Source organism: Lygodium microphyllum, chromosome 18 (assembly GCF_053477565.2).
Source record: "Lygodium microphyllum isolate KBCC chromosome 18, Lygodium_microphyllum_v1.1.10, whole genome shotgun sequence".
Classification (NCBI taxonomy): Eukaryota; Viridiplantae; Streptophyta; class Polypodiopsida; order Schizaeales; family Lygodiaceae; genus Lygodium; species Lygodium microphyllum.
Genome location: NC_141152.1, coordinates 23,354,592 through 23,426,680, shown reverse-complemented (window position 1 = coordinate 23,426,680; position 72,089 = coordinate 23,354,592). Strand labels below are relative to the sequence as shown.

At 40.8% G+C, this 72,089-nt stretch overlaps 2 pseudogenes; both read right to left on the bottom strand.

The window, feature by feature from the left end:
• Positions 1-43,309: 43,309 nt before the first annotated feature.
• LOC148020677 (V-type proton ATPase subunit F pseudogene) lies at positions 43,310-43,732 on the bottom strand (annotated as a pseudogene).
• An 8,377-nt stretch (positions 43,733-52,109) lies between these two features.
• LOC148020676 (V-type proton ATPase subunit F pseudogene) lies at positions 52,110-52,532 on the bottom strand (annotated as a pseudogene).
• Between the last annotated feature and the right edge of the window lie 19,557 nt (positions 52,533-72,089).

Genomic DNA, 72,089 nt, shown 5'->3' with positions numbered 1-72,089 from the left:
AGGGGATGAAGAATCTTTGCCCCATGGTTTGGCTAAAGGAAGATATCACTAAAGAGCAAGCTTGAAGGATTTCTTGGTAGCCACCATTGAAGCTTTAGCCAAAATCTTGGAAGAGAGAGAAAGATAAGCTCCACTTGAAAAGTAACCACAATTTATTTCCCTTCTAAGCCCAATTAACTCCCATTTGACCAAGTTACCTCAAAATTGCATGAAAATTTGATTATGACCTGCTATTTTAGCCTTCCACCGCCATATTTGTCCTTGAATATCTCCAGATATAGTCTTCATCTAGCTGTGGAAGTCCTTCAAACCTCTACTAGTCACTATCTATGTCAAGTACATGTCGTACTTGTCTAAATTTGTTTTTTATGGAGAAAAATTTGAACTGAAATAGAGAAAAATGGATCAAAGACCAATGCTCTAATACCACTTGTTAAGAAGTGAAATGAAGAGAGAAAAAGAGGAGAAAGAAGCCTGTAAGAGGGAGAGAGAGATGAAGAAGTGCAAAAGTGAGAAAAAGAGAGTCATGAGGAGAGAGAAAGACTAGAATATGAGAGAAAGAAGTCATTGAAGGTAAGAGGAAGGTAATAAAGAGAAGGATAGTAATATATTAATGTGTCAAAAGATGAGAAAAATTGCATGTCCCCTCCTTTTATACCTATGTTAGTGTGACATGGCATCACTATTATTTACACACTAAATCCATATTCTTCCTAACTTCTTACAGAATCACTTTTTTATTAAGCACCTTGTTCCCTTCTAGTGTAGTGTCATTGCTCTACTTCTGGACCAAAGAAGAAATGATTACAAAAAGTTGGACTTATTCCTCTTATTTAGGAATCATAACATCATTTGTTGCAAGTCTTATTGCATTTTAAATGTTTCACATTTATTTTCTCATGTTCCAGAGAGATTTTGTTTGGAGGGAGAGCGGACTTTAAAGACAAATTTTGAAGCAAAAAAGAGCTTGGGAGGCCTTAAAAGACCAAATTTTTATGCAAAATGAAATAGTTGTGGATCAACAAGCTAGACTTTTCCTAGATGGAATTTGATGCCAAGAAGCCAACACAAGTCTCGATTCCTCCATCAATATCCATTTGACCCCCATTTAATCCCTGCAAGGTTTTGCATTATGAAAAAACTACATGATCTGTAAGCAAAAAGTATGTGATAGTGGCTAGGTTTATAGATTTCGACATCATGAATTCAGCTGTTTGGAACGGATCTCAATTATGAGTGTGTTTGCCCCCTCAAAATTAAAAAAAACCACTTTGATTGGAGTGTGAACACCAAGCTTGAACTCATTTTGTTTAAAACTTTTAAGATTATTAAAGCTTATGGGAATGAAAATGCACAAATTGCAAAACATGGGGGGGATGCTCTTTTTTTCGACGCCCCTTCCATGATTAAAATAATCAATTTTTATATAGCAACCATTAGAGGATTACTCTTGGTTGTGATCTCCACCATTTTCTGGCTTCTCATCACTTTAGGAATGAATGAATTTGATACTCTATTAAGCAAGATCTTATTTTAGTATTTCTCTCTCCTCTCTCCTCTCTCCTTTCTCCTCTTGTGGATAGTTCTTATTGATCAATGTAAAAGAGAGGGGGATGCGTTGAGATGGATGTTTTTGGTCAAACGATGATGTAGGAGTGGAGAGACACATGAATGAGAGTTGAATAGATGGTCAATGGCTGTGGAAGAGCGTCAAAGGGCCTCCAATGTCAAAAAATGCATGTCATAATGAGTGATTTTACTAGAAAAATGTAAATTTTACTGTTTTATGATGAATTCTTATTTGAAATGGTTAGTAATTCTTGCATTTGATTGCCAATCCTCTATTTGATTAGTCATGTTGAAAGAATCTTGAAAAAATCATTCATATCATAATTGTATGAAAAACACACAAAACTCGAGAGACTAGGTGGTTTAAAGGAAAGAATGCAGTTTTTGGGTTTTGGTGTGCATTTTCCATTCCCATGGAATGAAATATGCTACGAAAACCATTTACTATGAGAGTAATTAGTATACACCTAGAAATCAGTAATTTTTTATACTTTTCTATAAATAAATAGAGAAAATTAAAGAGAAATAAAAAATAGGTTTTTCGCATCATAAAAATAATGAAAAATAAGATTAATATGTGTGGACATATGATGGAGTTGGAGCATGAGGTTTAGCCTCAATTGAGTTCCATTTCTTTGTTAGAGTGAGTTTTTATTACTTTCAATAAAGAAAAACACATAAAAAACCATGCCCTACACCTATCAACGCATGAAAATTTTAAATGATAGGGAGTAAGGGAATTGTTGAGTGATGAAGTATTTTAAATTCCAATGTTCCATGATGCATATCATATAGGGTTCATAGTTGTTTAAAATTAAAGGGATTAGTAGCACGAGGAAGCTCGGTGCTAGCTCTAAGCAACAAAACACTCACATAGAAAAAGAAAATCATGAAAAGAATTATCTTCGCACTTTTGCATTGTTGATTTTCAATGAATATTTGTTTGGGAATAATGGTCATATTCACACTTGCATTGGTTTACCACATGGTATCATATCCTAGATGCATAGCATCTATTTGTATGAGTGATGACTCAACGCTAAGAGTGTGAGCTATCCCAAGCTGTAGGGTTAAATATTCAGTTTCTTGGGGGTTATTTGGTGAGTTTTATCTATCATCTCCTCAATCATTTAATTAAAAGAGTGGAATTTGTTTCACATGTGTTTTATGTTCACGGTGTGTTGGGGGTAAAGGCGCCTCTGCCTAGCCGCCCGTGTATTACTACATTGACAGTCACCACCACTACACACTCCAGGTGGCGAGTGCCCATCACCATCACTTTATTCTTTACTCTTTTAGTGAAAGTTTGAATAAAGGAAGGCCCGGTCACACATTGTGATTGTTGGAGTTCCCATTTCTAGTCTCTCCCTTTCTTGCTCTTACTCTCCCACCATAGATCTCGAGTCCAACCTTCGATCCGTTGCTCCCTTTCAACTGGTATTAGAGCTTTGCTTTCTGACTCTTGAGCTTGGTTCGTGGCATTCTCAGCATCCCATTGACTCCCTACTTGCATTGGGTCTTCTTCCTAGCAGCCATATCCAACTCCTTCGAGCTCCCGTCACTCCCCGGCTTCCCGAGCACCTTCCTGGCATTGTTGGGCACCTTCACGGCATTACATCAGAGGTATTTGATCATTTTATTCAGGATTTACTTCAGTTCTCAAGTCTCACAGGCTATAAACAAGATTGGGGCAGCCACCATTGAAGCTCCCTTGCTTCATATCTCACTTGCCTTTGAACAAGACTTACTGGAGCTTGTTTGAGGCCTTCCTTGGCTTTAACCAAATGTGGGAACTTTCGCTCAACCGCCAAGACTCACAAACTGCTTATTGTTTCAAGAGTTCCAAGCTGAGCACTAATGACTACCTCTCACATAGCTGATGCGCCATCCATATCCACGAGTGTAGTGAGCTTACCTCCATGCCGTTCGAGTTACCTCCTCTCCTGCACACTCCGGTAGCTCCACGATCCAAGTGCAAGCTTCAAGCAAGCTCGATCCTCCTGCTCCAAGCTCTAAGCTCCATCACTGCGAGCAAGATAAGAGAAGAGAAGAGAAGAGAAGAGAAGAAGAGAGGAGAAGATGGAGAGCTTCTCCACCCCACGGTCCCTCACCCTCACACACTAACTCCCTCACACTCTCACACTCCCTCTCTCAAGCACAAGCTCAAGCAAGCAAGAAGAAGAAGAAGAAGAGGAGGAGGAGAGCTACTTTTGGTCACACACAAGAATGAGCTTCTCATTCACTTTTCAACTTTATATACAAAACCCTAAATCCCTTTTGGGCAGTCATCCCCTTTTCCCCTTTCTTACATGGCCTAGGCCCTTTTTCCATTGTCCCTCTATCTTCCTAGCTTCCTTTCCACCGCCCGTCTACATTTACAAATTGCACGGGTGAGAGCCCGGCACTCCTTGAATTAAACCATGATGCGCTTGCACTCTTTTAAAAGTTTTAACTTGCGCTTTTCCTTGTGCGCCTTTGTCTTCCGTTTCTCTTTGCCTTGGCCTTTGTCTTTGTCTTTTGTTTTATCTTTCCGGATTTTCCACCGCCTGGCACTCTTTTACAAGATTTCAAGGTGCACCTTTGTATTTTAAAATGCACCTTTCCCCTTTTCCATTTGCCTTGGCTTTTTAAGGTTGCCCCTGCACTTTTGGCCTTTTCTCCTCTTCTTTCTTCTGTCGGGCTATCTTTTTTCCGCCTTTGCCCTGCGCCTTTTTTATTTTCTTTTTCTTTCTTCATGTTGGGGTTAATATTATCCCCCTCCTAGACGAGTGCCAGTCCCATGGCACTCACCGTCGTAGGTAGCAGGCATTTAGCATGCACTGAAGACATGGGTGGCAAGGACGTCTGTGGTTGCCATGGCTGAGGGTTGGTAGTGGTGGGGAGGAAGGTCGTTGGGAGTAGGTTGGTGGGTTAAGTGGTAGGTGGTAGGGCAATGGGAGTTAGTGATAGGGTTGTTCTTTGGGGGGTTGCCCGAATGGAGTACAATGGCGTGTTTATAGGGTGATACGGAGAGGAATGCAGAGTTGAGTGTTGATGAAGATGGAACGACACCCTCATTGGAGTCTTTAATACCTGCAATTGAAAACCTCTTGTAGGTGATTTCTCCCTAGGGGCAGTGCTAGTCTTCTATATTGTGCACAAGACATAGTTCAATTAGTTTGGGAGACAGATCGAAACTCTAAGAAAGCTGAGAGTATTGTCCTACACTTGAGGACCCAAACTATGTATATACTTCGGTGCAGATATTATGTGAGTGATCATGCATACTTAGATATTATGTAGGTAGAAGACCGCGGGCTGGTTTCTCATAACGTCATGTGGATGAAGCAAAGTGGTCCATGGTGGGAAGAACGTGAAGGTGGGTGCGACATCCTGTGCATTGTGATTGCACGACATAGCAGGATAGAAAACAAGGATAGTGTACTATTCGTAGGTGGTAGACATTGGGCTTGTGCGATAAGGGCGGTGTACTATTCATGGCCATTTGTGCGGTGCATGCCCCAATTGATTACCATGGTATTAAGGCAGAGTGTAAGAGGAAATTGTGTGAATGGGTCAAGGTGACAGGTCTAACTATAGGTGAGACAAACTCCATAGGTCTGTCCTGCCCTTGATGTGCCCTGAACTATTGTGGGGGGTGCTAGGGGGCTAGGGGACTAGGGACGGAGCCAACCGACCAAGGGCACTGGACGTACCTAATTTGAGGATCCCTAGGTGCGGTGCTGTGATCGTGGGTGCTTCTTATTTTTTTGTTCCTTTGTTTTCTTCACGTTTTTTTTTTGCCTAGGTACAACCATTGCAATATGCTGAGGCTATGAGCCTTTCAATGGGTTGGGAAATGTCAAGCCTCGAAGGCTCAGGAAGTGGATATGACAATGATGATTGTGCCCTAGCCTCGTTGTTAGGGGAGCCATTGTTGCAATATTGGTGCGATTGTAGTGACACCTGTCGTGAGCTCATTGTAGAGCTTGGCCCAAGAAGAGAGTCTAGCCCATGACTATGCTTTGGTTCGTGTGATGTGGGCACTCGCAAGGGTGATTTTTCACGTTCAGCAGCGTGGATTTGTTGTGGTTCTTTGTGCGGTTGGTGGTCTTGCGGTGGCCTGGCCGTTGAACACATTTGCACGAAGACCTGTGTCATCCTGCATCCACTTGTCACTTCGTGAGAGTATATGCTTACCTGCGTTAAGTACATCGAACAAATGCAATCATGTTAAGACATAATTTTACGAAATGCTATGATGTTTATTACGATGCCTATTCCATTGCTTGTTAAGGTCGCATACATTAACGCGGGGTGAGTCCGAGTGGTTGGGCGACTGGGGCTCTGCTGGTGCAGGGCTCCTATGAGGTTGGGCAGGGAACATGTCGACCGGGACTTGAATGGTGTAGTCTCGGGCCACCACTGTTTCCAAAATGCCTTTGAACAATTCATCAAATTCTTCGCTATCCCGAGCTACCCTTTCTGCCCTTGAGCACCTGGTGCCCAAGTGTACGTTGGGGGTTTGTGCAACTGGTGTTGCCACATCTTGTGTGCTTCTTTGAGCTTTGACTTTCTTGGCTCAAGGATTCCTCGGCCTTCGTTCAGGGCAGTGTTGCTTAGGACCTCGTTTCTTTGCATATTTTTTAAGAGTGGGCACGTAGCGCACCGGCGGAGGGGCATGTGTTGCATGTTCCCATCGTCCGCGGAGAGTGCCTTTGCAAGCCAACTGTCCTAGGTTCTCCATGTTTTTCTTGTAGGGGGACCTGCAAGATGCAAACCAAGGGTTAGGCCTTGATACGGAATAAGACCGTTCACATGGGAGGGATTATAGTGTGGGTTATCAAACGCATATGACTAGAAGAGGAGGGGTGGGACATGCTGTGCTCATTGTAGAGGGATGGCCCCCGTGATGATGTTGACTTACCCTCCTGCCATTAGCAGATCTTGGCTCACGCTGAGTTACATTGGTTGGTGGTCATGGATTTGGGCAACTCATCTCGGGAAGGATAGACCGGAAAGGGAAAGGTGTATAGAAAGGGACTGCACCCTACTTACATCATCGAAGATATTGGTCAGGGCTTTCCATGGTGGCAATGCGGGGTGCATGCCCTTCTCCCGGAGGTGGAAATGATCATGTGAGAGGGGGACCAGACGAGCCTAGTCTGTTGGCCCCAAATCTTCTGTTTGCGCCTGACTATTATTGCTTGTGTGTGTTGATAGCGTCTATACAGGGTGACAAAAGTTATTGTTTATTTATATACATATCCATGGATCCATGTTACTTCATGAGGATAAAAACCAACTATAGAACTCCGGATTGTATTGGAGCGTGGCACACGCATCCAGTACTCGTGGTAGCTTACTCAATACCGATAGATATTTTGCAACATGGAGTAGCATGGAACCTTGTCCGAGTCTACTGGTGACATGTAGCTCCTCTTCAGTGAGAACCTTATTGAACAGCGAGTCCTCTTGGCTAGGTTCAGCTAAGTCCATACCCCGAATGGCAGTCAGCACTCGAAGGGAAGTTGGTGCCACATAGGTTGGGTCTCTTTGAGACCGCCATTTGGCCAATCGCTCTTCTGAGACTGTCATGATTTGGTCTCCTAGTTCGGCCATTGCAACGCGGTTCTCATACCAATGCTGTGCAAATTGACTTCGGCCCTCTATTAGTTGCTTTAATTGTTCTAACCCTAAGAGATTTGGTTGTCAAAGTGCATCATCGAATGTGACAGTTAAGTGCAGTTCGTCGGCTGCCTCGCCAGAGATGAGCCTCATGCATTCATACAGGAGCCTATTATAGTGCTCGTCAAGATGTTCTTGCTCTTCCCAAGATAAGGGAAATGGCAAGTATTCTTCGAGCTGCTCTTTAGGGAATGCACACATGTCTGCCAAGACATAGACACGTGCGAACACTTTGAGCTTAGCATCCAACTCAGTTAAGCATTCGGTGACACTTCTATGTTCAACGGGGGCTTGCTCAGTTGCTACCTCATGCAAGGTTCTAGGGGTTTGCCCGGGTTTTAGCATAGCTGGGGGCTCCAGCCTAGATGCACAAGTTTGGCCAATGCTAGGATTTCTCATGCTCTTGGGGTCTCCATGTGTCAGCTGAGGCTTCGTTATTGTGTCATGGTTCTCCTTGGATGTGACTGGTATAGGCTTGTCACCCTGTTGTGACGGCGTTATGTTCACTCTTGATTGGTCAATGCAAGTTCCATTGTCGGTGGATTGAGCGTTGCAAGCAGTCATTGATGGTAACGAATGCTGTGATCTTTTAGAGCACACGGATGTGTCTGAGGTTTCACCGCTATTAGGAGAGGCGTCAATGGGTTCATTGGTGGGTGGACTCGATGCTTTATTCATCAACTCTCTTGCACTCTTCGTCTCAATGTTCTTGGGGTCCACAACCACCTGCAACTATTGTTGTTTTTGCTATTTTCTCCTCTTTTTCTTGGTCAGTGAAGGTGCATCTCTCAATGACTCAGGACCCTGGACTAGGTCAATCATTGTTTTGCTTGGTTGGGCCTTAGCATTTTCTTTCTCTAGTGTGTCCACATGGGTCCAAGGCATGGCTTGCTGACCAGCCTTGCCAGGTTGTGAGGGGACAACTGTCTCCCTTTTGGAAGAGTCTAGCTCTTCCACCAATTCCCACGTGTTTAACTTCTCCAACCTAGGATTTAGGCACTTTGGAAGGGCTGGAGTTGTCAGGGAAGTTGCTTGTGACACCTCCTTCATAGGTAAATGGCTAAGGGCACGTTCTGCAAGGGGCATTGTCACAGCCAAGGGCTGTGACTGCTGTGATCCCTGATTGGAAGTAGTAGCGGCTAGTCCAGTGGGCTGGCTACTCTTGGTGGATTGCTGTGTCAGGTCTCTAGGCAGATCAGAAGTGGTCATGTCCTTTGTTGCCCTTTGCGCTTTTACTTGTGCAGATTGAGCAGCGGTACGAGGCTACTGCTACCGTGCTTCCCATGTCCATTTAGGTGAAGAGGATGTAGGAGATTTGGGATCCCTATGTGGGCTTGGCACTGACTAGAGAATTTGTTTGTGATTGTTAGACAATTCTGTCATTAGCTTTGTTGAGCAATCTACATTATCATGAGCAATGTTGTGCCTGTGGTGCTCATTATCCTTTTGGGAAGTCAAAGGCTTCTTGGGCAGTAGTGGACCTTGTGCACGCTCGATAGTTACCTCTGATATCTGCTTGCTAAGCATGCTAGGCTGAGGATCTAATTTTTGATAGGACATGTTTGGTTTCTTGATTTCAATTGTGAGGGGCTCAATCACTCTAATATTTTTGGTTCGAGACTTGGATTTTTGTTTAGGTTTCCTCCTACGCCCCTTTGCTTTTGACATAATTTGGGCTTCTGACAAAGGTGGTTTAGTAGGGGGTTTTGGTACCCAAATCCATCGGTTGCATGCATAATACCCGTGAGCATGAAGCAACGCCTTGGGTATCCATCGTAGCATTGTGCTAGCTCTCCATCGATGCCTTTGTCTATAAGGCTTGGGATTCTTTCATGGTCTTCTACGATATTTGTAAGTCCCAACCCTATCCTTGGCCTTGTCTCCTAACCTTTTTGTTTCAAGTATGGCCTCACTCACTAGTTCTCTCCGTTCAACCTGCACTTGTATCAACTCTTCCAACAACTCCTTGCTCTCATTACTAGGCTTGCTTGGTATGTCGAAATGCTCCTTGCCCTTCCCTCGAGGTTTGGTGAGGTCACCCTTACTAAAAGTCGTGATTATCCTCACACCTGGTAGTGTTAGGTGTATCCTCTGTGCTATATAGTCGGCTTCACACTTCGTTGCCTTTTTGAAGGGCCTTCCTAGGAGGATTTCCTTTCCACAATTCTCGCTATTTGGAGGAACATAGAACAGGACTGGCAAGCTTTCTGTTTCAATAGTTACAAGGATTCTGCACTTCCCTAGAAGTGCTTGTGGGTGTTCCTCGTAAGGATTAAGAGTTGCATCAGTCGGTTTGAGCTTTGGTTGACCTAGTAGAGTCCATGCTTTGTAAGTCAAGATATTGAAATCAGCTCCTTCATCAATGAGAGCATCAACACTATGCTCTCTTTTTGCATTGAGTTTGATCCTAAGATAAGCAAGTGGCACTATGTCTTCATCTTCGGGTCTTGGTTTACAGCTTCAAGACTTCTGATACATGCCTTTGAGTCCCTAACTGCACAATTAGACGTGGATTCTCTACTGAGGTCTTGGGTCGTCTATGGAGTGTTGCTCAAGGTACATCTATTGTCAGGACTGTCATGTTTAGTCATCCACGCATTGATAGCTTGATGATGTTGCATTCTGCTTTGACTAGACACAGTTTGAACACAATGTACATGTGTTCTTGCAGTGTGGCCTTTTTGCCCTTGATAGCTAGATTGGCCCATTGAGGTTCTAGGGTTTTTGTTTGTCTTTGTTTGGGTATGGGCTTCTGTTTGCTGCTTTGCAAGTGAAGATCTATGCTTGTGTAGAGCCATTACTACACTAGGGTCAAATTTGGAGGACCTATCATAGCGAGCGGTTTCTCTCCAACCTACTTGGGGGAGGTGCGGAGGGGGCAGAGCCCCCTCTGCAGGGGTCCGGGGGCAGTCCCCTTCTCCGGCCCGCAGGGCTGTTACGGTAAATGCCATACGTGATTTGAGAGGCCGTTTACAGCCAAATTTTGAACTAACGTTCTGGGTCTGTGATGTACCTTTAGCTCTATGTAGCCTTTGGGGTCAATTTCGAGGTTCAGGGTTTTTCTAATATGTCACCTCGTTTGTTTTTTACCAATCCGATTTTAATTGCTCAGCTTTTTGCATCTAGGTCTCTGGGTCTCGCTGCTGCCTACTTCAAGCTGCTAGGCGACTGCTCCCTACGATTTCGTCTATTCCATGTGCCAGAATCAAAATCTGAGCGTTAGAAGGACTTTCGACAGTTTGCACTGTTGAGCTCCAGCTGGGTCAGGTCAAATTTATGAGAAGTTGATAGCAATTTACACTTGGCCCAGCTGGTTCAAGTTGCAGGTTCTGAGTGGGTCACTCGGACGGGCCGAGGGCCAAATTCGCAACTCGGACAGGGTAGAGGCCAAGTGGTTGATTCGGACGAGGTCACTCGGACGGGCTGAGGCACTTGGGCCGAGGGCCGAATTTGACACGTGGCAGAGGGCTGAATTGGTCGATGGCCCGAATAGTCAACTCTCAGACGGGCCGAATAGGTTTGGGCCGAGGGCCGATTAGGGTTTCGGGCCGAGTGGGCCGAGCGGAAGAGGGCTGAGGGCCGATTCTTGGAGTCGGCCCAAAAGTGACCGCTCGGACGGGCCAAACACAGCGCGACGATGACAAGAGATGTCGATCTTGCTCGATTGATGTGATTTACCCAATCATAGCAAGCATAAACCTCGAGATCCTATCTAGGGGGATAGGGGAAGGGATTCATATACCTGAATGGAGGAGTAGGCTCATCGATGGTGAGATTGGAACGAATCGCACGATGGCTCTCTCTCTCCCTCTCTCTCTCTTTCTCACACTGAATTGGTCACAAATGAGCTCTCCCTTGGCCTCTTGGCTCTTATGCCCCTTCCTGGGTATGGTGTTGATGCCCCCAGTCACTCACTTGCCAGCCTTAGGCATCAAAGCGAGCTTTTTACCATTTTTTCACAATTTTTGCCCTGTTTGACCCTGTTTTGCAACAGTAAACCCTAATGCTTATTTTCTTTGTTTTTCTTTGTTTTTTCCTACTCTAATGCATCCAATTCACAAAGTAAATACCTACCCTACTCCATCTCACAACATAAATCTCAAAAAAGCAAAAAATTACTTGCCAAGGAGATGGAATACCATCTTCAACTCCTTCCCTTCCTACCTATCTCAAGCACCTGTTCGAGGAAAGCCCTTACTTTCATGCTCGATTCCAAGCGCACAAGTGCTCAAGGCGTGAAACAGGCGTGAAACTGTTGGTCCCGGCAACGGAACCAAAATGTGGGAGCTTTCTCTCAACCGCCAAGACCCATGGACCGCTTATTGTTTTAAGCTTTCCAAGCCGAGCACTAATGGCTACCTCTCACATAGTCGACATGCCATCCATATCCACGGGTGTAGTGAGCTTACCTCCATGCCGTTCGAGTTACCTCCTCTCCTGCACACTCTGGTAGCTCCACGATCCAAGTGCAAGCTTCAAGCAAGCTCGATCCTCCCGCTCCAAGCTCCAAGCTCCATCGCTGCGAGCAAGATAAGATAAGAGAAGAGAAGAGAAGAGAAGAGAAGAGAAGAGAAGAGAAGAGAAGAGAAGAGAAGAAGAGAGGAGAAGATGGAAAGCTTCTCCACCCCACAGTCCCTCACCCTCACACACTCACTCCCTCACACTCTCACACTCCCTCTCTCAAGCACAAGCTCAAGCAAGCAAGAACAAGAAGAAGAAGAAGAAGAAGAAGAGGAGAGCTACTTTTGGCCACACACAAGAATGAGATTCTCATTCACTTTTCAACTTTATATACAAAACCCTAAATCCCTTTTGGGTAGTCATCCCCTTTTCCCCTTTCTTGCATGGCTGGCCGTGGCCTAGGCCCTTTTCCCATTGTCCCTCTATCTTCCTAGCTTCCTTTCCACCGCCTGTCTACATTTACAAATTGCACGGGTGAGAGCCCGGCGCTCCTTGAATTAAACCATGATGCGCTTGCGCTCTTTTAAAAGTTTTAACTTGCGCTTTTCCTTGTGTGCCTTTGTCTTCTGTTTTATCTTTGCGGATTTTCCACCGCCCGGCACTCTTTTACAAGATTTCAGGGTGCGCCTTTGTATTTTAAAATGCACCTTTCCCCTTTTGCATTTGTCTTGGCTTTTTAAGGTTGCCCCTACACTTTTGGCCTCTTCTCCTCTTCTTTCTTCTGTCCGGCTACCTTTTTTCCGCCTTTGCCCTGCGTCTTTTTTATTTTCTTTTGCTTTCTTTGTGTTGGGGTTAACACCAGACCCTTTCAAAGCTTGGCCACCATTTTTGCAGCCCCAGGACCAACATTTATAGTTGGCGGAATCACACAGCCCTCCCATGTGTGTCTTCAGCATTGACAATCACAATAGCAGCTTTCCCCCTTCATTGGCACTTGGAAAGGCTCCATTTCGGGCATATGAACATGCTTTGATGCTTGGTTTTGATGGTTGATGTGTTGGCATAGCATTTGGACTGATTTAGCACTATTTTGGGACTATCATAGTAGTCCACATGCACTTTTTGACAGTGTTACATCGACATTTGATGCTACAACTTGTTTGGCATTGTCATTTGATGCCCGATTGGTCCCATTTGATGCCCGAATGTTAGGGAAATGTATGCCTATTGTTTGGCAACCATTTTGGAGCTTATTTTGGTGCTAAAATTCTCAGTTTTGAACAGTAAATCACTACTGTACACAGTTGGGCTGAAGTCATTTTACTCATGTATACTTATGCCTATGCTTTTTGGGCTATGTTTCGGGCATATATGGTGATATATTGACACTTGGGGCTCAACATAGAGCTTGGTTTTGATTCGGGATCATTGGTGAGATTGAGCTCACTTTGCAAAGAATTTGGATGCTCCGTCTTGGATGTACTTATGGCATGTATGTTGCTTATGTCTGACCGGTCTTGACATGCTTAGCGTATGCCATTACTACATGCTAGTTACATTGTTTGGAGCCTATTGCTACTGGAGCTTGGTCTTGGCTTGACCTTGGATTCTCGGAGCTTATTTGAGCTATTTATTGGCTTTCCAGAGTTGTATCTTGGGATGTACTTGATGTCTTACATGCTTATGGATACTACATACAGATGCTCTATCACCTACATGTTCGAGATGTACTATTGATGTATTGTCTTGGACTTATGTCATTGGCATTGTGTCTTGCCTTGGCTTGAGCTCTTGAGCTTGTACATACGTCTTTTGTGCTAGTGGGAGCATTCTTGAATGCTTATTAGACATTGAGCATGTGGTACTTTTATGCATTGAGCCGTTACATGCTATTGAGCAGTTACAGACACTTGAGACTTTGGGACTTCTTACCTTTTGGGATGATACGTCATATGTCTTGGTTCACTATATGCTTATGAGCTAATTCTTAGTTTTGGATCCGTATCTTTGTGAATTGACACCTACTTGTGTCAAGTTTTGGTAGTGGTAGGAACACTTTGCCCTATTGCCTAGGGGGTGTGCCTACTCACTGGCAGATGTTTGTATGACATACTTGGGTGTTGGATTCATGCTTATTGACCGTCATATGCTTATGCTATGCCCGCATGATGTCGGCTTTGGTCTTGGCAGTATCTGATTGCCTTGGGATCCAATTTTGGCACTGTTAGCTCTCTTTTACTGAGATCTGAAATTTATTATAGCAAGCATATATGTATGGACTGACATGGATTTTTCATGTTGAAAGACTCTGAAATGATGTACTTTCACTAGTACTTGGTGGGCAACAGCTTTGGTTCCACTTTCTTCGCCATTTTTTCTTGATTTTGGTGATTTTTTTGTCATTTTCTACATGAAACAACAAGCATTTTTGAACTATCTATAGTCTTCGAGCCTGCATTATGGCGAGTTCGTACACTGATCATGCTATTTTCAACATCACTAAGCTTGATGGTACGAATTACTCTTATTGGAAGAGCCTGATTTGGTAGGTGTTGGTGTAGAAACACAGATCAAACCTTTGAAGTTAAGCGGGCATCCGCCTGCAACTATGCCAGATGAGGAATAGCTTGAGCTTGATGAGTTATGCAAGTCCACTATTATATTGTCTCTCACAGAACAAGTTCATTATAATGTCTTTGAGGAGGAATAGAGTGCATGGCAATTGTGGGAAAATATAAAAAATTTCTATGACAAGAAAAGTCTAGCGAGTCACATGTATTGGCTAAAGAAGCTTATGGATCTGCGCATGAAGGAGAATGTGACTATGTCTTCTCACTTGAGCCAGTTCCATGCTATACTCAAGAACTTGACTTCGCAGGACATCACTTTTGCAGAGGATGTCACTCCTCTTTTCTTGCTTGGTACTCTTAATGAGTCATGGGATGTATTCCGCACTGCATTATGTGCCTCTACTGCTACCTTGAAATTATCTGATGTTGAGAGTGCTCTTCTGCAAGAAGAGGTTAACCGCAAGAATTTGGATGCCTCTCCTGTGTCTCATGCTATGACAGTTAGAGGCAGGAATGATGGATATGGAAAGCATGGCAGTGGTAGTGGCCATGGACAGGATTCTCAAAAATCTCGATCCAAGTCTCGTGGGAAGTCACGTAGCAAATCCCGTGGAAGGAATGCAGATGTTACTTGTAACCATTGTGGGAAAAAGGGCTATATTAGGCCACAATGCCATGAATTGCACAATGAAAGGCACAAAGATAAGGGGAAAGACAAAGTGCAGGATAAGTCTTTTGATCGTAGCATAGTACCTGCAAAGTCTAGTGTTAAAATTGAAGAGATCAATGTTATGCAGCTTGAGAATGTTGATGATGATGATTATATCCTAGCAACTTCTTCTAGTGCTTCGCAGATGACAGAGATACACTCTATGTATGCACAGTGTTGGCTCTTAGAATCAAGTGCATCCTTTCATGTGACACCTTGTTGAGATTGGTTTCATTCATACCGTACTGTTTCGGGTTCTATGTGCTTGGGTGATTACAACTCTCTTGATATTGTGGGCATTGGTGATGTTAGGCTACAGTTTCCTTCTGGCAGCAGTCTTGTTATGCAGGATGTATGTCATGTACCTACTTTGGCACACAGTCTCATGTCAACTGGACTGCTTGATAACGCAGGATATCATGTATGTTTTGGAGACTCTACATGGAAGATCACTCGTGACAGACTTGTGATTACGAGAGGTGCCAAGGCTGACAGTCTCTACCCCTTGATTTTATCAACTTCTTCCCTTGATCATGTTTTGTATGTGGGTTCTATCCCACATGTATCTCTTTGGCATACACGTTTGGGCCATATGTCTTTGAATGGAATGAAAATGCTTTCTGGTTTGCAGTACTTACTGCCCCTTGATTATGCATGTTTTGATTCATGTGATCATTGTCTTTATGGCTGGCCGACTAGGTCTACGCATAAGAAGTTTGGTAGGCCATGCATGAGTGAGCTGTTGGCATTGGTACATTCGGATGTTTGTGGGCCCATGCCTTGTCAGTCTATGGGTGGTGCAAAGTATTTTGTTATGTTCATAGATGATTTTTCACGAAAAGTTTGGGCTTATCCCATTAAGCTAAAATCCGATGTCTTGGCTGTGTTTCAGAGATGGCTTGCATTGGTTGAGAACCAGTCTGGATATACGCTCAAATGCCTAAGGACAGATAATGGGGGTGAGTATGTCTCATGTGCTTTTGAGCAATTATGTAATGAGGGGGGTATTAAGCATCAGTTGATCACCCCCTACACCCCCTAGAATGGTTTGTTGGCTGAGCGGATGAATAGAACCATCCAGGAGCGTGTACGCAGTTATGTGATGAGGGGGGTATTAAGCGTCAGTTGACCGCCCCCTACACCCCCCCTAGTTATGTGATGAGGGGGGTATTAAGCGTCCGTTGACCGCCCTCTACACCCCCCTAGAATGGTTTGGCTGAGCGGATGAATAGAACCATCCATGAGCGTGTACGCAGTATGCTTAGCCATGCAGGTCTACCACAGAGCTTTTGGGCTAAGGCAATTCGTACAGCTGTGCATGTCATAAATAGATCACCCTCTAGTGGTTTGGATTTTCAGGTTGTAGAGGAGGTATGGACTGGAAAACCTCCCTCCTATGCACATCTCCGTGTCTTTGGATGTGAGGCATTTTTCCATGTGCCCAGGGACAAGAGAAGTAAGCTAGATCCCAAGAGTATCAAATGCATTTTCCTTGGTTATGGGGATGCAGGCGAGATGGGTTACCATCTCTGGGATCCACAGGCGCAAAAAGTCATCCGCAGTCATGATGTAGTCTTTCATGAAGACAAAATGCATAAGCATCCTGAGAGAGTTGTTGAGATCCGCAGGGTCATATTTCGGGAGGAGCCGAGAGCTCCCGCACAGCCAGTTGGATAGCCTACAGTTGCAGCAGGTGCTCATAGTCAAGGTGTTGGATAGGCAGCTGGGCAAGCAGCAGATCCTGTTGTGGGACGGTCTACTAGAGACAGACGTCCACTTGATAGATTTCAGCCCTCAATGCATTATGTCTTGGTTACAGATGCAGGAGAGTCTTTCACCTATGATGAGGCTATGCGCAAGGGTGACAATCACTCCTGGGAGAGGCTATGCAGTCTGAGCCAGACTCCCTATATAAGAATGACACTTGGGATTTGGTTTCCTTGCCTACGGGAAAGAAGGCTTTGCCATGCAAGTGGGTGTACAAGCTAAAAAGTACCCCTGGATACCCCAAGCCAGCATACAAGGCTAGATTGGTAGCAAAGGGTTTTAAGTAGGAGCATGGTATGGACTTTGATGAGGTCTTTTCTCCTTGGTTAAGATGACCACCCTGCACTTAGTATTGGCTTTGGTTGCTCAGCTTGACTTGGATTTATACCAGATGGATGTCAAGACGGCTTTCTTACATGGGGACTTGCATGATGAGATTTATATGGAGCAACCTAAGGGCTTTGCAGAACCTGGCAGGTAGCACCTAGTGTGCCAATTGAAGAAAAGTCTTTATGGCTTGAAACAGGCACCTAGGGAGTGGTATCATAAGTTTGATGCCTTTATGCAGTCACGGGGCTACAACTGGAGTGTTATGGATCCGTATCTTTACACAAAGAAAGCCCGTGATGGTTCTTTATTGATTTTGGTACTCTATGTGGATGATATGCTGATAGAGGGAAAGCTCATGATAAGGTAGAAGCTGTTAAGGCTCAGCTCAAGAAGATCTTTGAGATGAAAGATCTGGGATAGGCCGCTCACATACTTGGTATGCACATTAGACGCGACAGGCATCAGGGACTCCTCTACTTGTCATAGAGGGAGTACATTCATAAAGTCCTTGAGCACTTCCACATGCAGGACATAAAGCCTATTGGCTGTCCATTGCCTTCTTATGTGAAGGTATCACAGGCTGATTGTTTGCAGACAGATGAGGAGAGGGCTGAGATGACCAAGATTCCCTATGCATCCGTAGTGGGAAGTCTTATATATGCCATGATAACCACTCGTCCAGATATTGCCTTTGTAGTTGGTGTTGTGGCACACTATATGGCTACACCTGGTAAGAAGCATTGAGATGCCGTGAAAGGTATCATGAGGTACCTGAAGGGCACTGCAGATATGTGCATATACTATGGCAGCCAGGATACAGGAGTTGTGGGGTACATTGACTCTGATTATGCAGGACATGCAGATAGTAGGAAGTCCACTTTTGGCTATGTATTCACCTATGCTAGAGGTGCTGTTTCTTGGATGTCCAGGGTGCAAAAATGCATGGCCCTTTCTACTACAGAGGTCGAGTATGTTGCAGCCACCGAGGCTTGCAAGGAGGCCATTTGGTTGGGTTGTTTAGTTGTTGACCTTGGTATTGTTGCTATCCCTACACTACATTCAGATTCTATGAGTGCTATTTGGTTAGCCAAGAATCCGGTCTTCCATGAGAAGACGAAACACATTGAGGTGAGGTATCACTACATACGTGGGGTCGTTTGAGGACAAGTCTATTGATCTTGTCAAGATCTCAACTGACCAGAATCCTGCAGATTTGCTTTTAGGAAAAGCCTCTCTCCATAGCTCTTTGCCTTCCTTACGAGGTTGATGGGCATGGGATGAGATGACGTCTTTCCTCATCCTGTTGTACATGTGTACATGTTGTACTGTCTTTTTTCTTTTTCTTTTCACTCCTCACTGGGGCAGATTTTCCTTTAAGTGGGAGGTTGTTGGGGGTAAAGGCACCTTTGCCTAGCCACATGTGTATTACTACACTGACAGTCACTGCGACTGCACACTGCAGGTGGCGGGCGCCCGTCACCATCACTTTATTCTTTATTATTTTAGTGAAAGTTTGAATAAAGGAAGGCCTGGTCACACATTGTGACTGTTGGAGTTCCCATTTCTAGTCTCTCCCTTTCTTGCTCTTGCTCTCCTGCCATAGCTCTTGAGTCCAACCTTCGATCCGCTCCCTTTCAACTGCTCTTGCTCTCCCGCCATAGCTCTCGAGTCCAACCTTGGATCCGTCGCTCCCTTTCACGATGTATATTGGGGCCAATCCTCGAGGTATAGGAGAGCTGTAGTGGAGCCATGGTGATCAATCAAGGGGTGCTCCCTGTGTGTGTGCCACCTGGTGTATAAGACTAGCTTGTTAAGGGACTCCTTTTGAGGAGTGGTGAAAGGTTCATTAGTTGGACAACATAAAACCATACAAATGTAAAGTCTTGGACTCTGGCCGCAACGAGGCCATGTGTAGGGTGGTTTTAGGTGAGTGGTAGAGGCACGAGGAGTGCCTTAAAGCTAGTTTCGGGCATGTTTCCGATAGGTAGTGCATTTGCCAAGAGCCGCTAATAAGTGGCAGTTTCCAAATCTTGGTCAATAGGGACCAATTTATTAGAGTATGCCAAAAAGCAGTGAGATAGATTCAAAAGACCATCAAGCCGTACTTCAGAAACAAGAAAGAGCTGAAAGGGCTAGATAGCGGGTTGAAATTATTAGAAGCTATTCTCCACAAAGGAGTGGTTCAATATCCTTATAAGGGCGCGCTCTTAGTAACCCTAGCTCAACACATAGTTTGTTAGGAGAAGGAAGTTCTAGCACTTCCCGCCTTCCAATTAGTCCCCCCACTTCGAGTGGAGTAAGAGTTTTGATCATCAAACTCCTTTATAAAATCTAGTTGTCACCATGGCGCAACCCATTACAATCCCAACAAGAATGTTGGACTTGCTAGCCTTAGGGTTTCCTCTACCCATTTTTAATGTGTTAGTAGAGGAAGATGTTGAACTTGATATCAATGAATTCCAAAAGTTAATATTTAATTGTCAAATTCAAGATGGACACTTGATGATGTTCTTTAATATGACTCTGATAGAAAGAGCTACAATATGGTATCACACAGCCTAGAGGCTATCATCTTGCAAACGTCTGGATGTTCCTCCCTCCACCTGGGCCTTGCACCAACATAATAAACTACTCTCTTTGCTCTCAAAGCTCTCTTTCATTCTATTCTATTCTCTAGCAAAGTGTCTTCTTGCAAGCAAAGCTTGTGGTTTGACTATAGGGGATCATGGTGCCAATCGTGGGTGACAAACACAAAGTTGGAAAAAGAATTCTACACACTCCTAGTGCATCACACTTGGTATCAGAGCTCTCCTCAGGCGAAGGCTAGACCTTCAATGGGCATGGAAGCGATTTAGGTAGGAAAGCTAGTTGTGGTTCATGAACATGGGTGGATGCAACAAGAAAAAAGGTGGAACTCGAGATGACGGGGATGAGATCTTGGTGGCCCTTGAAATTGGGCCAATTAGATCTCAACTCGAGGTAGATGAATAGAATATGAAAATGAGTTAAAAGTAGCACTGCATGATCTAGAGGTGCGTTGATGCGAGCGTGACACAATGGATGCCATATGCAGAGATGATGAAGGACCAACTGGCTACCATGCTACCCAAAGCTTTGGGAAAGACTCAAGTTGAGACCAACAATGATGGGGATCATCACAAAAGATGTAGAAAGAAAGAAAAAAGGATTGGGATGACTCCTCATAAGATGAAATGGGGAAGTATAAAACTCAAGCACTAGAAAACATAAAGGAGAAAGGGACTCTGTGAGTCTAAATAGATGGATTTGTGAAGTGGATGGGTACATGAGGCTACTCACAGTCTCAAGCAAATGGAAAGGATTGGTAGTGGCCCAATTGTTGGAGGGTGATGCTTCAGAGTAGCTGATGTATGAAGAAAAAAAATATAGCAAGAAACTATCATGGGATGAGTTACAGAGGAACATGAAAGATTACTTTGTACCAAAGAATGAACCATTCAAAGTTAGAGATAAATGGAGAAATCTAAGGTAAAATGCTAGAAGAATGAGGGACTATGTGCAAAAGTATAGTTCTCTAATGCTACAACTCCCCAACATGGATGTTACTACAAAGTTATATGGTTTTCTATATGGGATGCAACCTTGGGTTCGAAGGGAAATAGAAAAAAAAGAGCTAAGAAGTGTAATGGAGGCTATGACCATGGCTGAAAGGCTAACAGATTTTTATGGCAAACAAGGAGGGGTAGGTCATGGCACCTCTCAAGGGGGTAACACCACTCCTACAATCTCAACAAGGAAAATAGAAAAAGTTAAGGACCATTTCAAAGTAATGCACCTAGAAGTAGAGGATCGAATAACAAACAACCCCTCAGGCTAGAGTACAATGAGGGAACTCAGTCCGAGTTAACTTCAACAAACAATTCTACTAGCTCTAGAACTACCAACTTAGGAGTGGGTTGAGGGAACTACACAAAAAAAGGAGGTTATGGAGGGGGAAATAGATTCAATCAAGGTAGAGGAGGCCCATTGTCTTGTAATACGTGCGGGGGATCTCACTTCACTCGAGATTGTGTGCAACAGCCTCAACAAGTGAATCTAGATTTTCTTATGCACAAGTAGAGACAAAGGGGCCTAAGTCAATAGTTCAAATTATAGAAATAGAAGATGAAGGCAAGGAGTGGGAAGAAAAGGCCAAGGTGGGTTTGCACCCGTTAAATTGAAAAAATCACTTCGATCGAAGTGTGAACACCAAATATTGAATTAGTTTTGTTTAAGAATTTTAGGCTTATTGAAGCTTATGGGAATGAAAAGGCACAAATTGTAAAATGTAGGGGAGGGGGGATGATATTTTCTTTGGTGCCCCTTCCATGATTAAAATAATCAATTTTTGATGCACCAATAATCAGAGGATTACTCTTGGGTATGATCTCCACCATTTTCTCACTTCTCATCGCTTCATGAATGATTGAATTTGATACACTATTTAGCAAGATCTCATTTTAGTATTTCTCTCTCCTCTCTCCTTGAGGTATAAGAGAGCTATTGTGGGCCGCGTTATCAACTAAGGGGTGCTCCTTGTGTGTGTGCCATGTGGTGTATAACACCATAACACCATCATGTTTAGGGACTCCTTTTGAGGAGTGGGGAAAAAATCATTCATTGGACTACATAAAACTATACAAACAAAAATTCTTAGATGCTCTTGGCTGTGAGGCTCTGTGGGGTGGTTTTAGGTGAGTGATAGAGGTCAACTAGTGTCTTAGACTAGTGTCAGGCCTGTTTTAGGTTGCAGCAATAATCCTCTATGAGATCCTCTTTTTCTTTATTGGAAATACCTAATCGATTCTTTGTGTCACAAACAAAGTAGTCATTTTCTTATATATGTAAAAAATCATTGGTAAGAAGCAAGTATTGCTTTATTATCTAACTGGCTAAGTAATATATTTCCATATTCCTATGTCATTGTATAAGGATTTAATAATGATATTTTTTAAAAAACTATTGTCCCTAATTATGTCATTTTTTGGTGCATTTTCTTCCTATAAGATTTGTGGGCTTAAATCCTCTTATACATGGGAGAAAAAGATCATGACAATAAGTATTTGAAAGTTGTGATGAAAAATTTATTGACTTTATCAAAACTTTCTATTCATACATTTTCAAGAAATAGGGGTTATATGGACCCAATTTATGATATTTTTTTCATAAGGAGTATACAAGTTATTAGCAGTCTAATTTCATTTTTTGATCAATAGATCATTGATGGAATCATAAATGCCATTGATAATTGGGTCTTATTAGTAAGAGAGGATAGAAAATACATAGAATGGGGTGGAATATTCTTTTGCTTGTTTGGATTAATTATTGGATTTACCTCATTATTGGATTTCTTTGTTTTTAGAAACGTGTGTGGAATAAATTTTAATAATTAATTTTTTTAAAAAGAGTTCTTTTTCTACTATGAGACTCTTACCAGAATGAATATTGTGACTATTCTACTATGCTTCGCAGAGAAAACCTCATGATTGGTTATTGATTAGTACATAGTGTGTAGGGGAGAGGCCAACAAACCATGACCATGATTGGGATCATCCATACCACCACCCCTCCAAACTCATAGACTCTACCTAATCAAAAAGGGGAAAGGGATTGTTATCACTATAGCCTCCTCCTGTAATAGAAGTTGAGTCATATCCAAGGTTCATAAAGTATCAATTTGTTGAAAATGTATGGGATGAGACCCTCGTCAATTTCCTCTATAGCTTTGTGGTAGAGTGATTGATTATTAACCAATTGGTTGTAGGTTCAATTTCTATTTGAGGAGACTCATTGATTTTCAATCAAATAAAGATAGAAAGAGAGAGGTATCCAATGATACAAGTGATATCATAGGTTACTCGTAGGACAGACAACTTGATCTAAACCAAATGCCAAAAGAGGGGAAAATCTAACAAATAGAAATACCTAGGCATCTCTCTTTATCTACTTTTATGAGCCATCAAATATTGCTAGAAACTTGAAATCTCTATATCTCAAACTCCCCATTAGTATTTTTCTACTCATGCACTAAACAACTCGCATTGGTGGCATATTGATGCTATTGATGAAGGATTCAAAACTACAATTTTCTAAACCTTTGCAAAATAAATGAAGGAAAGATGTCCTTCAAAATTTTCAGATAATCTTAAATGCATGTAGGGACCCATTCTGGCACAACTTCATTTGGGATTTCCACTTTGCAATACTAAATGGAGTGGTTAGAATGAAAAGAATCAATTATTGGCCTCATGAGAGCCAAAATAAATTGAAGGATTTTCTTTGTTTTTCCCATTCTCAACTAGGCAGTAGTATTGGAACCCATTTCTTGGAGATGCTTTTCTTCTAGTTTCTATTGATGTTCCAAGAGTGTTGATATGTGACCATGTGGATTTTGAAATAGTTCTTTCCTCTCCCCAAACATCCCATGGGGGGAAATCCAACCTAACAAAGAATCAATGAGTTCCTTATATATCCCTAAAGACTCTAGAGTCTCAAAGGATATACAAGAGCTCTTATGTCATTTCATTTCATTGAAAAAGGGGCTATGCTTTTGCACCTGAAGGGAGCGAGCAAACATATCTATCAAGGGTTCCTTATGGGAAGTAGGATGTTGAGGCACCATGATTCTTTGGGAGAAACAACTTCCTAGATGCCCCTAGACCATATTATTAGCCTTCTCAAATTCAATAGATTTTTCTCCATCTCTAGAGTGAGGAGACTATAAAACTAGAAAATGATCCAATCAAGATTTGTTTTTCATTTTTTATTAGTGAATCAATCAGGGTAAGGGGGGATATCTCTTCCCTTTATCATTACCTATTCAACATATTGATGGTAGATAGAGACCTAGAATTGTTTAGAAATGTAATAATTTTTTTATTTTCATACTAAAATTTCATTTTAGAATTCTTTTAGCCATATGATCCAACAAAGCTCCATCGAATCAAAATGGATTGAGGAGATATTGGTAACTCTCAAGCAACATATTACAAATAAAAATGTCTTTGAGTAATTGGAATAGTTCCACCTTGTCCATCTATTTCTATGGACCAAAAGCATGCGATGAATAAATTGCTAGGGTCCCAGACAAAACATCCCCCTACAAATTGACTTGGTTCATTAGGTCAATTCCATTGGGTTTCATATGGGTTCAACATGTCAAAGATTTCCAATTCAAGAAATTGCTGCTTAGTCTCAAACTGATCCTCTAATCTTTTGGCATGTCTTTGTTTTAAATTATCCAAAGGTCCTTTGTAACTAAAAAAAGACCCTTTTGTATCATATGATTCAATTTGGCTAAGTCTTATAAATCTTGAGTCAGATACTATGTTATGCAAATCATCAAATTCAAATGATAATCTTATTGATTCATAAGTACCACTTTGCGTGAAACTAAATTTCCAAAGCTTGGGAGATCCAATCATTTCACATGATATTTCTTCCAAAATCAAGTTTGTTTTACTTGACTATTTGATATCAGAATTGCTTTGATGCCCCTTCATTCCAATAGATTGGGAAAAAGGACTTGCATGTATCATATTCAAAAAACATCCCATAGGAGAAGGAAAGGAATGGTTATTCTTATATTAATTTTCACTTCCAAATATTTTTGGTAGTGAAAGACCCCTCAAAAGGTTTTCCATAGTACTCATGTCGTGTCACTATGTGGACACCGTGTGAAAAAAACCTAGAGTGCATCATCATTCAAATTTCTTATTAATCTAGAGAGTCAATGTCATCTTAGTCATTAGTGCTAGTGTCAATAGTATGATTAGTTATAAAATACTGGATTTTTGGACAAATTTATCCTATTTATGATATTTTGGATGTTATTTCTTGTAAATATCCTAAAAAGGTATAGAAAACTTTGAGAATAGGGAGACATGTAAAAAGCAAGTTACTTTTTCAACCAGTTTTGGAGATCTCATGGAAAAAGAAGGGTTTCTGAAATCGCACGACACATGATCATAGTTTATAGGCAATAAACAACACTTTGAAAATTGGGAGAAGAAGAAGGAGCAATCTAGGAGATTTTTGGACAGGTGTCCTACAGTTTTACCCTCCTTTCAGAGCCAACAAAACCATCATATTTTCCGTTTGAGTAGTAGAGAAGAAGCTAGTGTTTGGTGCATGGTTTTGGTCTATCAGGGAGCTCTAGGAGATCTAATGCTTGGAGATTGCTTGTAAGTAGTCCTAGACAAATATTTTGTTTATCTTCTTAGGTTCTATCAATATATAGTGCTTTGATTCATTGAGCTTTGTCTTTATCTTGTGTACCTATTTTCTATTCTTTTTCTTCTCTTCTATCTCCTATTCTCTACTTCCTTCTCTCTGTGATCCCTTGTGGATATGACCTTTCAAATAAAACCCCTTCGACATTGGTGAACCCAATGTGAAAGGTCATCAAAAGGAAAGATAGGATGGGAGAACCTTCAAGCAGAATTTCTAGTGATGTTTTGCAGTAGTTAGTGCAGAATATGAACATGCTTATGTAAATACAACAACAACATGTGATGGATGCTTATGCTCAAATATAAACTATTGTGATAAATACTCTTCTCACAATAGTTTCAAGAAGAGAACTGGAGAGAGAGATTGTATAGAAGAGAGAGAAAGACTACAAGAAGAGAGAGAAAGAGAGTGATAAGGAGAGAGAGAAAGACTAGAATTGGAGAGACAAATATAGAAAAGAGAAAGAAGTCATGGAAGCTGTGAGCAAGGTGAAAGGAGAAGGACAATAATTGTATTAATGTGTCAAAAGATGAGAAAAAATTACATGTCCTCTCCTTTTATACCAATGTTAGTGTGACATGGCATATCTCCTTTTATACCAATGTTAGTGTGACATGGCATATTTCCTTTTATACCAATGTCAGTGTGACATGGCATAATATCAATATTATTTACTCACTAAATCCTTATTCTTCCCAGCTTCTTACAATCCATCCTGTCCCAAAGGTTTTTGCCGACTAGAAAAGGATGGAGAGAACATAGTACTACTCTCTTTTTATAGCTTTACAAATGGGAAAATGAATGAAAAATGACCAACATATGGACTACAATGGAAGAACAAGAGTATGCCTCCACTATATACATGATCAAGAATGCTTCAGAAGTATATGAAGCCATAAAATCTTCAACTGATGAACTGTAGAAAGCTTGTTGTGAAAACAGACCCTACTGAACCAAATCTTCCATAACTTCTAGTAGAAGTGTCCAAATGAGATATACCACATGTCAAAATGTAGCTCTTGAAGAGTACTTTGACCTTATATAAATGCTTTAATTCTAAAAATTAGGCACAATAAAAACTTTTCTAAAACAATGTGCTGTCCTGACCTTGTCTACACCATAACTAGCTCCATAAATAGTAGACTTCAGCCACCAATGTATCTCGTAAGAAATGAAACTCATCTAATATAGAATCAGGCCTCCAAGAAGCTTCCTTAGGTGGTAAACCTCTCCATTTGATCAAACATTCGATGATGGAACGAGATCGAAGCTTCTTCTCATGTTGACCTATAACAGCCTTTGGGATGTACTGAATAAGATCTTCTTCATCTCAATAGGCGGCGGCTCATCAAGTATATCAACTGAATCACCATAGAAAGGTTTGAGATGACTAACATGAAAAACATTATGAATCTTTGTGGAAGAGGGTAGCTCCAATCTGTATGCTAAGTCTCCAATGCGCTTTAAGATCTGATAGGGGACATAAAATTGGTGAGCAAGCTTGTCACTAGATCCATCTTTCAAAGTAGAGTACCTAGACTTGGGCACCTTCAATAGAACCAACTCTCCTTTTTGAAACTCTAAAGACCGCCTCTTCTCATCATCAGCATACATCTTCATTTGGTCTTGAGCTTTTCTCAAATTCATCTTACATTGCTGAAGAAGTGTTTGCATTCTTTCCAACTCTTCTTTCCCATGAGGATTGATTCTTTCATTAAAGATGATTGTGGGTAAGGGCACCTTATAGCCATACATAGCCTCAAAAGATGAAACTCCAATGCTAGCATGAGTAGAGTTATTGTAGGCAAACTCAGCCAAGTGTAACCAAGAATCCCATGAATTTTGAACATCATAGCAAAAATGGCAAAGATAAGTCTCTAACCATTTATTTACGCTTTGTTTGTGTCCATCAGTTTGTGGATGATAGGCCATAGATGGAGCCAATTTAGTGCCCATAGATGTGAGCACCACTTATCAAAAGTTACTCATGAACTTTGAGTCTCTATCATAAATAATCACCTGCGGTAATCCATGTAATCTAAAATTTTGCTTCATGAACTGACTGGCCACTTGGAATGAAATGGGCTGCCTTGGTGAGTCTATCCACCACCACATATATACTATTCCATCCCCTCTTGGTAGTAGGCAAGCTAGTAATAAAATCCATGGTGATGTGCATCCATTTTCCTATAGGAATGGGTAATGGCTTCAATAAACCTCCTGGCTTATGGGTGCTATCATTATTCTGTCTACAAGGCATACACTTCATGACAAAGTCCTTGACATCTTTCCATAGCCCTTTCCAATAAAAACTTTTGCTGATCCTATCATAGGTCTTGAAAACTCCAAGATGTCCAGCTAAAGGCAAAGAATGTAGTTCCTCCATAATTTTTTTTGCAAAAGAAGATGTAGAAGGAATGACAATTTTGCCATTTAACCAAATAAGGCCATTTTTAAGCTAATAATGCGAGTTCTCTTCCATGAGACCTTGCTGTAATTTCTAAAAAGTATGGCTGAGATCTTCATCCAAAAGATAAGCCTCTTGTAGTTCTTTAATCCAATCACTATGTAGTTCAGTCATTGCTGAAACTTTGCAAGCCCACATACAAGAAAGAGAATCAACCAATATATTATCCTTTCCCCTTGTATGAGTGATGTAAAAATCATAATTTTGCAATGTAGCTATCCACCTATGCTGCTTAGGAGTAAGATTGGACTGAGTAAGGAAATACTTAAGAACCATGTGATCACTCTGGACCCTGAATCGGATGCCATACAAATAATGGTCTCATTTCTTTATTGCATGCAAGATAGGCAACATATCTTGGTCAAACATTCATGGCCATTTCTTTATCTGTAAGCTTACGGCTCTCCAAGGCAATCACTCCATGCTCTTGTAATAAAACAACCCCAATGCCATGACCACTGGATGGTAAATTCTCTGGAGAAGTCCAGGCATACTAAGATAGGAGCAAAAGTGAGGAGTCCCTTTAATTGGTTGAAGCTACTATCAGTAAGAGAATTCCAAAAGAAAGCCTCCTTCTTCAACCTGTCAGTCAAAGGAGCTACAATAGCTATATAATGCTTAATGAATCGGTGATAGAATGAAGATAGGCCGAGAAATCCTCTAAGAGAAGTAGTAGTAGTGGGTATTGGCCAATCTTTGATACATTGCAAAGTAGTAGTGGGCATTGGCCAATCTTTGATACATTGCACCTTCTTGGGGTCAGCCTGTATCCCTTTTTTAGTGACAATATATCCCAAGTATTCCACTTTAGTTTGCATGAAATAACATTTCTTCTCCTTAGCAAAAAGTCTATGATGTCTCAAGACATCAAAAACCCTCCTCATATGTGCTAGGTGATCTTGTAAAGTCTTACTATAAATCAAAATGTCATCAAAGAACACCAAGACAAACTGAAAGAGAAAAGGCTACAAAGTCTTATTCATCAGGATTTGGAAGGTAGCTGGAGCATTTGTAAGTCCAAATGGCATCACTAAGAAATGATAGAGCCCACTATCAGTCCTGAAAGCAGTCTTGACTTCATCGCCCTCTCGCATGTAGATCTGATGATACCCTGACCTTAAATCAATCTTCATAAATAATCGATCCCCCTTGAGCTCATCAAGAAAATCATCAATCCTGGGTATTAGATATATGTTCTTCACTGTGATCTTATTAAGATCCCTGTAATCAATGCACATCCTAAAAGATTCATCTTTCTTTTTTACTAACAAAACTGGAGATGCATAGGGTGAAGAACTTGGTTCAATGAATCCCATCTCAAGAAGCTCCTTGATTTTCTTAGCCACTTCCTCTCCCTCACGTTTGGATAATCTATAAGGTGGATTATTGATTGGCTTTGAGTTGGGTTCCAAATCAATAGGGTGATCTACTACTCTCTTGGGAGGCAATGAAGTAGGCACTTCAAACAAATCCCTATACTCCTCAAGAAGAACTCTCAAGGCTAGATGACTTGCTGAATTATTGGGTTGATCATCCATCTCTTTATTCAAATGTAAAACAAATATTTGAGAACACCTCATGTACTTCCTTTTGAGTTGTTGAATGGTGATAAGCTAAAAATTTGATCTACTAGAAAATCCTTGTAAATGGATAAGCTATCCATTGAAATGTCATCAACCAATCACAGTTGAGTACAATGTCTATAGGCCCCATTTCCAAAGTAATCAGGTTTACTTTTGCTTCAAAATTTTTAGCAAGTTGTAAAGAAACCTATGGGCATATTTGTGTGCTGATTTCTTCTTCACCATTGGCCACTTGAACTCTAATGGGCTGCTATAAATCAATGGGAATACAATTCAACTTGTCCATAATGGACTTATTCACAAAACTATGGGTACTGCCACTATCTATCAAGATGAACACAGTCTTTCCATGAATGTTACCCTTCATACATAGTGTATTAGGGCTCTTAGAACCTGTCTAGGCATCCATGGAAATGGAACAACTAGTGGTAGTAAGTGGCTCATGAGAAGTCCCACCATGATCAAAAGGAACACTCCCACCTGGATCAAAAGGACAAGAGTCGATTAGATCATAAAAATACTCTTGCCCAACTTCTTCCTCAAGATCTTCATTTTTATCATTAGCTGCAATTGCATTGGCTTCATCAATCTCATCTTCAAGATCCTCAAAGACTAACATACTCTGAAGCTTGGGTTTGACATTTTTGTATAAACACTTTATGGCATGATCAGGTGTATACTTTTCCCCACACTTGAAACATAAGCCTTTTTCCTTTCTTTCTTTGTAGAGATCCATAAAGATAGACTTAGGATTCATGTTGGCTGAAATGGATTTAGGCTTGTTGTCCCCTTGTTTGAAGTCAACTCTAGGACTTCTTGCTTTCCTAAAATTGCTTTGAGGTCTTGAAGCATTGAACGGTGGATAAGTTGGCACTCTTAAGCCCCCATTTGGCACATGATTGTTGCCATAAATGTTACCAACTTGTCCCTATTTTAAAAAAGTCTTTGACTGTCCAAAACCAGACTGAAATGAAGATTCTCTTCTATATTTCCTTTCATAGCGTTCCACATGCTCAATAGCTTTAAAGAGAGAAGTAGGGTTTTGTGCCATGACATCAACTGATAAAGATGGCTCTAAGCCATACATATATTTGTGGAGCTTAACCTCATCACTGATGCTCTCTACATATATGGTTAGGTTGAGAAATTGGTTAGTATACTCTCTTACACTTAGGACTCTTTGTTCCAAACCATACCATCTCTATGCCAATTTCTCTTTTTTCAAGAGGGGAGATAAAGACTTCAGCCATGAGTATCTTGAAAGCTTCCCAATTCTCTACAAGTATGTTCTTTTTTTTAATATACCTCCATCAAGTATGTGCAAATCCCTCCAAGTGCAAGGAAGCAAAATGATTCTTCATGGCATCAATTCTAGGGAATATGTCAAAGTAGGATTCCATTTTACAGATCCACTCCTCTAAGTCAGATGGTAAAGATGACTAACCATTGAACTTGGCCAAAATGATCTTATCTTTCAATTTCCTTTCATGGAATGGTTGTTGTCCCAAAATAGAATAATCATGATGGCCAGGTATTGAACCCCCAAAGTGAGATGAAAATCTCCCAATAGGTGGCTAGAAACCATTATGCAATCTTTCGATTGGTAGAGGACCCCTAGAAAGTTGAGTATTCAGCCCAAAAGCTTGAGAGTTGGCTCCATTCAAACTACCCAAATAGTCATCATGCCTTTGTGAAGTCTCACCTATTTCATATTGGCTATTTGGGATGCCTCTTTGTCCAATAATTCCATGACCATGACCATTTTGGTTAGGTGGCTGAAGTGGAACTGAAGGGTCACTGTTTGAATAAGCTTTCTCCTTTGCTTCTTTAGATCCCATTTGCATTTGCATCCATTGGGAGGATTGAGCCATAATTTGAGAATTGGATTCCACCAATTTGTTAATAGAAGCCTTTTTTTGAGTCATTGAATCCACTAACTTCTCAATGGAAGACTTCCTTTGATCAATAGATAAAACTATCTACTCCATTCTTGATAATAGGGCCTCATGATGTTCTCTATGCCTTCGTTCATGTGCACACAAGGTATCATTGAGTACACTGATTTTTCCATGTTTTTGAGACTCTTCACAAGTCTCTTGGGGTACATTCTCCAACATGGAATCTCTGATTTGCTAAGCATAATCATCATGGACCTTATTTTTGTCTTTATGCCCTGCCATAATAGTGTAGTCCTGCAATACCCCCTGCTAGAAAAATGGCTATAACTTGGACTAGGAGACTCTAATTCAAATTTTTTTAAGTTTAAATCGAAGCTAAGAAGTCCCTCTTCAAGATGAGCTATAGCACGCTATAACAACTTTAGGACATAAAATTTTGCAACTCAATCTTTGAGTCTAAACTGTCCAGGCCTACACCCTGTTTTAACCAATGAATGCCTTTTTTACACCTTATAAGGTAAAATAGTAACCCCAAATGGCTACCAAACCCTATATAAGACTGAATAGGATCTATGGGTACACTATAGTACCTACACCTATACTTCAATAATGAAGTTTGTACCTGTATGGACCTGTAAATGCCCTATAGTGTCCTATAAAATCCCTATTTTACCATCCACTTGATGTACCCATGTGAGGGATAAAATGGTATGACAGGCTCCGTACACGGGCTCTGAATCACCCGGAGGTGGGCAAAGTTCCCCTCAGGTTGGTTGGTTGCACCCCTTTGGGATCTTCGATAGTGAGGGAGGGTCACCTCTCTTTTGTCCCACTATCTCCCTCGACATCCACCTTTTTCCTCGGTGGGTATATCAACATGGCAATAGCATGCTAATATAATCAATCAGCATGAAATGCATTTTTGAAATATTCATTCAGTCCCTTTCAGGAAATGCGATTGGATGGAATCTGAAAATTTGGATAGGAAGAGGGTCTTACCAATGCAATTTAGTGACTCACTGATTGCTAGTACTTACCCTTTTACAATATTTCATCTTAGCTAAAATAATTTAGCCAATCGATGGATTAGAGTGAGAAAACTCATCAATCAATAGATTTAATCAATTGGATTCAAATGTTATGCTGAAAATGTCAGATTGAAGCCTCTAATTCACTAATTAGAACTAATATGCATAGAGCAAACATTGCATTACATGAATGGATTGATTCAAGCAAAGATTGACTGAAATTTGATGGACATTATTCAATTTTTAATCTCTCAATCAAGTGGATTAAGCTAAGCAAATGGATTAATGAGAGAGATTAAGAATTGAATAAGAATACCTTTGACATAGTTGATGATGACTTGAACAATCTTCATATGCTTGATAGAGCTTCCAGTGATCCAATGCTGCCAAAATAATCTTCAATACTTGTGTATTTAATGCTTGGGAGCAATCTTGAAGCTTCATATGCTTGAGATTGAAGCATTAAACCCGTTTCCCCTAAAATTTAGCTCCATGGAAGCTCTTGAGCTTAAATCTTTGACCAATTGTGCTAAATCCTTGCAATTTGTTGAAGAATCCTTATTGAAATGATCCCACGGACTGAAAAGATGAAGAATCTTCAAGAAATTGTTGAGAAATGAAAGCTTGGACCGAAGCTTTTATGGCTGCCATGGACTATTCATCTAGGGCTTACAGGAAGGCTAAAAGTTCACAAATAGAGTTCAATCTAGAGTGTTTTCTATGTGTGAGAGAGAGAGAGAGAGAGAGAGAGAGAGAGAGAGAGAGAGAGAGAGAGAAAGAGAGAGGAAGAGGAGGAATTGGAAAGAGACCCCATACAAAAACACAACTTTCCAATCAACCCAATCATGAGCAATTATCAAAGTGAGAGAGAGAGATCCAATAAAAAATCATAGTCATGGAATTACTATCATTAGGAGAACATTATGGGTGCATACACCTATTAATCAATAATCATGCAAGGTTTTTTCACATAAAGATTAAACTTATAAATTCTTTTACTCAACTCTATGCACCTAGGACAGTGCTTCGCACCTAAAGTATAACTTCTAGCGATTTCATTTACCAAAGGTCAGAGGGAGTGCCAAGGTTGGAGCTGAAGCACAAGATGCAGAGAATAGGTTGGAATCAGCGCAAAAATTGCGCCGCATTTTTTGGGGCTTTTTTTGGCTCCATAGTTGAGTTGCTCTCTAACAAATGGGTAATCAACTTGAAGATCTTGAAGTAGGAAGCTATTCCATATGGTGCTTTGCCAAGAAGATCAGGGATTTGAAAGAGATGAACACATTTTGATGGTAAACTTCCGTGAAACCTACAGGAAACTCCAAGAAAGGGGAAAGAGAATTCCCTCTTTTCAAAGTAACCACAATTTGTTCCCAAACTAAGCCCGATTAAACTTCCTTTACCCTAATTACCTCCAAATAGCAACTTGAGGCACAATGCATCAAGTTTCGAGTTGTATGACCTATCAAGGATCCCTATCTTATGGTCTAGGGGCCACAGAAGCAACCCTTGCTTGGGGGGTCTCAAGATAGCTAGTAGCCCCCCTGATGGGGGTTTGTCATAGGGGGCAACGCCCTTGGCCGCCATTGATAGTAAAGGGAATATTCACTATCCGACTAGGAAAGATTCATAATATGGTTGGGCTCGCCAACTAGACTACCTTCCCTGGCTATAAAAGGAAGACCCCTCAACACTATATTAGGGAGTTTGGGAATTTTCATATACTTTGGGAATTTATAGGATGGTCAATATTTGATCACATGGTCAAATTGTTGCCCCCTTTCTTGAAGGTAAAACTTTTTCTAGATACTATATAGATGATAGTACCAAGTTCCATCTTCAAAAAATGAATTAATATTTATCCACATGATCAAATATTTATTTCTAATTTCAGAGTGGGACTTGAGAGATTCCCAAATTCTCTAATATATTTTTACTCTAAAGTGTTTAACAATCTATCTTTCTCTCAGTTAGAGTTCTTCCAAATACCCTTAAGCTCTTTGTGTATAAGCTATATAGATATCCATCTAAGCTTTAGAGTGAAAGCACATAGGTTGACAAAGCCATCTTTGTATTAGTTTGTTTGAAATTAAAGTAGTCTTTGTTCTTCTCATATTTGCTATGTGTTCTCTACTCCTTGCTCAGATTTTGTCTGCTATGTTGTGTAATTTCTACATGTACATGGTGAGAAAGAGACTTGCAATAGGATCAAGAATAGCCCAAGGCAAGGGTGAATACCAATGGTGAGGGCTAAAGTCTTAGATGCAAGGCTAAAGGCAATGATTAGATAAAAAAGAAACAAGATGTATTATTTTTGTGTATGCAATTAATGGCTTGAAATGAACATAATGAATAAGATAGGTAAGGAAGCTACTTTTGAATGTCAAAAAGTGTATAGGTAGTAAATTTTTAAAGATACATCTTGAGGGAAGGGGGAGAGAAAAATTTTTAATGGATGTGACCTATGGCTTGGTGGTCTTGATGATAAGTCGAGAGATATCCTTTGAAATTTTTAGAATTATTTTGTTTTATAAAATAGTTGATTGATGACTTTTCCTACGGTTCAATCTTAAAACCCACTCATGTGCCATTTTAGAAAAATGGAGATGAGATTTTACCTTATGGATAGAGGGGTATAGCCCCCTCATCTCCCACTCACTATGAACTAAGTGCAGTAATTAGCTTGCTCTTAATCTTGAAGGGTTACAATGTAATTTCCTAGATTGAATGGTGGAATGCTATTAGAGATTGTTAATCCTTTTAGGAACCCTCACATTGATCCTAGTAGTTTGAGGCCAACAAGCACTTCATAGCAATGTAGACCTAGGGCTGCCTAGTTAGACCAAAGTCCAATTGTTCCTATGGAGTATGGATGGGGTAGCTGGGATAGACCCTAGACGACTACCGCACTTCATAGTGAGGTAGATCTGGGGTTTCCTATTTAGACCAAACACCAATTATTCTTATGGATTATGGATGGGGTAGCTAGGATAGATCCTAGATGACTACCAAGCATTACCTTTGACAATTAAGGGGCGATTATGGTACAAAAATTGTCCTTTATATAGATGCTTACTTTAATCAATTTCGACTCTCCTTCTACATTCAAGTTGATTTCTTGAACTTCATTTCCAAAACTCTTGTAGAATTTTCATGGTATGCTTCTATCAACCTAGATAATGGCTTGTTGTGCTTCCTCATCCTAAAACTAGACCATCCATAGGCAAAATCTCTTGAGTGTCCTAATTTCAAGGTTCCTTTTTCTATTCAAGTTTAGGTTCCATATCCCCAGAGTCTTGAAATATTTTATTGAATTCAGTCCTTAAACTTTCTTGATTACTCTTTTACTTCAAAATTCTCTTTAGGAGATTATCCAAATCGCTCATAAATTGTAGCCTAAGTAGTTTACTATTTAGGAACTCCATTTCTTTTCGACATTGTTGTGATGCTCTTGGGACCCCTAAGTAATGTTCCTAAAGATATAACTCTTTATTATCTCACTTCAACCACCACGTTGATGGTCTATGCCACTAATGGTTTGGACTTATTCTTCATCATGACTTTGTGTATTGAAAATCATCTAATTGTCTTTAAGCCTTTGGGAATGCAAACATAGTCTACACACCCCAATCCTTATTTAGCTTAGCCAACATGAACCATGGCCTCCTTAGAAGCATATGGTAAGATTCCCCTAGGTATATCATTCTTAATGCCACAAAACGACATTGAACTTAAAGCCAATGACTTTAATTTGTTGACTCCTTATAATATCTAGTGGCTATAATCTTATTTGATTTTCCATAACCTAAAATGGAGTAGGTTCTAATTTACCCTACTTATTGGTCACATACATTTCTTCAAAGAGAATGTTCGCCCCCGATCCTCCATCCAAGAGAACATCATCATATCTCTTTTTCACATCTTCCGCATAGATAGTAGGGACTCGATAATCCACCTCTTTCTTCTAAGTGGCTACTACTACTTGACACAAGCTTGCTAAACTTGCAAATAACTTCTTTAATATCATTCTACTATTTTTTTCCTAATTTTTAGAAGAAGGGTGTTTTTGAATTTTGGAATTAGGTTCAATATTTGATCCAATATCAACTACAAAAAACACCTTGCCAATGCTTGAAAGAACTTATTACAGCCTCTTTCTTGAAATTTTATTGAACTTGTATCTTTAGGTTGATGTTTTTGTTGATCAAAAGTCAATCTTTCTTACCATTAATGATCATCCAAGTCTTCAAGGTGACTTTTTAACCTCCTTTTGCAACCTATTCACTTGCTTGGCAACCATTTTCTTAGTTAGTTATTTCTTTTTTTAGTTATTTATTAGTTATATATTCAATGCAGAATATAGAACGATTCATTAAAATATTGGAGCATTTGGGGGCCAATCCTCCGTGAGGTGTAGGAGAGCTATAGTTGGGGCTGCAGGCAATTAGCTGAGGGGCACTCTCTTTGTCTATGCTTACATGGTATATTACACCAATATGTGTAGGGACTCCCTCTAAGGAGTGTGGAAATAGTTATCCATTGGATCACAATCCATACAAATGTGAAATTCTACATTAGAGATTAGGATAGTATACTCCTTAGATGCTCTTGATTGCAAGGCCAAGAGGGGTGATTTGGGTGCATAGTGGAGGTCTAGCTAGTGCGATAGAGCCAATGTCGGGTCCATTTTAGGTATTGATAGGTGATGTCTTTACTGGGAGCCGCTAATAAGTGGCGGTCTCCAAATATCGGTTGATAGTAGGGACCAATTTACTAGTGTATGCTAAAAGGCAGTGTAATAGATTCAAAAGACCGTCAAGCCAAGCTTCATAAGAAAGAAATAGATGAGGGGCTTGATGGTGGGCTGAAATTATTAGGAGATATTCAGCTATAAGTGGTGTGGCAGCCAACATTTTTCTAGGAATTTTCCAAATGTCAAATGTGACATATGCGGAAAGTTTGACCACTTAGCTAGTACTTTTTAGAGCAAGATTGGCTCTCTCTAGCAAGGAAGTAAATAGCTAGGTCTAGTCAACCATCAAACATAAGAAAATAATCTCCAACAAGATGAAGGACATAAACAAATATTGCAAAGAGGGAAGGCTATTATACAGGAGCTGCCTAGTGGATGTGGAGTTAGCCTTATTAAAGTTGTTTGTGTCAATGGTAGTGGAGCTTCTAATTTATAGGTCATTGCAAGAGGTCAAAAGCCAGAGAAGTCGACAAAGATAAGTTAAAACCTATCAAGGGAAACCTTAAGCAAGATAATAAGGGGATACAAGTCCTTAATCTCAATATGGAAGGCGGACTTCTAAAGCCATTGATAGTAAAATTGACCCCAAGAAGGATAAGAAATTAACAAAGAAAATGCCTGCTCAAAGACCAAAGGAGAAAATGGTCTAGCGAGAGAAGAGAGCTATTGCTAACTATCATGAATTTGATTTGGCGAGTTCTCTTTGTGAAGTTAAACCAGCAGATGTAAAACTCTTGTAGTTTAATAAGTTGTCTCCAAGAGTGCATAAGGAATTAAAAAATATTTTCTGCATGGCTTATATCATGAAGCCCTTGGGCATAGCACGAGTGGGATTTGATTGCTTTGAGCATGCAGAAAAGCTTTGTCCAAGGGTAGGAGCATATGTTGATGAAATATTAGTGGATCATGCTATTGTAGACATGGAATCCTTCGTCAACATTATGAGTTTGGAATTGATGGAGAGGCTAGGTCTAGAAATAAAAAAAGATACCTCCACGATTCTCTGAATGCCTGATGACAGTTTAGGAAAACTTGAAGGGTGCATTACTAAATCTCACGTGACCATTGCCAATGTGAAATGCATTCTAGACTTTAGGTGATTAGGATTGCGGGATAGCCTAGCTATCAGGTATTGCTAGGTAGGCCATGGATCTCATAAGTAGACTGTCAAGTTGATATCCTTGCTGGTTGATTGATTTTTGGCAGAGGTGCTAGACGTGTAGTAGTAGAAATCTACCCAGAATCTCCTCAAAGTGAGAGTTCCTTTATACTCTATAGAGATATATACATTGGAGGATGTAGCTAGTAGTGAGATGTCATCAAGTGATGAATCCAACAAGGGGTCCACTATGGAGGATATCTATCAAATAACTTTGAATGAGCCAATAGAGGTTCAAAAGAGGATAAGAGATGTGGATGTAATTGATTTGACCTTGGGGTGATAAATGATTCAGAGCCAATTAAATTAGGGTCCATGCTCATTTTAAAATAAAGGAAGGACTATGTGTTCTTGATTTAAGAATTCCACAACATCTTTGCTTAGAGTTATGATGAGTTGAGAGGTATCCCTCCCACCTTGGTTGTCCATACCATTCCTCTAAAGGAAGGTAGTTGTCATGTGCATCAAAAAGTAAGGCATATGCCTTTCGAACTAAGGGACATGGTGTTTGAGGAGTTGAAAAATTTACAGAAAGCTGGCCTGATATTTCTAGCATAACACACAGAGTGGTGTTCACTAGTCATTATCAGGAAAAAGAAGAATAATCAGATTAAGATTTTTGTATATTTTAGAGAGCTTAATAAGCATACAATTAAGGATTACTATCCATTACCATTCATTGATCAGATCTTAGATCAATTAGCAGGTAGGGAAGTCTATTCATTTATGGATTGCTTTGTTGGATACAACCAAATGGCTATAATGGAGGGAGATAAGTTCAAAATGACATTTATCACTGTCTTTGGTATCTTTGTGTATCATGTGATGGCCTTTGGGTTATGCAATGCACCTAGGTCTTGGCAATGTACAACTGATAAGACTTTTGATGACATCTCCCATGAGGAGTTAAAAGTTTTCATCAATGGTTTGGGGGTAGCCACCACAAGGGAAAGACAACTGATTATTACAAGGAAATTTTTTGAGCATTGCAAACACTTTTTCATTTCTCTTAATCCATGAAAGTGTGTCTTCGGGATTCCCTATGGGTTATTACTGGGCCATGTGGTTAGTTTAGTGGTTATCACGATTGACCCTAAAAAGATAAAGGTTATAGTTGTTATGAGTTTGGCCATGTACTCCAAAAGAGGTCCACATCTTTCTATCCTTAGTGGGATGTTATCGGAGATTTATCAATGCATTGGCAGAAAGAACATTGCCATTGATGAACTTGTTACCTTTTAACTATCTGTTTAATTGGAGCAAAGCTTGTTAGGTATCTTTTGAGGATGGAGTAGATTGTTTGCCATTTTGTTCCACCTAAGGAGATAGTATTTGATCAAAGGACACACTTCTTAAATAAGGTTATAGTAGCCTTGACAGAAACTTTGAAGATTAAGTACAATAAAACTACCCCATATAATCCACAAGCAAATGGTCAAGTTGAGAGTACGAATAAATAGCTTGTAGGGATCCTATCCAAGATAGTGTCTGAAAGTAAATGAGATTGAAATAAGAAATTGTATGTGGCAGTTTGGCCTTACAATATGAAATTTAAGAGAGCTATAGGCCACACGCCATTCAAGTTGGTATTTGGGGAAGAGTGTATCTTGCCATTGGAAATACAACTACCCACTATGTGATTTTCTCTTAATCATTCGTTGGGAGAGGCAAAAGTGTTGCAAGAAAGATTTATTTCTCTTGCTCATCTTGATGAAATTTGATTGTAAGCTTTACTACATCAAGAGGTAGAGCAGAAGAGAATGAAAGCACTTCATGACCTTTGGACTAAGAAATATAAATTTATAAAGGGTTAATTGGTGCTGTACTATGATGCTTGTCATGAGCTATTTTTTGGTAAACTAGAACCCAAATGGGATGGGATGTACAAAATTATACGTAACGAAAAGAATGGTTCTACAATCCTTTTAGCAGATTTGTAGGGGGTAGGCTCTTTAAAAAAAGTTAATTTTAATAAGCTAAAGCCTTACTATAAGTAAGGGTTGACATGGGACTTGGTGCCTATGGAGATCTTTCATGATTTAGCTTTAACTTATAGTAGATACCAAGACAATCATATGGGGAGAATCATTCCTTATCTTGAGCATCCATATGTAGAGCAATATTACCACCATGGTCAAGTGATTTAGTGAAGTGTAGGTTATCAGGTTACTAAGTGGCAAGACCGATCTTTCACGTGGGATATTAAGGTCTACTGTCACCACTATCATGGAATTTTACCTAGTGTTCCTATAGAGTTCAGCAAGGAAGGAGGGATTGTACCTATTACGCATCCTCTCTCTCAACTCGACTTTGATTATCATAAGTACGAGTAAGAAAATCAGTATGGTGTGGCCTATCATTGAAGATTGGATCTATACTTTGTATTTTAATGGAGCTTCTAGAGGTCCCGCTGAACATGTGAGTCTTCGTGTGGTCATTAAAGATCCATGACATAGGGTTATTATGAAAATGAGAGTATATTTAGGATACTCTTTTACTAATAATATGGTAGAATACAAGGCCTTGATTATGGGATTGAATGTGGCTTGATGTGGTGGTATCCACTAGTTATTGGTAAAGGTGACTTTGCAGTTGGTAATCAACCAATTGAATGGACCTATCTTGTCTAGGATCTCATCCCATAGATATAGCATCGTGTGGTCTTGGACATGTTACATATTTTTTAGACAATGACATGTCAGCTAGTCCCTCGATAGTGGAATCACTTTGCACATTCCTTGGCCAATTGCCGAGACCTAAAATGGGCCCAACACTCACTATAGACATTAGTCGGCGGGCCTCTAACACTCACAATTCAACCCCACACAGCCTCACCACCATGAGCATCCAAGGGACACACTACCCTAATTGCTACTAAAGATATTGCGTTTGAAGTGGAATGTAGTTCAATGATTGCCCTTCCTTACTCAGAGAGAGATCCCACACATCTTGGTGTAGTACACCAATGTGATACACATAAAGGAGGCACCCCTGCGGTTGAATGCCATGGCCCCGCTGCAACTCTCCTACACCTCGAGGGTTACCCTCAAGATGCATTGCTCTGACATAAAGTACATAGGAACACACTCCACTCTTATATATTTCAAATGTTCTAGGATATAAAATTTTCTCACTTGACAATTTTCTAAAGATTCAATTGTCTAGCCTATAGCTTGGATTTCCTCACAACTCCACATAGGTCATGTGTTCCATAATCAATTGATATGCATCTAGGAGTTACCATGTGATATGCACAATGCAATTGTGGATGACGCACCTCGTGCTCGAGCATTTTATGATTTAAAAAAATAGCCATATGAGGTGCAAAAACAATCCTTTAATGATTTCCAAGCTACTCGTTGTCGAAGAATTCGTGCAAGAGCTGCAGAACACGGGGTTCAAGATACAGCAAAGAAAGAGGCTAACAAGAAGATCTCAATATTTGATGCCAAAGTTCACTATATTGCATGTCATAATCGTAGAGTTACAACAAAGAAATGGAGCAAACTCATGTTCTTTATATGCTGTCATGAATAGTTTTGGTATTTCAACAAGTGATCCTCTCCTTGGTAACCAAAGATCCATATATTTTATTTCAATTTCCACTCTTCCTTAGGTTTTAATACAGTTTAGGGTGATCTGTAAGCAAGCTGGACAGAATGGTTTCACACTTGCATTCCTCATTTGATGGTACAATGCAATAGCTTCGTCATGAAGTCCTATTTTCCCATATGCTGAAATAATAGCAGTCCATGCAAACAGATTTGGCTCACCAAGTTTAAGAAAGTCCTGATTTGCTTCATTTAAGTTGTCACAAAAACTGTACATGCGGATCAGGTGGCTCCCCAAAACAGCATCAGCATCTAGTCCACTTTGAATAATTGAAAAGTGTGATTCTTTACCTTGTGCCAAGTCTTTTTCAACAATGCATATCTCTAGCATAGGAAGGAGATAACCAGAGCAAACGAAATCATCTTGACAGTTGGTATGCTCCTGGAGCTGACAATTTTTTAACTGATGATTCACGATTGCTTGATTGACTCAGAGCACCTTATAAGCTAGTGGCATTGCCCGCAGACTGAGCTGGTAATTGTTGCATGATGATACATGGTTCCCCAGTGGACAATGTTTATGGATCAGAAACACTGGCTCTACTTCACTAAAAACAGAATTCCATGAAGTAGCACTATCACAAAGGAGCTGCATGCCTTCTGAAAATCTTAGAGCTTCCTGATTGTATTGATGCTTGAAACCAGAGGGATCAAATTAATTGACTTGTTTCAGCAAAGTGGACGAGCCTCCAAGCACTTCCACCATATTTTACACCGTAATACTTGCATCTCCATTCAGGTTCCAAGCTTCTACTTGCACCAGTCCTACTGGTTTTGAGTCCCATCCAGTACTTGGACCATGAATTTGTCAATCCCTTCCTGGTCAGTGGGATCCTTTCCAATTAAGGCTGGTCCAATGATTGTGTTTACATTGCTGACAGCTTTTGAAACTCCTTTGCCAAGATATTCTTTTCCTCATCTCTCAGTTCAAGTGCTTCATATACACCCGTTAAGGCACCACTTGGAACGGCAGCTCGATGATACGATCCGTCTGAGAGATGGACATCTGCCTCAAGAGTGGGGTTTCCACGACTGTCATAGATTTGCCGGGCCTACACGCAGGAGATGGTCGCTGCTAATCCACAACGCACACAGGATTTCAATCCGAATTTTGCACCCTGTGCACACCCTCTAGACTGATTAGCACAAGGGATATTGATGCAAGAGATTTCAATTATTGTACTCTAATCAAGATTGAATTTGCAGGTCTCGGCTGGCAATCCTTGCACGGAGCTTCGATAGCTGATGGCTAACACTTCTGGAATTTCTCTCTCGTAGCAACGTCGACACAGAAACGTCTTGCTCCTCTGTAGTCGTCATGTTCCTTTGTTTGCCTTCGGCTGGTTCTTCCACTTCGTTTTGTTTTCTTTTACCTTCATTGTCTCCTCTTTTCATACTCTGCGTCGTCTTGCTGTAGAGCTCCCTCCTTTTCTTCCTCCTCCACGATTTCAGCTCTCTCCTTCTCCAATCCAGGCGCAGCCCGCCATTTTTGCCTTTTTCAAAAATATCCCCCTCCCAGAATAGGCTAGCTTTTTCTTTAGAACTTCTTGCCTACAAAAGATCAAGTCAATAATTGATCACCACCTACTGGTAGGACCTGCTGGATCACTAGAGAACATGTGCTTCACACGTGCCAAAATTGAGTCTTGAGCAGGGTCATATGGATGCTCCTTGGAAGGTATCTCCAGAATGGCAGGCACTGGCCTGTTGTAACTGTCGACCAGGAACCGTATCATATTTGCAATATGTTGATTTATGAGAACAATTGCAATATCTTCCCTGGCTGTGAACTCCTTAAAGGTGTCTTCGATTGTTTTCACCGTAGTCTTGTTATCCACAATCAGATAGTTGGTCTTCCTCCTAATGTCAACGTGGCCAACTCCTGCTAGAATGAAGCCGGTCACGGTGTCCTCGTCTCCAATGACCGCTATGAGGGAAGAATTTGTCGAAGCCATGACTCCACTTCTTTATAGCACTTCAATTGCAAATACATATTCATGACACCGTCAAAACATGGTTGGAGTGGTTTGAGATCAGTCTTCTCAACTTCAGATAGTAACTCTAGAACAAAATCAGTGTACAATGCATTAAGGGAATATATACATTGGCTGCGGATTATTAAAATGCATCACACAAACAATGAATCACATGCAGAAATTAACACATATGCACAACAAAAATGGAGGTGTTCACGGCTCAGATGCGCAGCAACACGACATCCACCCCCTCTAAACCTGCGCATCCTCCGGATGTGCCAACTATCCAGGATCATTCAAGTCCACAAACAGGTCAAGTCCATCTTCTGATTCTAGTAGACCTGTTTCTCCTTCAGCTTCATCATCTATGTTTTCTGTCTCTTCTGCTTGTCTTTCTTCTACCTGCTCTTCTTCTGTCAATGCTTCAAGTGCATATTCTTCATCCTCTCTTCTCTTGAAAATCTTGACTCGTTTTCCAGCAATAGGCACCCTCAATAATGTTCCATCTAATTCAGCCAGCTCATAGGTACCATTGTCAAAAACCTGCTTCACTTCATATGGTCCAAACCATCTTTGAACCATTTTTCTCATACTACTATGCTGATTTTCTAGACTACTGTCGTAGACTAGAACCCAATCCCCTTCTTTTATGGCTCTAGGCCTCAAGCGATGCCTTAAATCAAACCTGTCCTTATTTTTGAGACGGGCTGCCTTCAAACGGTCAACGACTAGCTGCACATCTTTTGCCCTTCTCTCTAGTTGACGAATCCGAAGGGCTAACAGCTCTTCCCTTGATAAATTCTCATGCCAAGGAAGAACACTCCAAGTGAGAGCACAAATTTCAGTAGGCATGACAGGTTTTTGTCCATACATCAACTCCGCAGGCATGTATCCAGTAGTCACACTATGTGTAGAGCGATCAGCCCACAATGCAAAAGGTAGTAATCTTGGCCAATCTCCAATCCGTCCTCTACAAGCTTTTGCCAATGCTTTAACTATCGGCGGATGTCCTCTTTCACTTTTGCCATTTCCCTCTGGATTATAGGCAGTAGTAAGAGCCAATTTAATCCCAAGCCGTGAGAAGAATTCTCTAGCTTCATTAGCATCTAGCTCTCCACGATCAGCTGTAATCTTGCCTATACATCCATACCTGCAAAATATTTCTTCCAACAAGAATTTACATACTGTAGTGGTGGTCTTCGTCCGCAACGGTCTACCTTCAACATAGTTTGTAAGATCCTCCCTAGCCAAAACAAGATATCTCATCTGCCAAAGTCCCACTGGAAAAGTAACCAAGTCTACCACCCACTTGTAATGCATACATAGTGGATAAGTCGGATGCAGCTCATCACGATGTCGCACTAAAGAGTAAAGCTGGCAGTCCCTGCAAGTTTCCACAAAATGAGAAACATCTTTATACATCCCTTTCCACCAGTATCTTTCTTTGATTTTCTCATAGGTAGCCCACACACCTCTATGTCCTGCCCATGAGCTCTCATGAAACTCTCGCATAATCTGTATTTGCATCGCTACATCACAAACTACTCTCAAGGGCAAGCCTCCTCTCTTCTTTGGATGCTTCCAAAGAAAACCATCTTTCAAGAAATACCCATAAGCCTTCCTTCTGATTTTCTTGAATTCATCATCTGTCCAATCAGCTCTTCGAGTCAATGAACTTAGATACTGTCCAATTTGCAGCCATTCATCAACATAAAGTTCTTCATTAAAGGCTTCAACAGTAGATACATGACAATCATGAATAAGGACAGAAGCAGCAAACTCTGTCTCATCATCTTCTGCAAGCATTGACTCCTCATCCTCATATCTCGCTCTAGAAAGCATGTCAGCAACTGGATTATCTTTCCCTGCTATGTGTCGAAATTCTGGATTCAATGATTTGATATAGGCAATCCACCGAAGCATCGCTATATCTGGAGTCGAGCAACTAGTAATCATGCCAAGCAAAGGCAAACAATCTGTTTCCACAATAACTGAAGCTCCAATAAAATACCCTTTGTCACACTTCAATGCAATGACTACTCCCCACAACTCTCTTTTGATCTGCGGATATCTCCTTTGTCGCTCATTAAGAACTTTAGCTCCAAAGCGGATTGCATACCTATTTCCATCAGCATCATCCTGTCCCATAGCCCATCCTATGCCAATAGGGCTAGTATCAACTGTCAACATGATAGGCCGTCCACACTGATAATCCGCCTTGCGTAGAGTAGGAGCTGATTGCAATAGCTTCTTGAGCTTACGCATGGCTTTTGAATGCTTCTCATCCCAATAAAATTTCTGCCCCTTTCGAAGCAGCTGATAGAGAACATCTGCAATATGAGCAAAATGAGGAATCCAAATCATGTAAAATACACAAGCTCCCACAAATCTCCGCACCTCTGAAGTAGTCGAGCAATACTCTGAAATCCTGTTTATGGCATCCACCTTTGCAGGAGAAGGCTTTCTGCCATAGTATCCAACCATATGCCCAACTATGATGACTTCATTAACAGCAAAGACAGATTTCAACCCTGAAAGTGTCAAATTTACCTCCTCTAATCGTGTCAAAATTTGCTCACAAGCAATCAAGTGATCAGCCACAAACTGTCTACATCCACGCAAATCAAGACTTTCATTCTTTTCTTCTTCTGCACAACCCTTAATAGGCACATCATCTAGAAAAGGCATGGTATACTGCGGAATATAGTCTCGAAGAACTCTATGCATAGCATTCATCATATGAGCAACTGAGTTTGTAGCACCTTGAGGTAAGGTACACATCCTCACAAGACCAATAGGTGTCCGCATAGTAGTAATATCCCTGCTTTCCAAGGCAAGCTGAAACTGATCATAACCTGAATACAAGTCACCTAGTGAATAGATGGCTCGTCCTGCAAAAGCCTCAGCAAATTCATCCACAACTAGACCTGTACCCACATTCCTGATTGTCACTTTGTTCACGGGCTGCATATCCTGAATAAATCTCAAAGTACCATTCTTCTTTGGTACAGTAAACCACCTGTTAGAATAGGGTGCAGAAGAGGGTTCCAAAATCCCCATTTTAATCTTCTCATTCAGCAACTCTATCAGCTTTGGCAAGTGTGCTTTAGGCACAGGTATAGGACGTATATTCCATGGTACATGAGGAACAGTGAAGATGACCATAGGTGCAACCAATTCAGGACTAATGCAGCCAATTTCATGTGGAAAGAAAGCAAATGCCTTACCATGACGTCCAAGCATCTCTCTAAAACATTCTTTTTCCACTGGAAGCAAAAAATCATCATTTCCAATCTTCAATTCTGCAAGAGTTTCAGCTGTAAACTTATGTCCAATATTTGCAGGATCCCTCAACATAGGCTGCTTCATAGCTTTTTCAATCTGTTCATCACTATCAGAAAGAAGCGGGCCTGCAACCGGCTTAACCTTCTTATCAACTGTTTTATATTTTGTGTCAACCTTGGCATCATTCAAGCACTCTTTTCTTTGCTGCAATTTCTGCAAATTTTCAGCATCTTTCAACTCTGTTGGCTGAAAATTTTCAGCCTTTAGCTCTATGGACTGCATGGGTGCAGTCTGAAACTCTGTATGCAGAAATTTTTCTGCATTCAACTCTGTTGGCTGAATGAATTCAGCCCTCAGCTCAATGGACTGCATAGACGCATCCTGAAACTCTGTATGCAGAAATTTTTCTGCATTCAACTCTGTTGGCTGAATGGATTCAGTCCTCTGCAATTCTGTTAGTTGATCAAGATCAGCCATAAATTCAGTTTGCTGAGTTTTCTCAGCCTCTAACTCTGTTTGCAGCATAAAACCAGAAATTTCCTGAAACATATCCAAGGTTTGCACAGGTATGATCTTTGAACCCTTGCATACATCAGTTTTCAGCATTGCTCTCATCTCAAACAATGTATCTGCATAAGACATCCCTTCATACAATCCATCCACATGCTCTTCTGCTCGCAAAATACCTGCATTCTTCAACTCTTTCTCCTTACGACCAATGTACTGCCTGGCAGCTCTAGGCAAATCTGAAATTTTCTGATAACTCACTGAACTATCTGAAGAAAAACCAACAAAATTATTAGAGAAAGACTGGCTGCCAGGAGGCGAGATCTCCTCTTTTCTCCGCTCCGTACCACTGGCGTCTCGCAAGACAGCGGTACCTAATGAAAATCCAACTCCTTCGCAGGTAGTGGAGCCTCACGCAAGGAGTCTCTGTTTCTCGGATGATTTACCCCAACAGTCATAAACTGAACAGCTCGCATACCATCTTTACTGTGTATCCGCGCATAAGCTGATCCGTCATCCATCACTTTTGTTTCCATTCTTGCTTCTGTAATGAAAGGCTGTCCAAGAATAATTGGATAAGAGCATGAATCCTGAACAAAGCAATGATAATCCTCTTCAACATTACCAATAGAAATTCTGATACTCGGACAAGCAGCATACATATCACCAGAAGTATTATTGGCGGCTCTCATGCGCCAGCCATGCTCTGCATCCATAGGCCACTTGCCACTCTCATAAACACCTCGAGCAATAAGATTAATCTCAGAACCATGATCAACTAAAGCAATCAAGGGAATTTGTTTCTCTCCAATCCTTACCACTGTCTCAGTGGTTGCTCTAGCCCAATGACTTCGTGAAAAATGGCTGCGAGGAATGAGAATAGGGGTTTCATCATCTTCATACTGCGTAGGCTGCACTATTTTCTCCAATTGCGGATTAACAGAAGCATTCTCAACCATCACTGCATCATCATGCTCTTTCCCAAGAGCTCCATGCCACAATCCCTGTAAAGCAGGTCCTTCCATCGCATGTCGTTTCCTCCGCAAAAGATCCTGCATCTGATCCTGTATTTCTCTTCTAGCAATCCCAAGAGCCTCTTCAACAGTAAAAGTGACTTCACTATTCAAAATTCTTTCATGAAAAATCTTACTCATATCCGTTTGCATATCAAGGTCTGACAAGAGCTTGAATCCTGGCTCTTTTCTTGGTTGCCTCTTTTCCTTCTGCTTGTCTTCCATTGGTTGATCAGAAACTGTTTGAGCTGGAGAATTTGGCATAGGTGGAGCTGTAACAGGTGGTGAAACAAAGTCACCCCCTCTAGTCTTTTTGGAGGAGCTAGGACCCTCCTCATCTCTTCTTCTCTTTTCTTCAACCATGGCATCTAAACCCTGCGTTTTAGCAATATAAGCAAAAATAGAATACCTGTCAACAGGAGAATCCCATCCTGTTTCTCCTCGGATGCTAGAGCCCACACAAGTCATAGTAGAAGTTTGAGCTTTTCCTCTTCTCGCTATCTCCAAGGCAGAAGGCCACAAAGCAGAGTCTCCATCAAATTTCTGCTCAAGCTGGACTCCAAAAGCTGAAGCATCTCCTCTAACACTCACATAAGCTGATCGCGCAGCCATATCATCAACAAGCTTCTTCATACCTCCCTTACCGAAGTTCGTGTCAAGAGGAGCGCCAGTCTCTGTCAGCCATATCTTCCCATCTTGTCCCCAGAACACTACATTCTTCTTACGTGCTTCCTGAAAAGCATCACAATCTCTGCAGTGTTGGTGCTCTGTACTATCACACCAAATACATCGTCGCCCTTTTCTTTGACCAGCTGGAAAAGCAGTCACTGGAACAGGTGCTACAGCAGGTACTGACATAAGTTGCTCCTTTAACTTACCAACTTCAGCTTTGACTGCTTCAATTGTCAAATCCGCCAAGCCTTTAATAACATCATCTACAGATAAGGGCACTGGAGCAGCAGGTACTGGTGGATTCACAACAGGAGGAGTAGGCTTAGGCAAAGAAGCAGCAGGGGTAGAAGAAGAAGTCTCCAAGGATTTTTCAGGAACTAATCCTGTATTACGATGCAATCTGACTCTCCTGCGCTGCTTCTTGACAAGAGCATTCACAGCATCAATGACATGTCTCCACTCAGTCTTTAAACCTGAATCAGTAGCTTGATCTTCCAAAAGATCATCCAACTTTTCCTGTAAATCAGCATCTGCAGCTTGCAAAAATAACTCCACTTTCTGCATCTCCAAAGCTTGCTGTTCAGTCCCATCCAACTGATCATAACGGCTTTCAAACTCTCGCAGAAGAGCGGTAACAGAAAGTCCCTTATTAGGCATAGAAACCCATGCTAAAAAATTCCTGCGATTCATAAGACCTGTATCCTCCAAGAAATATTCATCTTTTAATGCCTTTTTAAATTCAGCCCAACCTGCATGTGCCTCTTGAATTTCTACAATTCGACCTTCAAGAGCGCGCACCACGATCCGCAAGAAGTAGCGGCTCCAAACATCTTGAGAAACCCCAAAAAACTTCATCTTTTCTTCATACAAATGCAGGTAAGTTGACACTTGCTGGCCATTAAACTGCTTCATCTCCTGTTGGACAGCTTTCAAAGCATCCATAGCATCACTGTCACGTTTTGCATGAACTTGCTACTGCATATACATGGTAAATGACTGAAACAGGTTCTTCATAACATTATCATCTGTCATCTCTTCTTGCGAGTCTTCCATCTTGCTGATGACGCAGCACTTTCACGTCGGGTTCACCAGAAATGTCGAAGAATTCGTGCAAGAGCTGGAGAACACGGGGTTCAAGATACAGCAAAGAAAGAGGCTAACAAGAAGATCTCAATATTTGATGCCAAAGTTCACTATATTGCATGGCATAATCGTAGAGTTACAACAAAGAAATGGAGCAAACTCATGTTCTTTATATGCTGTCATGAACAGTTTTGGTATTTCAACAAGTGATCCTCTCCTTGGTAACCAAAGATCCATATATTTTATTTCAATTTCCACTCTTCCTTAGGTTTTAATACAGTTTAGGGTGATCTGTAAGCAAGCTGGATAGAATGGTTTCACACTTGCATTCCTCATTTGATGGTACAATGCAATAGCTTCATCATGAAGTCCTATTTTCCCATATGCTGAAATAATAGCAGTCCATGCAAACAGATTTGGCTCACCAAGTTTAAGAAAGTCCTGATTTGCTTCATTTAAGTTGTCACAAAAACTGTACATGCGGATCAGGTGGCTCCCCAAAACAGCATCAGCATCTAGTCCACTTTGAATAATTGAAAAGTGTGATTCTTTACCTTGTGCCAAGTCTTTTTCAACAATGCATATCTCTAGCATAGGAAGGAGATAACCAGAGCAAACGAAATCATCTTGACAGTTGGTATGCTCCTGGAGCTGACAATTTTTTAACTGATGATTCACGATTGCTTGATTGACTCAGAGCACCTTATAAGCTAGTGGCATTGCCCGCAGACTGAGCTGGTAATTGTTGCATGATGATACATGGTTCCCCAGTGGACAATGTTTATGGATCAGAAACACTGGCTCTACTTCACTAAAACCAGAATTCCATGAAGTAGCACTATCACAAAGGAGCTGCATGCCTTCTGAAAATCTTAGAGCTTCCTGATTGTATTGATGCTTGAAACCAGAGGGATCAAATTAATTGACTTGTTTCAGCAAAGTGGACGAGCCTCCAAGCACTTCCACCATATTTTACACCGTAATACTTGCATCTCCATTCAGGTTCCAAGCTTCTACTTGCACCAGTCCTACTGGTTTTGAGTCCCATCCAGTACTTGGACCATGAATTTGTCAATCCCTTCCTGGTCAGTGGGATCCTTTCCAATTAAGGCTGGTCCAATGATTGTGTTTACATTGCTGACAGCTTTTGAAACTCCTTTGCCAAGATATTCTTTTCCTTCATCTCTCAGTTCAAGTGCTTCATATACACCCGTTAAGGCACCACTTGGAACGGCAGCTCGATGATACGATCCGTCTGAGAGATGGACATCCGCCTCAAGAGTGGGGTTTCCACGACTGTCATAGATCTGCCAGGCCTACACGCAGGAGATGGTCGCTGCTAATCCACAACGCACATAGGATTTCAATCCGAATTTTGCACCCTGTGCACACCCTCCAGACTGATTAGCACAAGGGATATTGATGCAAGAGATTTCAATTATTGTACTCTAATCAAGATTGAATTTGCAAGTCTCGGCTGGCAATCCTTGCACGGAGCTTCGATAGCTGATGGCTAACACTTCTGGAATTTCTCTCTCGTAGCAACGTCGACACAGAAACGTCTTGCTCCTCTGTAGTCGTCATGTTCCTTTGTTTGCCTTCGGCTGGTTCTTCCACTTCGTTTTGTTTTCTTTTACCTTCATTGTCTCCTCTTTTCATACTCTGCGTCGTCTTGCTGTAGAGCTCCCTCCTTTTCTTCCTCCTCCACGATTTCAGCTCTCTCCTTCTCCAATCCAGGCGCAGCCCGCCATTTTTGCCTTTTTCAAAAATATCCCCCTCCCAGAATAGGCTAGCTTTTTCTTTAGAACTTCTTGCCTACAAAAGATCAAGTCAATAATTGATCACCACCTACTGGTAGGACCTGCTGGATCACTAGAGAACATGTGCTTCACACGTGCCAAAATTGAGTCCTGAGCAGGGTCATATGGATGCTCCTTGGAAGGTATCTCCAGAATGGCAGGCACTGGCCTGTTGTAACTGTCGACCAGGAACCGTATCATATTTGCAATATGTTGATTTATGAGAACAATTGCAATATCTTCCCTGGCTGTGAACTCCTTAAAGGTGTCTTCGATTGTTTTCACCGTAGTCTTGTTATCCACAATCAGATAGTTGGTCTTCCTCCTAATGTCAACGTGGCCAACTCCTGCTAGAATGAAGCCGGTCACGGTGTCCTCGTCTCCAATGACCGCTATGAGGGAAGAATTTGTCGAAGCCATGACTCCACTTCTTTATAGCACTTCAATTGCAAATACATATTCATGACACCGTCAAAACATGGTTGGAGTGGTTTGAGATCAGTCTTCTCAACTTCAGATAGTAACTCTAGAACAAAATCAGTGTGCAATGCATTAAGGGAATATATACATTGGTTGCGGATTATTAAAATGCATCACACAAACAATGAATCACACGCAGAAATTAACACATATGCACAACAAAAATGGAGGTGTTCACGGCTCAGATGCGCAGCAACACGACATCGTAATTGCAACGTTACTAAAGACTAGCACCGAGTTTCCTCGTGCTACTAGTCTCTCTTAAATTTAAATAGCGATGGGCCTATATGCTATGCATAATCAAATAAATCATAATTTAAAACATTTCAGTGACCACTCACTTTTACAAACCCTCTTCCCTCCTATTGTTTAGGTTTTACATTCGTTGGATAAGTGTAATGATCATTTTTGTGTAGTTTTTCATGTAAAAATCTATAAAAACCATACTCTAACATATAAACAAGGTTTAATTGAGGCTTATCCCTCATGCTCCAGCCTTGTTATACCTTCATGAACATAAATCATATTTTTTCCTAAATTTTTAGGTGCAAAAACTAAAATTTTCTTATTTTTCCTATTTTTCCCCATTTATTTATTTATAAAAATGTGGTATTTTTTAATTTACATTTCTTGATTGATCATATTGACTTAAAAATGCATTTTATCAATTTTCATCTCATATGAACCTCATTCTCCGACTCGAAATAGAATAAACCCTCATTTTCCCTCTTAAAAGACAATTTCGGGTTTTAAATTATTTATTACGTCCGTGCATGACTACGGGTTCTATATTTTATCATGTGCAACCCTCAAAAATACTTCAAACATGATTCATACAAATTGTCTTTTTGTGCGCACATCATTTAAGTCATCAAACATCAGAACAATGAAATTTTCTTTATAAAAATTGTGCGTACCGCTTATTTGTGTGTTGTGTGTTACTAAAAATGGTTTTAGGGTAGCCAAGGGAGGAAAGAGAAAGATTAAGTTTTGATCTCTGCATCCGAGCAGCCATTTTGTGAACTGAGACGAGTAATTAGAGGAAGAAAATTGATGGAGACCATGGTTGAGATCCGTTAGGGGGGTTCTTTGAAGGCCAACAATAGCCTCATTGTCAAATCGTCACCAAAATTGGGGGGGCGACAGCATCATGATGCACTGTTTCAAACATTGCTCCCCTCCCCAAAAAGAAAATTCATTTTTTAAAGGGGGCCTTTTGGCACCCCTAAAAGGCATGCCCATAAAATTTTAAGATTGGGTGATTTTGTCCCTTTGACACGTCTAGCTTCATATCTCCACTAGACCTCTATTTTGTGTTCTGGAAAATTTTTCCTGACCGGCTCAACATCCCACACTACTAGTCACTTACACTAGTCTGACCAGGCACTTGGAAAATTTATGAAAAATCCGCAACTGCTCCTTGAAACCGCTTTCAAATCCCATCTTCTGTGGCTTGTAAAAATTGGTAAATCTATCTCTACTACTTCCAATGAGGTTCAATTCTAGCCTTGGAGTAAAATATTTTGCCACATTTTTGTCACTTTTTGGGATCTAAAATCCATTGCTCATTGGTGACCATAGGATAGGGTGACTGAGCCCGTCGAATCCCACGAACTAATCTACACAAACAACAACCAGAGAAAGCATCAAGTTGCCACAAAAAATATACTCAACAAAGCATAGCATAGCTCTCACCCTACCCCTTGAAAGAATCAAGGCATGAAAATGCACAAGGGATAGGCCCAGCATAATCTGATAGAAATCCATAGCAAGTCACTAACGAACTACTCTAACACGGATTGGTTGAAAAGCCTATCAAAAAGGTCATCCTAATGGTGGTCTAAACTACCTACCTAGCTTAGGACACATGGACCAAGACCTCCTACTAGGCAAGGACTCCTATAGCTTGGTCATCATATTTTTCTTTTAACCCATTTCCTCTCAAGGTTTCCGTACTTGGGCATGTAAAAAGGAGGGAGTTGAGCATACAGTGACCCAAGGAGAACAAGGCATCGGCCTCAAGTCCTAACTTGGTACCAAGAACCTACCAAGCTCTCTCCAGGTGACACTTAATCATTTTCTTTTGCACACTTTTGTTTTCTCTCTAACCTTTCTTTCTTTTGTTTTATTTTTGGCTAGCTCCTACCCCTAGAAAGACAAGGCATCGACCCTAGGTGACTCATCCCCAGGAACCTATCAAGCTCTCTGTAAGGCGATAATCAACTACTTGTAGGAATTTTCTTCCTTCTTCTTTTCCTTTTTTTATTGAGGGGTTCGAACCCCTTTTTACAAACCTTTGTAATTTTATCTTGAGATAGATTCAAAAATTGCTCTTGTTTTGATATTTTTGCAAGCTTCTCTAACTGCCTCACATGAGCAAGGACTCCTAGGATAGCTGCCTAGCAAGTAGGAAGGACAGGGTCACAAGGACTATTCTCTATCATAAGTCTTTAATGCCTGACAATGTCCTAACAGGAGGTAGACAACTATTCAAATCTTCCTCGGATATACCTAACCCAACCCTAGGACTTTATGCCTTCATTTGTAGTCCACACAACCAAAAAGAAAGTAATCCCCACATACACATATAACACTATTAACTTAAGGAAAAAACTCAAAAAGTCGATGATACCACCTGGAATGGCCACAAGAAGCTTCCATGTAGCAAATGCTCCCTCTAGGATTTTCCTCCAACCTGTGTGATACAATCACTAAAATAGAAAACATTAAACTTACATGCACCAAACAGTCATATTGACCTCTTGGTCTAATGAAATAAAACATCAGAACTTGATAGAGATGGCCCTCTTGGCCTCATGAAATAAAACATTTTAATACAATTCAACACAACATACTATTAAAACAATCCCTTGGTCCTAATGTTACTCTATTGAAGCACATCACCGACCAAGGATAAGGCCTCTTAGGCCCTACATGAAGTGCATCAGGTTATTAGCTAACCCCCTTGCATAAATAGCAAGGGGCTCGTCTTTGTACCTATTGCACCTAGCCCAATGTCAGCCCTTACACATAGTAAGGCTTCAGCTTATTAAAGTTAACTTTGGTCTTAAACTCTACCTCCTACAAATTTGCTAGAAGGGCAGTAGAGCCATGTTGAGATATTGAGCTCCACTCGTGATACGCCAGGGTGACCGTTGTGTATTTATGCCACCGACTTGTCAGTTGCAGATGCGGTTGGTACACCGCCCATGAATAGTAGCTACATGATAGCTATCCTTATCTACTCTAGTTTGTGGCTCAGTTAGTATGCCACCTTAGTTAGTTGAGTTTGGTTTGAGACCCATATATAGGGTTCTTCTATTTCCTTGTACTTGAGTTCTTTTGGCTTACACAACTAAGAAGAGGAAAACTGTTTTCAGCCTCCACCTCTGTGTGTATTCCCCCATTGTGCAAGCAAGAAAGCTACAAGTGAGACTCCTTCCTTCTCTCCCACAATCTTGACATGGTATCAGAGCCTTGTTCATGGTGAGGAGCTCAAGAAAGCAAGCCAAGCTCGCGGTGTTCTGGTAAGAGGAGCAGTGTTGCTTTCATTTTCTGTTTTGGGAGCAGATCTCTGCAGGTAGCATAGTCGGAAATTTTAAGAGTGCATTGTCTCAGGTTGAGACGCCCTTCGCGGTGAAGCAAGAGGGTAGTATATGCTGTGGGAAAAAGGCTTTAGTCTTATGTGACCCTGTTTTTTTTATTTGAGGCCATTTCGGGGCTTGTTTTGGAGGTGGAAGTTTTCTGCACGCAATCAGAAAAAGGCCCTGTTTTATGTTGTGCGACCACTGTTCTACAGGTCGGTGAAAAGTTATCACAGAAATTGCATCGTATGCTTGTGTGCAAAGACATTGGGAGTTACAGAATCATCCTTGGTTCCTGTTTATGCAAAATCGTCACTAGGAAGTGACTGTGTGGTCAAATACCACTTTCGCCAATTTTGCAGATTTGCCTTTGTGAGGCTGAAGCTGTGTTCTGTGCAGTGACAGAATTTTTTGCAGTGTTCTGTAATGGCGTCTGATTCTCTCTCATAGATTGTCACTGAAAAGCTTGACAAGAACAACTTCCAAGCATGGAAGTTTAGAATGACGAATTTCCTTATGGGAAAAGGATATTGGGAATTTGTTGCAGTAAATGAAGATGAACCAGTTCTTCCTGATGTTCCCAATCAACAGCAAATGCAGGCATTCAAAGCATGGCATGAGAGAGCCAGGAAAGTTATGTACTGGCTGTCTATCAGTATTTCAGACTCTATGATTGTGCATATTCAGGATGCAAGTACTCCAAAGGAGGCATGGGATACTTTGTCAAAAATGTATAGCATAAATACGCAAGCCAGAAAAATGTAGCTCAAGCAAGAGTTGCATAATGTGCAAAGAGAAAGTATGAGCATCAATGACTACCACATGAAGGTGAAGAAGATTGCAGATGCACTTGCTTCCATTGGGTCGCCAGTGGAAGATGATGATTTAGTTTCTGTGACCTTGAATGGTCTAGGAAAGGATTATGCACAGTTTCAGACATTCATTTCAGTTCATGAAAGATTTCCTGATTTTGAGGAGTTGATTGCTCTTCTAATTTCTGAGGAGCAGAGAAATGGTGGTGCATCTTCTTCAGGAGGAACTTCAAAAGAAACTGTCTTCTACTCAAGTGCTGGAAGAGGTAGAGGCAGAGGTGGAGGAGGCCGATTTGGAGGCCGTGGTAGAAATCAGAATATGCAGCATCTTCTAGTAGACAGGGTGATGACAGAAATGAGCATTTATTCATGGTGCAGCACATGAACAATTCTGTGACAAGTGCAGAAGAAAGCAATGATGTGTGGTATGTTGACTCAGGTGCATCAAACCACATGACAGGTCATGCAGAATGGATGGAGGATGCAAGGAAAATGGAAAAACCAGGATTTGTGGAGACTGGCGATGATGCTACACATCCTATTGTGCAGATTGAAAAAATTCCTTTGTCTATGCAGGATGGGAAAAAGAAATACCTGTCCAATGTATTTCATGTCCCGAATATCACCAAGAATCTGGTTTCTGTTGGTCAAATGGTTGAGCAGGGCTTGCAGGTCAGATTTAATCCTCATGGATGCTTTGTTGAGGATATGAAAAATAAAGGTTGCTTGATAGCAAAAGGAAAGAAGAAGGGCATAATGTTTACGTTGGATGCAGACATGTCTGAATTGAGTGCAGTAATGTTTGCACATGGGACCGGTGTAGTTGCAGATATTGATATCTGGCATAAACGCATTGGTCATGTTAATGTACAGTGACTTAAATCAATGTAGGCCCAAAATATTATTGCAGGATTGCCTAAATTCAAGGTTGCAGAAATGCATAAGGTATGTGAAGCCTGTCAGTTTGGAAAACAGGCAAGGAAACCATTTCCTAGACATATTCAAGAGAGTGAGAAGCCATTGGAATTAATCCACTCTGATGTGTGGACTACTAAAGTTGCATCTCTTGGAGGCTGTCATTATTTTGTCACTTTTATTGATGACTATAGCAGAAAAGTTTAGGTGTATTTTATGAAAAAGAAAAGTGAAGTGTTTGGGCATTTCAAAACTCTTAAAGCTATGGTTGAAAAAGAAACATGCCTACAAATAAAATGCCTAAGGTCAGATGGAGGGGGAGAGTACCTCTCAAATGAGTTTGCAAGGTTCTTGCAGGAGCATGGCATAAAGCAACAATATTCATGCAGTCATACCCCACAACAAAATGGAATTGCAGAAAGGAAAAACAGACATATTGGAGAGGTATCTCGTGCCATGCTCAATGAAAAAGACCTACCAGATTTTTATTGGGCTGAAGCAGTTGCTACAGCAGTCTACATAATGAACAGGACTCCCACTGCAGCAATACATGGGATGACTCCAGAGGAGAGGTATACTGGTAGGAAACTAGATATTTCTCATTTGAAAATTTTTGGTTGCATTGCCTATGTACATGTGCCAGATGAGTTGAGATCCAAGTTGGATCCAAAAGCTGAGAAGTGCATCTTTATTGGTTACTCTCTACAGTTGCATGGATACACTAATGCTGATTGGGCTGGTAGCATTTCTGATAGACGATCTACTAGTGGATATGTGTTCTCTTTTGGGAGTGCTGTAGTCACTTGGAGCATCAAAAAATAGCCTACAGTTGCCTTGTCCAGCACAGAGGCTGAGTACAGGGGTGCAGCAATGGCTGCATGTGAGGTAGCTTGGTTGCATAAGCTACTTTATGATATGCATCAGCCTACAGATGGGCCAGTTGTCATTTATTGTGACAACATGAGTAGTATACACTTGGCAAATAACCCAGTCTATCATGCTAGAACAAAGCACATTGAGGTGCATTATCACTATGTGCAGGAGAGGGTTTTACTAGGTCTTATTGATCTAGTTTAGCGCAGAGAAGCTGCACAAGTTCAGAGACCTGCTTGGTGTGCAGGAATTGGGATTGAGCTCGAGGGGGAGTGTTGAGATATCGAGCTCCACTCGTGATACGCCAGGGTGACCGTTGTGTATTTATGTCACCGACTTGTCAGTTGCAGATGCGGTTGGTACACTGCCCATGAATAATAGCTACATGATAGCTATCCTTATCTACTCTAGTTTGTGGCTCAATTAGTATGCCACCTTAGTTAGTTGAGTTTGGTTTGAGACCCATACATAGGGTTCTTCTATTTCCTTGTACTTGAGTTCTTTTGGCTTACACAACTAAGAAGAGGAAAACTGTTTTCAGCCTCCGCCTCTATGTGTATTCCCCCATTGTGCAAGCAAGAAAGCTACAAGTGAGACTCCTTCCTTCTCTCCCACAATCTTGACAAGCCATTCTTTCCTAAACATATAATCTTGTATGGTTCATCCCATTTGGGTTCTAATTTTCCTAGAAAGAGCTCCCTTCAAGCATCATAATACACTACTAACTAACCTTTCACAAATTTATAATTCTTAGCCCAAATATCATGAATGTCTTTCATTCTCCTCTTTCCTACTTCTCAATGTAATAAGGCCTGAACTGAATTCCATCAAGATGTGCCAGAGAAGTATATTGTTCCTGTAACACTTCTTCCTCTCCCAATGAATGATTGAGGGCCAAACGCACAATGGGGAGCTCTATTTCTAACAACAAAACACACTCCTCCCCATACACTAGCTTGAATGGGGTGTGGCCCTTGTGGCTCTCTTGAAGGTTTTGTTATAAGCCCACACTGCCACATATAATTTCTTATCCCAATCGTGCTTTCTTTTTGATACTATATTGGATAATATTCCTACCAGTTGTTTATTTGTACTCTCAACCAGACCCTTCACTTAAGGATTATATGAGGTAGTCTTGTTGTGCTTAATCTTCAAAGCTTCAGTCAGGGCCACTATAAACCTTGTTCAAGAAGTGTGTCTCTCCATAGGACACAATCTCCTTTGGTGGGCCAACATAGCAAACAATTTGCTCCATAATGAGATTGGCCATCTCTTTAGCATTGTCCTTCATCATTACTTGAGCTTCAGACCACTTTGTAAAGTAGTCTATTGCTACAATAATATATCACTTTTGCATAGTTGATGAAGGGTATATTGGTCCCACAAAATCAATGCCCCATTTTTCAAAGGGTAGCGTAACCATAATGGGATTGAGAGGTCACCAACAATTTTTCATCGCATTATGTCTTTGATAGACATCACAATGCTTAACATAACTAAAAGCATCTTGGAAAATCGATGGCCATCAATATCCATCATGGAGAGATTTTTAGGTGGTAAGTCAGCCAGCAAAATGTCCCCCACATGTTGAATTGTGGCACTCCTCAAGAATAAAGGGTACTACACAATGACGGTAGATATCATCTACTCCTCTTTGATACAAGACACCCACTACAATCGAAAAGTGTAATTCTTATTGCTTGATTTTTCTCTTTTTAAACTTTGATAATGTAACCCTAAATCCTCTTGTAGATAAATAATGCATTATGGCCACATACCAAGAAGGGATGAAAGCTGTATCAATTTTAAATAAACCTTCAATATCACTTTCCTCAGCCAAAATTTCCTTTGCCTCCTCGAAATCCACAAGACATTCTACAATACCATGGAGCTTTGATGGCTTGCGCCTAATATCATTATTAAACTCCTACAAAGTGATTAACAACTTTGCTAAATAGTCAAGTGGCTGCAACTTGTTCAACAATAATCTGAGTCCTTCCACCTTTGTAAAGAATACTACCTTCTCATAGAGAATATAATGCCTAAATTTCTTCGTCACAAAGACAATTCCAAGGCACAATTTTTCCATGTATGTATAATTAACTTCCAATATCCCCAACTTCCTACTAGCGAAGGAAATTAGATGATACCATTTCTGCTCCCAAATTTGAGCTAAACAACAGAGCTGATATTATGCATTGTGGCTCTTGAAAATACGTAGAAAAATTCACCTCTTCTGGGTGCTTTTAAGATTGGCCCTTTTGCTCATTCGTGCTTCAAATCCTCAAAGGATACTTGATAGGCCTCATTCCACTCAAATAAATAGTTAAAAGATGGAAGGTTCATCAATGGCAGCACTCTTTTTGCCAGTGCATTGATAAATCTTTGATAATATCCCACTAATGATAGAAAGCTATTCACCTCTTTTGGAGTACGTGGTGGGCTCATAGAGACTATCACCTTTATACTTTCAGCTTTCAATCAAAATACCAGTTGAAGTAACCACATGGCTGAGTAGCAACCCATAGGGCACTCTAAATATACACTTTCTAGGGTTAAGGGCAATGTAGAATTGTCTACAATGCTGAAAACATTTCCTCAGAATAATATATTCTCACTCTCTTGTGATGACTGCCCCTAGATCATCAATAAATTCTTTTAACTTCTCTATGGAGATATCACCAAAGGTCTTATCAACTATTCATTGCCAAGATCCAGACACATTGCATAGACCAAAGGCCATCACATGATACACAAAGGTATTGAAGACCGTAATAAATGTGGTCTTCAATTTGTCTTCCTTCGCAATAGCCATCAAGTTATATGTAGCAAAGCAATCCATAAACGAATAGAATTCCCTAGCCGCTAATTGATCGAGAATCTGGTCAATGAAAGGCAACACGTAGTAATCCTTAACCATGTACTTATTCAGCTCTCTAAAATCTATACAAAGACAAATCTGATTGTTCTTCTTCTTCGTGATAGCAATTGGTGAGCACCATTCCATGTGTTGAAGTGAAAATATTAGACCAGCCTTTTGTAGCTTTGTCAATTCTTCAAATAGCCCAGCCCTTATTTTGAAAGGCATACGCCTTATTTTTTGTCGCGCAGGTCGGCTACCTTGCTTCAAAGGAATCATATGAATAGCCAAGCTGGGAGGAATGCCTCTCAACTCATCATAACTCCAAGCAAAGATATCGTGGAATTCTTGAATCAAGGACACATAGTCCTTCCTTTCTTCCAAATTGAGCACGAATCCTATTTTGATTGGCCTTGAATCATTCATCGTACCAAGGTCAACCTCAATTACATATGCATCCCTTATCCTCTCTTGAGCCTCTATTGGCTCATTCAAAGTCACTTGGTAGATACCCTCTGTAGCAGACCCCTCATTGGATTCATCACTTGATGATGTCTCACTAGCAAATGGAGCATCTAGCATATCAAACTCTGAGGAAGATAAAGGAACTCTCTTACTCTGAGGAGATTCAAGATAAGCATCTACTACTACACGTCTAACACCTCGACCAAAGATCAATCAACCAATAGGTATATCCACCTGGAAATCTACTTGTAGCATTGGCCTACCTAGCAATACTTGATAGCTAGGTCACCATGCAAACCTAATGACCCTAAAGTCTAGAATACATTCTACATTGGCAACGGTCAGATGGACTTTAGGAATGCAACCTTCGAGTTATCTTAACTGTCATCAGCCATTCGGAGGATTGTGGAGGCATATTTTTTTAATTTCTAATCCTAGTCCATCGATCAATTCTGAACTCATAATGTTGATAGAGAATCCAGTGTCCACAATGGCATGGTCCACTAATACTCTATCAACATATGTGGCTATCCTAGGACAATACTTTTCAGTGAGCTCAAACCAATCATCTCCTACTCGTGCTATTCCCAAGGGCTCAACGATATACCTAGTGCATAGGATCTTCTTAAATTCCTTGTGCACTCTTGAAGACAACTTAATCAACTATAGAAGCTTTACATTTGGCTTAACGTCGCAAAGAGAACTCACTGAATCGAATTCATGATAGCTAGCAAGAGCTTTCTTTTCTCGCCACATACCATTCTCTCTTTTGGTCTTTGAACCAACCTTGCTTCTTTCTTGGTTTTCTCCTTCTTCTCTTTGGTGACTTCCTATCCTACTTGTGGTCGGCTTTACCATTTGCAGTGCCTTGAGAGGTCTGCCTTCCATATTGGGATTAAGGACTTGCATCCCCTTATCATCTTGCTTAGGTGATAAATGATTTTTGATGTCGAGAAGTGCTTAAAAATAGCCAAAAATTCCAAATTTCAGAGGAAAAATAGACTTCATCGAAGGCAGTGGTGGCGATCAGTACGATTTTAAGCGGCAATGCTGAGAAAAGGCTTAAAAGAACCACTTGACGATAGTTGGTGAATTTTGACAATTTTTTGGCATGTCAGACAAGACCATTGGAGATGCCCGATAGTGGAGGACTTCAAGATGGATGCCTAGGATTTTTCAGACTTCGAAACGGACATTGGACGAGGAAATGGGAGTGCCTGGGAGGCCAAGTTCAAAGACCAAGTGTGAATGGGACTTGCCAAGAGCCAAAATGCATGACCTTTGGGGGCTCCCTAAAGGGGGCCCCTAAAAAAAACGAATTTGAGGAGGGGGGTCATTTTTTTCGGTGTGAAGCAGAGATGGAGGCGCCATATCCACGTTTCATGATGAGGGGGGTTGGAGAGCCTGAAAGTAACCCCCCAACTAATCTGATGCATAATCTTCTTCCTATCTTCGCTCTCCATCATTCTAGTCCACTCCTCAAATGGCTGTCCGGTTGTGGAGTTCAGATTTCAGTCTTTCTCTCTCCTGCAAGGGGCAGTTCCTGCATGTGAAGAAGAATGAAGCCAGGTCGATGAATGCTCGTCGACGCGGTACCAGATTGCTTCCAAATGGAAGGTGGGCTGAAGATGGCAGTGTGGAGGCAGGCTAAACATCAAACGGGCCCTGATTTGCAGACCCGCAACAAGTTGAGCCTACTAAAATAATGTGGAAAGAAACAAAACCCTAAATATGTGAAAGACAATATATGAATAGAGAGAGGTGTGTAAAAAGGGGTTCTAACCCCTATGAAATAGAAATGGAAAGAAAGAAAAATCATTGAGCTATTGTTTATCGCCTTGCAAAGGTCTGGTAGGTTCCTGGGGATGAGTCAGACCCGGGGCCGATGCCTTGTCTTTTGAGGGGTGGCTTCTAGCAGAAAAATAAGAATAAAAGAAGGTTGGAGCAAAAATAAAAGTGAGCATTAGAAAAGGATTAAGTGTCGTCTTGCGCGGGCCTGGTAGGTTCTTGGGTACCGAGACAGGACCTAAGGCCGATACCTTGCTCTCCTTGGGTCACTACACTCATCTCCCTCCTTTTTACACGCCCGAGTATGGAAAATAAGAGGCTAAAGACCCAATGTGCTAAAAGAAAATATTTGTTGATCAGGCTATAGGAGTCCTCGCCTAGTAGGAGCTCCTAGTTGAGTTGTCCTTAGTTAGGTAGGTAGTTCAAACCACCATCAAGGATAACCTCTTTGATGGTTCTTATTAGCTTGGTTGTATTGCAGCAGTTGGTTAGTGACTGGCTTTCGACTTTCTATCAAACTATGCTAGGTCTACTCCTCGTGGATTTCATGTCTTGGTTTTGACAAGGGGGTAGGGTGAGAGGTGTGTTGTGTTTTGTTGTGTATCTATTTTTCAGCTTGATGCTCTTTGTGATTGTGTTTATGTGCAAATTTGTTCGTGGGATTCGACGGGCTGAGTCACCCTAACCCGTGCTCACCAATGACAGATGATTTTTTATGTCGAGAAGTACTTAAAAATAGCCAAAATTTTCAAATTTTAGGGGAAAAATAGACTTTGTCGAAGGCGACGATGGCAGTCAGTATGATTTTAAGCGGCAATGCTCGAAAAAGGCTTAAAAGACCCACTTGACGACAGTTGGTGAATTTTGACAATTTTTTGGCATGTCAGACGAGACCTTGGGAGATGCTCGGTAGTGGAGGACTTCAAGACGGATGCTCAAGATTTTTCAGACTTCGGAACGGACATCGGACGAGGAAATGGGAGCGTCCGGGAGGCCAAGTTCAAAGACCAAGTGTGAATGGGACTTGCCAAGAGCAAAAAGGCATGACCTTTGGGGGCTCCCTAAAGGGGGCCCCTTAAAAAAACGAATTTGAGGGGGGAGGGGCCATTTTTTTTGGCCTGAAGCAAGGATGGAGATGCCATATTCATATTTCATGATGAGGGGGGGTTGGAGAGTCTGAAATCAACCCCCCCAACTGATCTGATGCATGATATTCTTCCTATCTTCACTCTCCATCACTCCAGTCTGCTCCTCGAATGGCTGCCCGGTTGTGGAGATCAGATTTCAGTCTTTCTCTCTCCTACAAGGGGCAATTCCTGCGTGTGAAGAAGAATGAAGCTCAGTTGATGAATCCTCGTTGTGGCGCAGTACCAGATTGCTTCCAAACCGAAGGTAGACTGAAGATGGCAATGTGGAGGTAGACTGAGCATCAAATGGGCCCTAATTTGTAGACCCACAATAAGTTTAAAAACCCAAAATAATAAAAAATACACGATAATGATATTTTTACAAAGAAAATGCCTCTTTTTTCGCATTTGATGAGGTTAGCAATGTTCATATGGGCTGAAAATTGATGGACATGTTGTTTGCTGCTGGTTTTAGTCTTTCTTAATAAAAAATTTAGAAAATATACACTTAAAGTGTGGAAAATAAATGGGAAAAACCCAAAAAGCATGGTTTTTAGGGTAAAAATGGAGTTTTTGGGATTAAAATGGGAAAAGCATGAAACAAAACACCAATAAAATCTACATGTTTACTGTTTAAATACTCAAGAGACATATCTCTAAAATAATGCTAATTTTCTTCCATTTTTAATGATAATAAATAAGAAAAAATAATTTTTAAAAGGGAAAAAATAGGGAATGGATGAGGAAAATTATGGATGTGTCTGTGAGTGTATAATGAGGATAAAACATGAGGGTTTGCCTTAGGTTATCCCCATTTATATGTTTTTGTGAGTATTTACTGTGCGAAATACACATGAAATCACCCTTTTACCTATTACCGCAAGCAAAACTTTAAATGGTAGAGGAGGAGGGAAGTGTGAGTGTTGAAATATAATATAAAATGTGATGTATTTGTTGCATTATTCATATAGGATGACGTTAAGTTAAATAAAGGGAAGTACAACACGAGTGTAAGGCTCGATGTCTTTTCTCATTATAGTAATTATACGTTAGTGTATGGAAACATGAAAAGAATGGATTTGCACAATGCACGAGGCTATTTTTCAATTGTTTGAGCACTTAATCATATACACATTTGCATCAAGCATCGTTAAATGGTATCAATTACAAGCTCCTCGATGCATAACACTTGGTTTCTTTAGGACTTGACCCACGTAGAGATGGTGACCAACTCGGCTGTAGGTCTAGATGGTGGGTCAAAAGGGGATGGATAAGTGAGAACCAGTGCATTCCTGGAACGTTAAATATATTGGCACTAAGAGGGGAGTTTTTTTTAAATATGTCTATGTGTGGAAGCAGCGCATCGAGGGGCCAATCCCCAAGATGTAGGAGAGTTGCAGTAGGGCCACATCAATCAACCGTCGGCAGGGTGCCCTTGTGTGTGTGATATGTGGCATTTAATGTCGATATATGTATAATATCCCTCTAAGGAGACGGGGAAAGGGAACATCTTTTGGATTACAGACTACGAATGCGAAGTGATTAGTGTTTAGGACAGTGTATCCCTTGATAGATGCTCCTGGCCGTGAGGCCATGAGGTAGGATTGTTTGTTGAGGGCATAAGGTCTAGCTAGTGCCTTAGCCAATGCTGGCCTATTTTAGGTCCCATCATTAGGGTTTCCCTCGATAGGTTTTTCCTTGACTTTGTTAACTTCTTTACCCTTTTGACCTCTCGTAACAACCCATACATTAGCAACTTATGTGTCATTGATACAAACTGCTTCTATAAGGCTAACTCCACTGCCACTAGGTAGCTTCTCTACCATAGCCTTACCTCTTTGTAATATTTGCTTCGGTCCTTCATCTTGCTAGAGATCATTCCCTTGCACAATTAATGATTAACTAGACTTGGCTGCTTACTTGCTTGCTAGAGAGAGCTAACCTTACTCCAATAGGTACTGGCTAAATGGCCTGACTTCCCACATATATCACATTTCACATTTGGAAAATCCCTAAGGAAAATTTGGCCACCACACCACTTACAATTGAATCTTGAGGGGCCACCCTCTCCAGGGCATTGACTCCCTATCAAATTTTGTTGCTTCTTAAGGAAATTAACATAAATGGCTATTTGTGTATATCATTCGCTAATCATATAAGTATATTGTTTCATCATACCCTTAACTTCGCCAAGGACATTTGAGGCACTTGATTCATAGCCACAATCATCTACCTATCATTCCATTGGCCTAACCACTTGATTAGGGATTGGGTGTTGATCCATGGTAGGATTTATCATTAAGCTTCCAATAGTTGGTGGAGCCATCTAACTCATCATAGGCATGGCTAGACTAGGAGGAGATGGCAACATGGGCACATTTGAAATTATGCTTCCTCTCCCATTAGGAGGACTCATGGGCATCCCTTGACCTTTTTTTGTCAACGCTAAAGCATTTCCAAATCCTAAACTTGTATTCTAGTTTGAAGTAGATACATAAGCTACTTGTAATCGTGACTCTACCTCTTCTACTTGTGTAATAGCCGTATCAATGTCTGCAAGAGAAACTAATCAACTACACTTGAATATTAAAGTTTAATCCATTTGGAAAGTATTGCAACTGAGGGGCATCTAGAATAGGGATATAGGTTTGTAATTTTGAAAATATCTCCTTCAATTTCTTGGCATACACCACAGACATTCTCATGAGGTTCTTGATGTGTAGCATTAGTAATATGTAGCCAATACTAACCTCCCCTTTTAGGGGAAAACTCCCTTCAAAAGGCCGCAAAGAATAAATCGATCGTAGTGATGGTTCCAGCCTCTAGGCTGTGATACCACACTATAGCTCATCCTTTCAAAGTCATGTTGAAGAACATCATTAAGTGTCCTTCATCTTGAATCTGACAATTAAACATTAGCTTCTAGAATTTGTTAATGTGAAGTTCCATGTCTTCCTCTGCTGACCCATTAAAAATGGATAGAGAAAACCCTAAAGCTAGAAAATCCATCGTTCCAGTAGGTATAGCAATAGGTTATGCTACCATGGTAAAAACTAGATTCGCTACAGGAGTTCAAACAACCAAAACTATTACTTCACTCAAAGTGGATGGATTGATTGGAGGGGAGAAAGTAATAGAGCTTCCTCCCCCTAACGGACTATGCACCAAGCTAGGGTTATTAATACCCCACCCTTGCAAAGATATTTGGCCACTCCTTTTCAGAGAATATCTTCTATTTATTTCAGCATGTCATCTAGCTCATTCAGCCCTTTCTTGATTTTGAAGCTCAGCTTGTGGTCTTGTGAGTCTGGCTCACTATTTTTTGGCATACACTAATGAATATGTCCTGATCAACCAAGATACAAAAACCACCACGTATTAGTAGCTCCTAGAAAATGCACCACCTATCGGGACCTAAAATGGGCCCGACACTAGCTATACGCACTAGTCGGGCCTCTAACACACACAACACAACCCCACATGGCCTCTCGGCCAGGAGCGTCCAAGGGACACACTACCCAGCTAATTACTACTAAAGATATTGCATTTATAGTGGAAAGTAGTCCAATGATTGCCCTTCATTACTCCTTAGAGGGAGATCCCACACATCTTGGTATAGTACACCAATGTGATACAAACATAAAGGAGGCACCCCTCTGGCTAAATGTCGTGGCCCCACTGCAGCTCTCCTACACATTGGGGATTGGCCATAGTTTTAAATTATTTATTACGACCATGTATGACTATGGGTTGTGCATTTTATCATTGCAGCTCTCAAACATACTTCAAATATGATTCATACAAATTTTCTTTCCATACCCACATCATTAAAGGCATCAAGCATCAAAACAATGAAAATTTCTTTGTAAAAATTGAGCATACTGCTTATTTACGTGTTCTGTGTTATTAAAAATGGTTTCAGGGTAGCCAATGGACCCATCATCACTTCCCCAATAGTGCTAGACATCATTTCTCAGTGTCATTTTGATCTTGTAGTATTCTGCCGATCCATGCTGGACAAGCATAATTCATCCCCCTTTCTTCTTGATTCTCTGCGTGTGATTAGCCTCTTAAAGGAGAGAGGAGGAGAGAGAAAGACTAAGTTTTGATCTTTGCATCCGGGGAGCCATTTAATGAACTCAGACGGGCCATGCGTCTGTTTAGTGCAGGTGATGTTAATGGACTTTGTCTTAGTGCTGTGCTAGATAGATTTAGCAAAAAACCTGAATAGAGCCCTTGCTATGCAAAAGCTTCTTATAGCCAAGTCCAAGTGATGTTCTTCCTTTATGAGTACTTTTCTTTTATGCTATATGTATTTATGTACTTGGGGGGGAGAATTATTCTTTTGTTGGGGATCGGCAATCAAACATGAAGTCCTAAGGTCCGGTTAGATATATTTGAGGGAGGTTTGAGTAGTTGTCTACCTCTTGTAAAGACATTGTCAAGCATTGAAAGACCTATTTTTAGAAGGCAGTTCTAGTGACCCTATTCTGCTAGCCTGGTAGGTAGCTGTTCTAGGAGTCCCTACTAAGTGAGGCAGTTAGAGAAGGCTACCAAAATAAAAGGAAGAAACAAGCATAAATATACTTGCAATTTAAAAAAAATTACAAAGGTGTGTAAAAAGGGGTTCTAACCCTTAAAACAATAGAAAATGGAGAGAAATCTTAAGGGTAGTTGATTATTGCCTTGTGAAGGCTTGGTAGGTTCTTGGGGATGATTCATAATAGTTAAAAGGAAACTTATGATGACTAGGCTATAGGAGTCCTTGCCTAATAGGAGTTCCTAGTCTAGTTGTCCTAAGTTAGATAGGTAGTTCAGGCCACCACCTAGAATGACTTCTTTGATGGTTCTGCTTAGCCGGGGCGGTCTCTGTTGGAGAAATTAGTTAGCAACTCACTCTGGATTTCTGTCATTATGCTAGGTGGCCTATCCCTTGAGGATTTTCATGCCTTGATTTTTTCATGAGATAGGGTGAGAGCTGTTGTTGTGCTTTGTTTAGTATTTTGTTTTGTGGCAGCTTGGTGCTTTTGGTAGGTTCCTAGGAATGAGTCATATGTTAAAAGAAAATTTATGATGTCTAGGCTATAGAAGTCCTCACATAATAGGAGTTCATCGTCTAGTTGTCCTAAGTTAGGCAGGTAGTTTAGTCCACCACCTACTACATTGACTTCTTTGATGGTTCTTTTTAGCCAGCCTATGTTGGAGCACTTGGTTAGCGACTCACTCTCGGTCTCTATCATTATGTTGGGCCTATCCTTTGAGGATTTTCATGCTCTGATTTTGTCATGGGGTAGGGTGAGAGTTATTGTTGTGCTTTGTTGAGTATTCTATTTTGTGGCAGCTTGGTGCTTTTTATGGTTGTTGTTTATGTAGATCAATTATTGGGTTCAACAGGTTGTGTTGCCCTATCCCATGATCGCCAATGACTGCGGATTTTTGGAGCCCGATTTAATACACAAAAGTGCTCGAGAGACATAAAACACCAATTTTTCATGAAAATTGAAATAATTGCAGATTGATGAGCTGGAGTTTTCCTAGATAGAGTAAGGTTTTGCATTATAAATTAGCTATGTAATCCAAGAGCCAAAAAGTGCACGACAAAGGCCATGTTGATAGATTTTGATGTCGTGAAGTCAATCGTCTAGTCCGCTCATGAATTGAAGCTCATTTGGGTCTTTGTTTGATAAAAAACCACTTGCATGCAGTGTGAAAACTCGAAGTTTGAACTAGTTATGTTAAGGTTTAAAACTTAATGATTGGATTGAGAGGACTAAAGCCAAAAATTTGAATCGGGGGGGAGGGGGGCATTTTTTTGTGCTCCTTTTTTAATTTAAAAAATGGCTTTTGGCACTTGTTGGCATCAGGAGGAATGAAGAAGGGGCTGAGATGAACAATTTCCACGCTTCCTATCACAAAAAATGGATCACAAAATGATGTCGTAAATGAATATTTTAGATTCTAATATTTCTCTCTCTTCTCTCCTCTTGTTGTGTGTTTCCCTAGTTGATTATATGAGAGAACGGGGTGGGCTAAGATGAGATATTTTGATCATGGGATGATGCTAGAGCGTGAAGGAGCATAGATCAAGGTTGGAAGGAGCATGAGTGGCTGTTGGGAAGTGTTAACAGGCCTCTAATCACGAGATGCGTATGACATAAATTGCGGTTCTATGAGTAAGTCATAAATTTAATCATTTTATGATATATTCAATTGGTAAATAGTTGGAAATGGTTGTATTTGGTTGTCAATGTTGTGATTAATTAAAAATGTTAAGGAAACCAAGAAAAATCAGTAATTTAATAATTTCCTTACAACCACATAAAACTTACAAGGGAAATCATGCCATTTTGGAGTTTTGTTGTGTGTATGGTGTAACATGGGATGGAATGTGATATAAAAATAATTCTCAATAAGATGAATCGGTCCAATTCAATAGAGAAAAATAGAAAAAAGGGAGAAAATAGGTTTTTTACGTCTAAAAAATAGAGAAATTTTATATTTGTATTTGTGAATGTATGAAGGAAAAATACATTAAAAAGTGGCCTCTAAACTTACCACCGAATGCACAACCTTAAGCTGTAGGGAGAAGGGGGTGCTAAGGGCTAATAATAAGCTAATTTTTTATGTTTTTCTTATGCATGGCATATAGGACACATGTGGTTTAAAATTAAGAGGGTCCAGTAGCACAAGCATGCTTAGTACTGGCCCTAGGGAATGCAACAATCTTGTTTAGAGTAAAGACATGAAAACAAATAGTTTTGCACCTTCACAAATGATGGTTGTCAATAAGAAAATTTTTTGAGTACTATAAATCATATACAATTGCATTACACGCAACACATGGTATCACCTTGGATGCACAATAATTGTTTTCATGAATAATGACCTACATTGAGGAGGTGAGGTACCCTAAGCTATAGGGTTCGTGGTTCATTTCCTTTGGGTAATATTCAATGAGGAATATATTACATGTCCTAGAATGATTCATTAAAAGCATGGAGCATGTATTGTATGTGTTCTATGTATGAGCAATGCATCTTAAGGCAATCCCCGAGGTGTAGGAGAGCCATAGTGGGGCCGCAGCAATC